General features: G+C 38.2%; 4 protein-coding genes and 2 pseudogenes across 7 annotated transcripts; 4 read left to right on the top strand and 2 right to left on the bottom strand.

Moving 5' to 3' along the window:
* The first annotated feature begins 18846 nt into the window (after positions 1-18846).
* Positions 18847-20896, top strand: LOC126627118 (uncharacterized; annotated as a pseudogene).
* A 5631-nt stretch (positions 20897-26527) lies between these two features.
* Positions 26528-27749, top strand: LOC126627160 (uncharacterized). The gene is made up of 2 exons (XM_050296586.1): positions 26528-26876; positions 27490-27749. Exons 1-2 carry the CDS (start codon positions 26603-26605, stop codon positions 27492-27494), a joined length of 279 nt encoding a protein of 92 aa, XP_050152543.1. The 5' UTR covers positions 26528-26602; the 3' UTR covers positions 27495-27749.
* LOC126627158 (monooxygenase 2) lies at positions 27665-30331 on the bottom strand. 3 transcript variants are annotated; one of them, XM_050296583.1, is made up of 6 exons: positions 29982-30331; positions 29651-29797; positions 29182-29247; positions 28919-29081; positions 28471-28699; positions 27665-28378 (listed from the first exon to the last, which is right to left on the bottom strand). In XM_050296583.1, exons 1-6 carry the CDS (start codon positions 30218-30220, stop codon positions 27858-27860), a joined length of 1365 nt encoding a protein of 454 aa, XP_050152540.1. In that variant the 5' UTR covers positions 30221-30331; the 3' UTR covers positions 27665-27857. The 3 variants fall into 3 exon arrangements, with proteins under 3 accessions (XP_050152540.1, XP_050152542.1, XP_050152541.1); XM_050296585.1 differs by lacking the exon at positions 29982-30331 and adding an exon at positions 29340-29538 and having other exon boundaries at positions 29182-29255; positions 29651-29786; XM_050296584.1 differs by lacking the exon at positions 29982-30331 and having other exon boundaries at positions 29182-29255.
* A 1890-nt stretch (positions 30332-32221) lies between these two features.
* On the top strand, positions 32222-34144 carry LOC126627305 (2-oxoglutarate-dependent dioxygenase 21, chloroplastic-like). Of its 2 annotated transcripts, none has more exons than XM_050296760.1 (3): positions 32222-32482; positions 32653-32786; positions 33398-34144. In XM_050296760.1, exons 1-3 carry the CDS (start codon positions 32333-32335, stop codon positions 33960-33962), a joined length of 849 nt encoding a protein of 282 aa, XP_050152717.1. In that variant the 5' UTR covers positions 32222-32332; the 3' UTR covers positions 33963-34144. The 2 variants fall into 2 exon arrangements, with proteins under 2 accessions (XP_050152717.1, XP_050152716.1); XM_050296759.1 differs by having other exon boundaries at positions 32228-32482; positions 32569-32786.
* Positions 34145-34813: 669 nt separating this feature from the next.
* On the bottom strand, positions 34814-36428 carry LOC126627091 (uncharacterized; annotated as a pseudogene).
* A 21735-nt stretch (positions 36429-58163) lies between these two features.
* Positions 58164-69641, top strand: LOC126626668 (uncharacterized). The gene is made up of 7 exons (XM_050296041.1): positions 58164-58599; positions 66649-66737; positions 66877-66952; positions 67843-67892; positions 67968-68279; positions 68825-68863; positions 68949-69641. The coding sequence occupies exons 1-7, from the start codon at positions 58425-58427 to the stop codon at positions 69123-69125; spliced, it is 918 nt and encodes a 305-aa protein (XP_050151998.1). The 5' UTR covers positions 58164-58424; the 3' UTR covers positions 69126-69641.
* The last annotated feature ends 2448 nt before the right edge of the window (positions 69642-72089 follow it).

Raw genomic sequence — 72089 nt, 5'->3', positions numbered from 1 at the left:
TAAAAGAGCATAAACTCTTCTTTACTTTAAAGTAATTTGTTTTGATCAAATGTTGTAAAAGAGCATAAGCTCTTCTTTACTTTGAAGTATTCCTTTCTTGTTTTATTTGATATGCATGAAATTGGAGTAGTTGGGTCCAACGCCCAATAGGAAAAACACGCCTTAATGTGATTAAACGCGTAACTAAAATCAATCACCATCCCTAGATCGAGATTGAACACTAGGTTCGTGTTTGATCGAATCAAAGGTTCATAGTCATCCTAAGGCCCTAAGGCAACTATATAGTCCATCAATGAATGCAAACCTTATGTTAGTAGTACCATATACTCTTGCTTTAAAAACCGTTTTACAAGCATAGTGGGAGTATCATGTACAACTAAATCAATCACATGGACCAATAGTTGTAATAGGACCAAATTGTTTTAATAAGATTAAAATGCATGATTATATGTGATGAGACATAAAACCCCCAACCAAATCATTCTTAAGTTGATAAGCATGAGAGTGCTTTGAACACTCTTTCGTGGCCTTCCACCGTGGTAGGCTCCGATCGTTTGTGACTCGTACACCGATTTCACCCTATCATGGGGGAGTACAAAGTGCGTGCTTACACTCAGGAGGAGTTCTATATGCATACATGATGTTGTGAAGGTAGGCAACGAGAATGATCAACATCATATCATTGTGAGGTTGTTCTTGAACCCCTACTCGAACTTGCATGGTGGGAATGACTTAACTAAGTGCAATGGAGCCAACATCATATCATTGTGAGGTGGGCTTGGTAATGATGAGTCTTCCATACCCTACTAAGAGTTTCCTCCAAAACTCTCGAATTCCGATGAGGGATATGGAATTTACCAAAAATAGTGGGTGGTGCTATTTGATTTAAAGACCCGTATCAAATGGCTTAAAATCAATCAATTTATATTCGTTATGTATTTATTTACCAATATATTTGCAAACGCTATCCAAAACTTGACAAAGAAAAAGCCGAAAGCTTTAGTTTCTGGACTTGGTACCACAATCCCATAGATTGTCTTAAATGAATTGTATATTTACCTAAGTAGTCTCATCCTCACAATCTTCCTCATAATTCTTCAATTACAAATTGTTGTATGAAGAAGTAAGAGTTGCTTTGAACAACTCTTAGTTAACGCAAACATTAGTGGTTGTTTCTTTGTTACATGAACAAGGAACTTGAGAAGTAAGCACAAGGGCATGTACACTTTATGTGCCATGATTTTTCACTTACAAATTGTTATATGAAGAAATGAGAGTTGCCTTGAACAACTTCTGAAAGTTTGTAATTATGTTTAGAACATAATGGTTGGTTGACAAAAATAGTCCATCAACATGGACTTATGATGATTTTGAATCATTGAGTGTTGAAGTGTTAAAACCACTTCACGAGATGAAAACTAGGCAAGGACTTCACTTTTGTGTCCCTATCCAAATGGTTCACTAAGTTTATTGTAAACTATATGGTGAACAATAACCACACTCTCCAAATTGTTTGATGTGTATAACACAATTGAAATAAGTTTCAAGAGAGATAGTGGGAGTTTAGGGACCATGACTATTGTAGTCAAAGGAGAAGTCAAATGAAGAAGGCGAAATAACTCCAAGGGAACAAACTTTCTTTATGAAAGGATGGACATTGGAAGGGGTATTTGCAAGAAATGTCTTGCAAGTGTCAAGAACACACCTTTCGAAGGTGTTGTAAATTGTTTTTGAATAGTTCAAAACAGTTGGTTTTTCTACTTGAATGCTTGATTCCGTATTAGTAACTATGTTTTACAATCGTTGTAAAAGTGTGGCTAATAAGAAGTAGAAGATTAATGAGAGAAGAGAAAGTACTTCACATTCGGAACGTGAATCAAATGTAGATCTATGCGAAAGCAGGTAGTACTTGCTTCCTCATATGAACTACCAAAGAAAATGAAAAACAAAGATTGTCTTTACATTCCAATTGAATAAAGGAACTTAATTCCGTATGAGAAATGGATAAATGTTTTGTTTGACAAAACATTGTTCTTTATTAATGAATGATTAGATTATTGTAATCTAATTGATTATCTCTATAGTAGAGATGATATGGTAGTGTTAATTGTTTAAAATATAACAATGCTTAAAACCCAAAAGGTTGCAAGGTAGTGACTAATCCCAACTGAGTTGTGATACCTCTAAAACATAAATTACGAGTTGGTCATAGATGGATGCTTTGGATCATTAGATCCGGATCCAATGCCTTCTTGTTAAAATTGTATAGAGGCAAAATGTTTGAATCTTTATTCTTTTGGAAATGAGGAAAGAATCACAAAGTTGTTGAGGTTAATTCACTTAGATGTTAGTGGCACTTGTCCACAACATAATACTACTCATGTTGTATGACATTCACCGAAGATCGTTCTCGGTTGGACTATCGTTTATTTTGAATAAACACAAGTCCGAATACTTTGCAAAAGGTTTCAAAGAATTCAAGAATGTAAGTTGATGAGTAAGATGTGTAAAGTATTTACCTCCTTAGATTTGATCCAAGGAAAGGTAACACTTTGGAACAGTTTCCTTGAAAGATATCAAGGAAAGAAGCATCATAAGATAATGGATTTCTCCATTAGGAGAACAACGAACTTGAATAAGATTTAGTTTGTTGGATGTTATCAATTACCCATATATAGGATATATACTTCTAAGACAATATGATTGTCAATTAGAAGATCTTCCAAAATTTTCATGACTCCATAGGATGTAGTTGGAAAGAAAGATAAGTCTTAATCGTGTTAAGATTTGGGGTTGTGTGCTAATAAGCAATATTTGTTTGAGAATTATCTTGCGGATATCGTTAAATTAACCTTTGGATGTCACTTCTATAAACCAACTAACAAATGTTGTTTTGTTGGGTAGTTCATTGTAATCCTACAATATGATTTGCCTAAGCGCAAATGAACGAGAGATAGAACTCAAAGAATGGGTTCTTTGAGAGACAAGATGATAATCAACAAATATAACAACCTAGTTCCTACACCACAAGCTCCAAGGTAGTCGAGAAGGATTTATAAACTGTCTCAGTTGAATGGTTTGAACTTTATGACTATGTCATAGAGTTACACCTCTTAATTCGAAAGAAACAAGAATGAAAATCCTTATGACTACATTGAGTGTATATACGACATATACTCAAGGAAATGGTAAAGTACCATTTGACCCGAAATAATGAAACCTTCATAGCTAATTGGTAGCTTAAGGTGACTACAATCAAAGAGAATGGTTGACTTGGAAGAAACCATCTTTGACATAGTCTTGGTTTCAATTAATTCAAAGATTGCTAGCTACAACTAAATGGTGATTCAATGTTTGGACATAATATGGGTTTCCGAAACCATTATTAAGATAGTCTTGATAATATATGTCTAAAACTATGAATCACAAGACATGTAAGTTGTAGAACCATCCATCATGAATCTTAACAAGCTAGTGGGAGCTATAAGCGTCTTATGAGAGAAAGATCAAATTGTTTGATTTCTCATAAAGATGTAAATGAATCTTTTGTTTACTAGGTTTACAAAAGATTAGTGGGAGTTAATCATGTTCCTAAATTTGAATATATATATATATATATATATATATATATATATATATATGTACATATATGATATATTAATTTTGGAAATGAAAAGAATACTTCTTCGTTAAAGTTATGACTTTAAACATTCTATAACGATATAATGTATATGGGAGACATAGTCTATAAACATGGGATGGAAATCTATAATGATAGATTTTAGGATATAATTGGATTATATCAAGCCCTAATGATAGACAAAAGATGCTAGGAAGTTTCTCATATGATGATAAACTTCAATTAGAAAAACAACTCTAGTAAGACTAGGAGGTAGCTCTTCTCAAAGGGAATGTACCCTTTGACTCCCAAAGAAATAATGCGTAAATAGAATCCTTTATGTATACGCAAAAAGGCGATTTATGTATTTCATATTGTATGAAAAACGTTGATATGAGTTGTACCAAGATCGGTACAAGACGATATCAATGCAAGCCCAGGATCAGAACCATGGCAACTGTCAAGTGAATCCTTAAGTATTTGAGAAATAATAAAGGATGGATTCCTCAAGTATGAGGAAGAATTAGAGTAACGTAATGGAAGTGTAAATGTATTAGATTATGAATCTAATCCATCATTGGATGTTTCTTCATTATGAATGAAGAGATAATCAGATATCTCTTTATTATGACTAAAGAGATATTTGGATGGAAACATTAAAAGTAATGACTTTACTGTGTTCCATTGTGAATGCAAAATATATTGCCATATAGAAGCTTACAACAATGTTGTTTGGATGAGAAAGTTCATTCATGAACTCTCTATTCGGTTCTAACCAGAAAGTGTCTTTAGTGTACCGACACTACGACACTAATGGGGCGATAGCTCAAGCCAGGGAATCAAGGTCTCATCATGATCCGAACTCAAATGAGAGACTAAACCACATGATTAAGAATCATGTATAATGGTGACGTCGTTATTCTCAAGGTTGCTTCTATAGATAACATATAGATATCCATTGTCTAGGCCTACTACTCAGCCATTTTTGAAATGACTACAGAAGAGGTATCATCATTGATCACCAAGCTGATTGGCTCTAGTGCAAGTGGGAGATTGTTGGAAATGTGCCCTAAAATCAATCATATGATGATACTTTACGGACATTTCACATGTTAAACTAATATAGTTTAATATCAAGGGCAAAGATTATTGTTTTAAGCCGTCTCATATAAATGTTATATGCTTAAACGATAAGTCCAAGGAATATGTAATTTAAAGAAGTTAGATTCATGAGACCATTCTCTTTCGTATACATATCCTAAACATTCCTGATCATAGGATTGCCAATTGGGCATTGACAGTTCATTAAAATCAGTACGTGCTGTGTCTTCTCTCAGGGAGAGTGACTGGTCTCGAGTTATTGGTGTGATTGACACCAAGACAAGCATGTAGGTGCTTAATAGAGAATGAGTCAACTGAACACGATCAACGAGGAGTTCTCATACTCATGTCACATGAGAACTCATGGTTGGGATAATGCAAAGTAGTCATTTGACCTGAGGCATCATAGTTGTCTTGTGGTTAGGTCTCTTGTGGTTAGGTCTCTGATCTTTGACTATGTCAAAGTCACTCCGTCAGAGGGTGTCCATGACATAGTTGGGGTTAAGCCACTTAGCTATGGAGGCAAGTGAATGCACAACAAGGGATCTCTAACCTTCAAGCTGTTTGAGGGAGAATACTCCATGATATGATTAAGAATCTCTGGCCAGAGTATAAATAAGATTTAGGAAGTCGTTCCAAATCACATTCAAGGTAATCATATAAGTAAGAGAATCACATTGGATAGTAGACATGAATAAACTATCAAACCAAACAATGTGGTCAAGAGTATTGTATTAGAGAAAGACCGTATTACATTGTAATCCTAAACTGAATAGGTTCTCCACCTCTTCTGATTAGCTTGGGTAACCGTGACATACTGCTAGGTGTCACTCATGGTTTGTGGAGCCCTAAACGTGTATAATCACTAAAGAGAGAATTGAAAGTAAGTTTCAATTCACAATCAATTTGAAAGAGTTCTAATCGCCCACTACCTCACTAAAAAGAACCTAATGGATCGTACACCGTGTAAGGTAGAGATTGAATAAACAATAGAGATGAGTAAGGAAAATTAAATGGTTTAATTGTTTATGACAAGAATTAATTAATATGTTAATTAACCAAACGAATAAGTTCGTTTTAAACCTTGAGTTAGTTTTGGGCCTTAAAGCCCAAATTGGGCTTCGAATCGTCAAGCCTATTAGCTTAAGTTGTATGACAACTTAACAAACAAAATTCAAGAAGCCCAAAATAGCCCAAAGGCTTGGGAAAACCGGCCATATAGAGAGGGGTAGTGAACTTTGCTTAATTGCAAGTTTGCCACTCCATTGTGAGGTGGTATAAAGGAAACTTTATAGCCATTTCATCCTTAGGGTTTCTTTTAAAGAAAAGATGAGAACACAAGCTCCATTTTTCTCTCTAAGAGGCCGGCCACCCTAGAGGATTTTAGCTAGCAATCTTACTTCCTCTAGGTCACTCATCTCTTCTTCAAGTCCTACCTTGGTGTGGAGACTTAGAGGTTCTCAACTTTGGGAACTTGGAGAATCCTTTCAACCATTCTCATCCAAGAAATCCATGGAGCTAAGAAGCAAGAATGAAGGCCCTCTCCTTGGGTGATTAGCCTTTGCTTATGCAAAGAGGAATCAACAAAGGTATAAAGTTTCTTAACTCACTTTGTTTGAGTTGAGTCTTGGTTCACCCTTCTACTAGGCTTTGAATTTCATGGGTAATGTTTTGTTTTTGAGTGCATATAAGCATGATTCCGCCTTTAATTGTTAATTGCATGCCATAGATGTTGCTCAAATGAACATGTTTTTCACAAAATTTCCTTCAATTCTCAGATTCCCAACCCCCATTCATTGGCAGAATAAATATCAGAAATTCTAGTCATAACCATTGGCAAAATAAATATCCACATCAAACCACAGTCCTCATGGCCTAAAATAAATTCTAGATTATCAAACCACATTTACCATTGGTTAGATAAATACTAACATAATAATCACAATCATTGGTAAACCATTTACCATCATTGACTATACGCAGCCGTTACCATGATTCTTCCTCAAGATTTCTAGCCACGATCACTGGCGATACCAATGTCATAAATTTTTTGCCATACTCATCATTGGCAAAACAATATCATAAATTCCAGCCGTAACCATTGTTGGCCAAATAAATATCAGAATTTCAAGCCATAATCATTAGAATTGGCAAATTAAATATATAAAATTCCAACCAAAATCATTGGAATTTCCAATCACACTTACTGGGTAATGGAAAGAAATTTAGAACCAAATGCGCAATACCATTTCATTGAACGAAATCAAAACCTCATCTATGATTTCCTTCATATCCGCAAATAAACTAAATTACCCATGGTAAATTCTAAAAGCCTTTTAATTCTTTCTTTTAATTGTTTCTCTTGTAAATTACTTCTAAGTGCAGCCACAAATCAAATAAATTAGCGACTCACACTTCCAGAGCACTATTCACATTTCATCAACCAAAGAAGAAAATTTATATGTATAACGACTCTATTGGCCATCGAAATTAAACCTTATTAATCACATAGCCACGAGAATACGTGCTCGTCATCAGTTTTGTTCACAATATCAAGTCCAGCAATGACAACTCATAACTATGGCAACCAAACCAATCAAATTTGTAATTATAAACTTTTCCCATTAATTCTTTTCATCAAACGTAAAACTCAACTAGGAAAACATTTATATTAAATGAATTCAAAATCTTGTTCCATAATTTTATTCATGTCCACCAATAATAAATGAAAAAAAAAAAACTTCATGGTTATTTCACCATGCCAAGTATAATGGACAAACCATAACCACAATTTTTAATTTCATTCCCATTCGATAAATCATCATGACTTTAATAAATACTAAAATTCTCAACCGCAATTATCATTTATCAAAAGATTTTAAAATTTCTAGTCATACTTATCATTGTCAAAACAATGATTTCACAACCATTTTCTTTTTATCTCAATCAGTGACTAGTAGGCTGGAAAAGATTATAATATACCTAGCCAATACACATCACACATTTTTATCACTTTAATAATTCATTCTCATAGCCCACACATGGAGCTTCTCCCTGAATACATTGGGTCTTTGTGCCCACTCATCCATTTCTTCACATTTCAAGGGTCATTTCGCCCAATTCATCGTTCATGGGCCACTTTGCCCAATCACACATCCTCGGGCTCCTTTTGCCCATATAACACATCCTCCCATTCCACGGGCGATCACACCCAAATCGACATCGACGGGCCTTTTTCGCCCAATTCAACACTTTCCCAATGGCACAGGTATAGTACGACCTTTTCATCTACTCGTCACAATTTCACTATCAACTTAACTTCCAAAATTTTCATAATGCATAATATCAACTCCATTCAAGATTAATTTGAGACTTGAATCAATATTCAAATAAATTCCTTCACATTCAAATAAGCCCAATTCACTTCATAGGGATTCACAATATAGGCATTTCACATAACTTCCTCATTATTCAAAGAACTTAGAGAATAACGCAACATCAATGCAAATCATAATTCCCACTAACAGAATTTCATAATCACCATGGAAATTGCACTACAGTAACAATGCAAATCATATATATACATCATATGAATGCCACTTTATTCACAAAAATTTATGAAATAATGCAACCACAATGCATATCATAATTCACACCAACAAGAACTCGCGAATATTGCATATTGTAGAGCATGATCATTCGCTCTGATACCATTTGTAACGCCCTGCCCTGAAAATTTACTTTTTCGGGAAATAATTTCAGTGATGGGCCAAAATAAACTCTTATTTATATTACTACCATTAAACACCATTCTTTATTTAAAATCCCTTAATTGCTCACAAAATCTACAACCAAAATTTACTTACCAAAGACATAAGATTTAATTTCATCTTATTATTCAAATTTCTTTCCTTAAATCAACTACTTAACCAAATACAATTCTCGATTATTTAACCTTGTTTATTTTATGGTTGCATCTAACCTCTCGTTAGACTGCCTAAGTACCATTCGAAGGGATCAAGTCATTCGTAGTTCACAATTTCTTTTAAATTCATTTCTGAAAATATTCTATTAACCAAAATATCCAACATTCATGTTAATAATCGAAACACATCAAATGGATACTAAACATGTAATTGGAATATCAAAATTTTCATAAAAAAGCAACATCAGCTCATTGTCCACGCGTCACCACATGCACCATCACAGGTAGCGGTTTCTGGTGAACGAAAACCTCAAATTCTGACCAACACTAAAAATTACCAAATTTTATAGATAAGTAGATCTCAATGAGAGGGAACAACTTTCATGCCTCAACTGAAGTCCAATTCGATCGGGAAACACCTCATACCACCCTTAAACCGCCAGAAATCCTTGATTTTGGGTGTTCTTGATTTGATTCCAAAACAGTTCCGATACCCTAATCAATGCATGGGCTTTGTTCCTGAGGTTGAGGGGAGGCTATTGGTGGTGGTGATCGATGGAGTTAACTTCAAATTTTGGTGAATCGAAGCCAAACCCGTCGCATCCCACTCGTACGGTTTCTCTTGAAATCCACCCAATTTCATCAATTTTTCAGGTGAAAATGGGAAAGGGAACAATTGGGTTTGAGGTAAGGATCATTTTGGTACCAGTCCCATTGTTAACGTTGGTCGAAATCGGAAAATCTGGCTGGGTCGGGTCGACAGGTCATAGAGATTCGGTTCTCTCTTTCTTCTCCCTCATTTCCCCTCCTTTCTTTGTTTTCTTATTGGGCAGCCCCAATCCCTCCCCTATCTCATTTCTCTTCTTCCCATTTCATCTTAGCCACCCACATGGCACTCCTTTTTTTCTAGATTTTCTGGAGCCTTCCACAATAAATGGCAAAATGACTATTTCACAAACAATTTTCGCCTACACGCTCGTGGTATCGTCCTATATCCAATTATATAAAAAAATATGATAAAATATATGAGGATAAATACGTCCTTGTATTATTTCGTGAAGTCAACTAGGGGAACTTTCGTCTTTTCCACTTAACGATAAATTTTACTACGTAATTTATAATAATTTCTGGAAACAAAACTTTAAAAGTTCTAAATTCAATTTTTCACATCCATAAATCGATTTATTTTTTATTTTCTCCACATATTCATAATTATGAATATCTAATTCATATATTCAAATTTTCAGAGTATTACAATACTTATTGCAATGGTAATAATCACATTGTTGAAACTTGTTTTTGGCTTAATGGTTTCCCACCAGGGCATAAATGGCATGGCTAAAGAGCCACCGCAATTTGAGGGTGCCAACTGCTCATTCCAAAGCCGTAAAAATGGTCTTCGTCAACAGTCATCCAGCAACAATGTCTAAGGCTCAGTCGATCAAACTCATCACCTATAGTCCATAGTGCCACATCTTACTCTTGAACAATGTAAAAAAAGCATGGACAATGTCGGTAAGGAGGAAGCTTCAATGCTCCAAGCAAACTTTGTAGGTCTGAATTCTCCCTTTAGCTCACACACCAAATTATCAGATGCCTGGATTATAGATAGTCATGCTACGGATCACATCACCCACTCCCCACATCATTTAAGCACCAATTCACATATTTCTCTTCCACCAGTAGGGTTACCCATGGGGGAAAAAGCACAAATCACGTCACTAGGCACTATTCACTATATAGAAATTTTACGCCTTAAAGATGTTTTATGTGTCCCTTCATTCAATGTGAATCTTTTATCTGTTCCTCATCTTACCGAAGCACTAAATTGTTGTGTTTGTTTTTTCCATCATTTTGTTATATACAAGACTTACACATGAAGAAGATGATTGGATTGGGTAGAAGGCATAGAAACCTTTACGATTTCGATCTAACCCACCTTGCTTCCTAGTTCCATTCTACCTTAACCTTCTATGTTGCAATCAAACACAACCTTTGGCACCTTTGATTAGGACACCCATCCGATGCCAAACTCCGTTTATTATCTAAGCAATTTTCCCATATTCATCTTTCTACGCATGTTTGTGACTTTTGTCCATTGGTAAAACAAACTATATTGCCTTTTCCTTCTAGTTCAATAACGAGCATTGCACTTTTCGATTTAATTCATTGTGACATATGGGGTCCGCATAAAATTACATCTCATTCTGGTGCTAAATATTTTCTCACAATTGTTGATGATTACTCACACACTACATGGGTCTACTTGATGAGATTGAAATCGGAGACACAACATCTACTAAAAATTTTCTTTTCTTTTGTCTCCACGCAATTTAACAAGCAAATCAAAGCCATCCTTGTAGATAATGGGGGGAATTCGATTCCATGTAACATTGCTTTGCAAACCATGGGGTTCTTTACCAACACACTTGCACTTATACACCCCAACAAAATGGGGTTGTTGAAAGAAAACACCGTCATTTCTTGAAATGGACCGCGCCTTTCATTTCCATGCAAATCTTCCCTTAAATTTTGGGGGGAGTGTGTCCTCACCGCAGCCTACTTAATTAACCACTTGCCAAATTCGGTTCTTGATGGGAAAACCCCATATGAACTGCTTTTTAATCAACCACCCACATATACCCATCTCCGCATTTTTGGTTATGTTATGCCACCAATCTTCAACCCAACACCAAATTTGATCAACGAGCTCGTAAATCTGTTTTTGTTGGGTACCTTTTCGGGCAAAAAGCATACTATCTATATGATATTGAAGCTCAAAATTTTTTTACTAATAGAGATGTGGTATTTCATGAAAACCTTTTTTTGTTCACCTCTCCAAATTCCACTACGACACCTTTCCTTCTTAACCTTCACCAATTAGGCTCATTCACCCAAAATCCATCAGCTCACCAATTCCACCATCTATTAGCCTAGACTTCACTGACCCACATTCCACCGCTTCACCTATAAGCCCACACAAACCCACTGTGGGCCTTAACCAACAACAAATTTCTTCACCACCAAATAGCCCATTTCCATCCCCACTAGATGACCTGTCGTCTGATCATCCACATATTCTTTTGCCATCATCATCAGAACCCCCAAATTAATCTCCTATGCACGTCACTACTGAAAACCCAAACCTAACCACCATTACTCCAAATTTTGATCCTAACAATGACACTACTATCTCCCTTCCTAAGCCACCCTCCATTACCTCACTCCCTTCTTTTCTTCCACTCAGAAGATCCAGTTGCATTCCAAAACCTTCTGTCCTTCTTCAAGACTACCACTACAATGTCGCCGTGTTTTCTACTTTAGGAGAATCGCCTTCTTCCTCTACACCAGGTAAGGGTACTAGATATCTTATTTCTCATTGTATTTCTTATCATAATTTATCTTTTTCTCACCAGTCATTTGTTGCCACCATTTCTAAAATTATTGAGCCTACTACCTATGCTTAGGCTTCCACTGACCTTCTTTGGTGTGCAGCCATGGCTAAAGAAATTCAGGCCCATGAGCAAAATAAAACTTGGAAACTTACCTCTTTATCTGTAAGAAAGAAGCCCATTGGATGTAAATGGGTGTACAAAGTGAAATACAATTCCGATGGGACGGTTGAACAGTATAAGGCTCGTCTTGTGGCTAAAGGCTACACTCAGAAGGAAGGACTCGATTATACGGAGACCTTATCTCCCATTGCCAAACTCATTACTTTCAGATGTTTACTGGCTATTGTAGCTACCTGTAATTGGTCCCTACACCAACTTAACGTTCAAAATGCCTTTCTTCACGGTGACTTGGATGAGGAGGTTTATATGACACTTAATCCCGGATTCAGCCGACAGGGGGCGAACATGGTATGTTGGCTTCAAAAGTCACTATATGGTTTGAAGCAGGCATCTCACAATTGATTTGCAAAATTGACCATTGCTCTCAGCGAAGTTGGTTTTGTACAATATTTGGCGGATTACTCCTTATTCACAAGGTCCTGAAACAAATCTTTCACTGCCATTTTGATATATGTTGATGATATTGTTATTACAGGGGATGAATTGTAAGCTATCCAAGCACTAAAAGATTTTCTCAACCGTCACTTTCGTATTAAGGACTTGGGACCTCTGAAATTCTTCTTGGGAATCGAAGTTGCTAGGTCAAAGAAAGGCATATTTGTTTCTCAACAAAAGAATGCTCTTGAGGTAATTGGTGATGTTGGATTATTAGGAGCTTGACCTTCACCTTTTCCCATGGAGCAAACATTGAGACTCATACCAGATGAAGGAAAACTTCTACGAGACCCCGCTAGATACCTTCGGCTAGTGGGTCAACTCATATATCCTACGGTCACACGACTTGACATCATATTCGCTATGCACATACTAAGCCGATTCATACAACAACCACACCAGCCACACCTGGAAGCAGCTTTGCGTGTTCTATGATATATCAAATCATCCCTAGGACAAGGTTTGTTTTGTCCCACCACTAGACACTCAGCAACAGGGTATTGTACATTCCTTGGAAACTCATTAATTTCATGGAAAGCAAAGAAGTAGAACACTGTGGTGTGTTCATCTGCCGAAGCAAAATATTGGGCCATGGCAGATACTTGTTGTGAACTCAAATGGCTTCAATATGCCCTTAACGATTTAGGTGTTGAGCATCCAGGATCAGCTAAATTATATTGTGACAACCAATCAACATTACACATCGCCAATAATCTTGTTTTTCACGAACGGACAAAGCACATAGAATTGGATTGTCATCTTGTACGGCAACATCTTAATATTGGATTGGTTTCCACTGCTTATACGTCGACAAGTTCACAATTGGTAGACTTGTTTACAAATCCCGTGGGAAAGGTTACTTTGCACAAACTACTTGACAAGTTGGGAGTGTACGATATCCATTCTCCAACTTGGGGGGGGGGGGGTGTGTCGAGATACTTTCTTATTTGGTTTGATGCTATTCATTGTAATTGATATTGTGATTATCTCTATCAAAGATTGCATAGCTATAGTTTAGGGACCATATTTGGTTAATAGCAGATTTCTAGGATATTTGACATTGTATTCTCATTACTAAGTCCTCCTTATAAGGAGATTTGTACTATTCTGTAAATTATCCAATATACTACAATTCACACCAAATTTCTCATCTCCCTCTTTGGTTTTGGTTTTGCCAAAGGATGAGCTGCCATGTCCATCGAGGAATGTAAATCAAGGTTAGGCATAACTTAACTCTGCTTACCTTTCTTTTAGTGCCCTTGTGGCTAGATTAGTGATGCTTCGGTATTGCAGGAGTCGTAAGGGAGCTTGCTCTGTAATGTTGCATTGTGTTCATTTATTTATCCTCATAGGCGATTTTTGTGAGAATCTCAGTTGAAAAGAAAAAAAAAAACATATGCTTTATGAAATTTATATACTCGTTAGCACAATGCAATTTTATTTGTATGTATCCAATCCTCTCCAATGTGCACACTTGTGTTTATGATTTCATAACTTTCTACTATATTTTAATACATAATGTTTTCCTTTCTAATTTTAGAAAGTTATGAAATGTCCATGAAATAAGTAAACACAAGAAACAAGGTGTTTGAGTCATTTCGTGTTGCAAACAAAATTGAATTTCACGCGCTATGAACGTGCTATTGAGATTTCATATAGAAATGGCAAAACACAAATCTTAGTTACCAAGTAATAATTATGCTTAAAGCCTAAAAGCATTTGGGGAAAGCATCCATACAAGGAATGCGTGTGTGTTCCGTGTTCATGTTGACCTCAACCTCAACCAAAAAGAAATAAATAATGTGAAAGAAATAAATAACGTGGTGATGTTATACAAATGAGTAGTATTGGTTGTGATTTAGCACTATTTTTAAGAAATCGGTACGATATTCATTAATTGGATAAATACGTCCAAATTGATGAGGATATGGTGCATACAAAGGACCTCGATAAAAACCTTGCAGGGATTTCAACCCAGTCTAAGGGAAAAAGAGTGTCCCGTACCAAATAAATTAAGAGTTACTATTCTCAAAGAGAAGGTCCAAAATTACATCACGAGGTTTTTCAAGAATAGGATATATGCAATTCAAACTCATCCGTGCTAGCCTATGCACGACTTATTCGTTTCACATTCACTGAATTTAATCCTCCACTGGGGCAACGATTTAATCATTGTTCTGGTGTCATGTAATATATTTCTAAATGGCAAAAAATCATCCTGACCATCATGTTTGAGGGCTTCTATGACAAGCAGCGCATTACCCTTAAAAATAATGGCTTGTAGGTGTTAGTGGGGAAGATATGGCATCATGCCTAGTCGACAAGGCTGCCACAAATGCACCCCTATTGTCCTCGATCACCACCCCAACCCCACCGACGCCCCTTTTCTTATCCCATGCCGCATCAAAATAACATGTAAACCACCCATCGTCCGGCATCTTCCATTTTTGTGAAACTTTGGTGCTTCGTTTTTCCTTTTTTCCATGCCACTGTTGGAATTCCTTTAGTCAACTAATTGCCCTGACATTTAATTCCGTTGGTTCAAGCACCTTTCCTTGCCACAAAAATGAGTTCCATTCTTTCTACATATTCGAGGAGAAGATCGAAACTATCTCTTGACAACTCACCTGCAAGTCTTGCCATCCAATCCATTATACGCTCCTGTGTGATCGTCAGACTACGGATCCCTAATGGGCTTGACAACCAAATCGATGCCCCTCGCAGACAGTTTCTCAATAAGTGTACTAAGGTTTCCGTTTCTCCATCACAAAACATGCACATTTCATCCATGGTGATTTTCTTCTTTCTTAAATTATCCTGAGTTGGTACTTATCTAGCAAATCCGCCAAACACAAATCTTCACTTTCTCCGGCAGCCGAGCCCTCCACAAAGCTTTCCATAAGAATTTAACCTCTATGGAAATTGAGGAGCCGCCACTTTCTTGTCCACTTACCTCACCCACGAATCTTGCTAAGTGATAGGCACTTTTCGTTGTGAATTTCCCATTTGGTTAAGCATTCCAAATCAAGCGAACCGGTGGTTGCAACATACTAAGGGGTATGCTTTGAATCGAAAGAGCTTCTTCTTCCAAAATAAGTCGTGTATAAGATCAAATTCCACCTAACTCCCCCCTTCACTGAAATCAATTTATTCACCGTATCCAATTGATTCATTCCCACGGGATAGGATTCAGCACTTCGAAGAAATTTTTCCTTGGTAACCAACTATAACCCCACACTTTAATGGTCGCACCATCCCCCACTCTCCAACTAGCTCCCGCTCTAATTATTTTACGAGCTTTTGCTCTGCTTCTCCAACAATATGACGAGTTCTTCTTCATCGAAGCCAAAAGGAAATCCGTTTGCAGATAATAATTCACTACTAGAATTATGCTTATAGGACACCGCTTGTTGCACACTATTTGCAATTGGTGGCCATATATATAAAGCACTCACTCTTACTATTTTGTGGTGCATTTTGATGCGAAAATTAACTTAACACACAAATTTAACTCTCTTTTGACAATTGTAGTATAAGTATAAGTAGGGATCGTTCTGGACCGGGATTAGGAGGTCTTGCTAATAACCTCTAAACTGACTCAAAAACATAAAACTAAACTTAAAAACACTTAACAAGACTCACAAGGCTTAAACTAGACACTAGGAATGACTTTTACTTGAATCAAAAAACTTAAAAACATAAACTAAAACAGATTTGAAACATTTTGAAACAAGAAACTAAAAGGGGGGTTTTGATTTGGATGAAGTTGTAACAAACAAACAAGTATGAAAAAACTAGACAGATTGTAAAATGAATGTGAGAAATAAGATGATGGATGGGATAGCTAGAGGTTTTTTCTCCACACATGACATGTATGCAAATAACTCGATTTCCAGTTACTACTTCATTGAATTATGAACGACAATGCCTCAAATTAACTGTGACATCACTAGTTAACCCTCAGATTTTCCTTGTTTTATTGGATTGGATGACATCATTCGACAACCCAAAACATTCTTCAAAAGTTCCCTACATGACATCATAATAGAGATACAATCAAAGATCATTACGTTTAATGAAAATCATAAGCATTGACAAAGCACTTGCAACTACGACATCATGTCACTCATGCTAGAATTAAACTTAACGCGATCGTTTATAAGCAACCTCTACTACTTATGAATATAAGTTTGTAACGATTATATGAAACTTTCTTATATTCTAGCATCGGATTTATGCGTGCCAATTAAGTGTCGACCCTTAATCAACAAATACAAATAAGTTATAAATCAAATAGTTAAGCCCATTGCATTCACGATTCAAGAGTTCATAACTGGAATTTATCAAATCATATTACACACATAATCATGGCTTTGAAATCACCCCTAGCTAAGAGGGGTTTAGCCACTCATATTCACAACAAAACGAAAGAAAATGAATTTAAACATTGGAAACAAAAGAAAGAAAACACCTAAATGCTCCAATGATCCCAGTTGGACAACAAGCACGTCCAAGCACTTTCCTTCCCTTCCTTTGCTATGGCACAAGGTGTTGGTGAGTGTTTGAAGGTCTGTTTGTATGGAGGAATGGATGTAAAGATGAATGGATGTGTTTGGATGAAGGTTGTATTGAAATGGGGATGAATGATCCAGCAAAACTAAACTATATGGCTGCCACACACACTTCCTTTTATAGAGGAAGTGCACGGCAAGGAGGGGAAAATGGTGGTGTGTGCAATGATTCAAGGGTGAAAATGAAGTAATGATGCAAAGCATGGGGGGTAAAATGGAGTGGTGTTGCAGCAATAAGTGCATGGAGTGGTGTTAAAATGATTCAAAAGGTGAAAGTGAAGTAATGATGCAAAGCATGGAGGGTAAAATGGAGTGGTGTTGCAACTATGAATGCAAGTGGGGAACATGAATGATTGTGCACATGGCAGAGAAAGGAAATGGAGGTGGAATGGTGCTGAAATGAGTCAAAGGTGCAGGTTGAGTCATGATGCACGGCATGAGATTCCAAAGGTGGTGGATGGTGCATCAATGAGTGCATGTAGTGGAGGTAAAAGTTGTATGAAATCTGATGGGTGAAGGGGACAAGGAATGTGCAGCAATTGAGTGCAATGATTCAATGTTTTGGTGCATGAAATCAGAAATAATGAAGGAGACAAGGGTGGTGCATGGCAAGAAGGGATAATGAGTGTAATGGTGCATGAAATGAGTGCAAGAAATCTGGTGCATGAAGGGGACAAGGGTGATTATGCATGGCATGGGTGGAAAGGTGAGTAAGTGGTGAATCAATGAGTGCAAGAAGGTGAAAGGATATTGTGCACATGGTAGACAAAGGAAAGGAAGTGGAATGGTGCAGCAAATGAGTGCAAAAAGGGAACATAGATGAATGTGCAGGGCATGGGTGATAAAATGGAGTGATTTATGGCAGAAAATAGGAAAGGAATGGCTCCCTTGCACAGCAAGGAATAGAAATGGTGAAGGATGGTATGGCTTGGACTTTTAGGGTAGGTTTAGGACTTGTAGAATATGTAATGAAATGTCCCAAAGTATTTAGGAACCCTTCGTGTGACTAAATCTTTGGTAATTTAGGATTAGGAAAGGTAACGACAAGATAAGGCAAGTTTGACTAGTCTTTCCTCATTCTTAATGGTTTCCTTGTCTTCCTTGGTCCTCAATTTATTTTCTTCCTTTCCTTGGCACATTCCTAGCTTCTTTAGATCTTTAATTTCGTCCAACCACTTTGCTCCATGCATGTGATATCCATTCCATGCCCAAAACTGCTCCAAAAGGCACCAAAATGCACTTCTTTGCCTATTTAACCCTTTGTACCTACAACCACACGAAAATGGCTTGAAATACTAAATCAACTAAGAAATAACAACATAAATGCAAAAGAACAAGCTAACTAAGTCACATAAATATGCTTCTATCACCTTTAGAGCGGGATGCCGATGATATTGGTGGCCTTCAAAATTGAGACAACAAATTGGTGTATGTTAAATAACTTTATTTTATTTTTTATTTTGTAGGCACCGAAGTGGTGCCAGTTATTTTTTTTTTTTGGATACCCACCGAAATGAGTGAGAAAAGTCATGGAGTGGAGTCCATATTATAAGAATTTCTTGTGGTTTTAAAGGTGCATGAAACTAATATGGTTATCTTTTCTTTCCCCTTTCACAAATGTCTCTCCCCTCTCTCCCCTCCACTCTCTCTCCTCCTTCCCCATTCACTTTCTCTACTTCCCGCATCCTTTCTCTCCCTTTTTCTTACAGGCAACAAACCGTCAAATTATACCTCCATAATCCTCTTCCTATCCTTTTTCCAATCCCCAAGTTAGTTTCTACAAATTTGTAGCCAAATTTCTTCAATTTCATATCTAAGAAACGTATGATTTTGTTCGGGTTTTTTGTGTTTTTCAGGTATGGGAGCGGCGTACTTGATGGCCAAAAGCGGATTAGCAGTGGCGTCGATGAGTGTGATGAGGTCGGAGATGGTGATGAAGTCGATCGAGCCAGTGGTTATGGCGGGATTGTTGGGTATTTTTGCATTTTCAAACTCGATTTTACACTGCTTTAGTTTTTAGTTTTTAAAGTTTGATAGTTTTGGTCCTTGAACATCACTGAAAATATGTTTCGATATCATATCTCTTGGAAAGGATTTGACCTTACTCTTGTATTCATTGGCATCTGCTGAAGCTGATGACGTCAAGAGCATAGAGAAAGGTTACCACTAGTTGTTGAAAGCTTAGATTTCAGAGGCCTTTATTTATTCAATGATGGGTTTTGCCATGTTCTATTGTTTGGTAGAGTTCTTTCACACTTTTATTAGATGTTGCTTCACACTGAGTTGATTAGATTCGAAATGCTTGTGCTCTAAGATTATCCCCGCTGACCTCTCTTTTACAAAACATTTAAGCCGATTAGATGCCTCATCTGTAGAGTGGTTGGACATTATTTACCTTGAAAAAAAAAAGTAACGGAGCATTATTTTGAATTCAGCCATAGGAGCATCCACTGCTCTAGAATCGAGGATTTTTTTATGATTCGGTACTTCATCATCACATGATGGATTAACCAAAGGAGATGTAATGTAGTCATATAATCTTGAGTCGCTGTCGTCTTCATGTTAGGAAGAAACACGCGTAAATGTTTTGTATGTGAAATATTTTTTTCTTTTTAACTTGTTAGCAGTTTCCCTGCTCTTTTGAAATGGATTTGGCCTTATTCTTGCTAAGGGTGTTGAAATCATATCTCTTCAATTGTTTCTTAATTTAATTTTTTACTTAATTTTTAATGGGTTAAACATCTAACGATGAGAACGATGAGAATTGAATTTTTGAGTATATGAAACATGGTCGTAGAGAAAATTGTAGTAAATTCAAATTCATTATTGTTATTTTCCTTTGTTTTCACAGGTTCCTGACCTCATGATTAGCCTCTCTTCTCAGGTATTGATTTATCTTCAATTTAGTAAACTGTGATGCTTTAATTAGAGATTGTTTTGGCTGAACAATTTTTGTGTGCATGCTATAAAAACTGTATCAATTGGCAGCAATGGCTTTTCGACACATCTATATGTATCTAATGATTGCCTGCCTGAAAGGATGATTATACGTTGAAATCATTACATTGTTTTTTCTTGAATTTATAATGTTGATTTCTTGTTTGAGTTTCAGCATGTGATGGACCTATCAAGAAGAGAAGCCGTGGTGCACCTCATTGGTAAGGAATTTCGACTTCGCAGAATTAAGACCTACTAAATACAAAGCTATTTGTTTAATTCGGTCTCAGTTGTAGTTTGGTGTTGTGAACTCTTTTTGTACATTTGCAGGTTGAATGAAGGTGGACGCTAAAAGAGACGAGTCTTCCACATATGTTGTAATGCTTGCTTCAGATGTTCCACAAAGATGTAAGCTCTTGGTTTGTTTTCAATATATTGTTCTTAGTTCATCGTGTTTTATTTTTACCATGTTCTATAAAAGATTTATTTTTCAATTCAGAAAAAATTGCGGGACTTTCAAGAAGGGAATGTGGTTAAAAGAGCTTCATTGCATGGCGAACTTAGGTCTGACGCTTGCAACCTGCAGTGGGATGATGGAATTTTGAAGAAGGCTTAGTTGTAACTTGCAAGTTATGTAGGATTTGTTGTGAATATCTGAAATTCAGTAAGTGAAAAGTTAACTATGATCATTTTTGTGAATTTTACTTGATGTATATACTAGAAATGCCATAGGGAAGGCATAGAACCAATTGGGTGGATTTTGTTAGTTATCAGTTTCCTATTGGTGGATGTGCATAGGTATATAGGTGTTATAAAATGTAACGTCATCACCCTTGGGTACTTGGTTGTGTTGGACAACATCGTTGAATGTAATATGTTTTCTTATGTAACACAAACCTTGTTATTGATAAATCTATTGGATATAAAGTGTGGTTGGTTGGAAATGTGAATCCTTTTGCAAATTTAAATTTCATGTGAATTTTATACTAAGAAGCTGAGTTTTCATATAGTACAGAGCTATTACTAAAATGCATGTAATACAATTCGAACCTACTGGCCATTTGGAATGCTGTAGATTCACACCAAGTTTGGTGTCTATATCTTAAAAGCCATTGATCCTAATATAGACACAGGATTGGTGTGTGTATGAGTATGAAAGGCACCAAAGTCTCAAATCTAGCCACTAATAAGAGGGACAATGAGATATTTTGAATTTTAAAAATAATTATAAAATATAAAAATGTTGTACTGTTCACATACACACCAATGCAATATTGGTAGCCATTGTTACAATAGAGTCCTCTACGTAGGACATGTTCTCTAGTTTAGTGGTTGCTTGGTGGCCATTGAGGTTTGCCACCAATGTGAGTGTCCACACTTGACAATAGACACCAATAAAAAGGGTGGCTTTTAGCCAAATTTCTAGTAATGATTAGCCTTGAAAATTAGGGACGCCAAAAAGATCGTTGGTGTATTAACCACCACCCTTGTTTTGCAAGCAAAGCAAGATTGAAGCCAAGACCACCCTCTTCTTTCAGCTTACACAAATTTTTCTAGCGAAACCAATGTATCCATCACATTCCTTGTTCTTTACCCCACCAAAATTGTGCTACCATTTGATTTAACTCATCACATAATGTTTTTAATAATAGAAAGGTTTGCATTTTGTACGTAGGAACGGTTTGGGCAACACTTTTTATAAGATCTCTTTTCCGGTAATACTCAGGAGTCTTTCTTTCCACCCATTTAGCCCTGGTTTGGTACTGAGGTGATTTTGAAAAAAATGGTTATCAAAAAAAGCTGGGAGCTTTTTTATGTTTGGTAAACATTCAGCTTCAACTTTTTTTTCACAGTTTTGGGTAAAAAAAAGTCAAAAACACAAAGCTACAAAACCCAGCTTTGAAAAATCATTTTTTTTTCACATCTGTTTTACATAAAAGTTTATCAAACATTATAATACTGCTCTTCTTTTTTTTCAAAAGCACTTTTACAAAAAAGTTTACCAAACACTCTGCTGCTTTATTTCACAGCTACTTATTCTCACAGCATAGTAGAAGCAGTTTTGTTTTCAAAGCACAGCAATACCAAACCAGCTCTTAGTTTCTTCGAGAGTCTGTCTTTGATGTAAACGAATTTATTCTTCTTCGATCTTCCACAAACACCGGCATGCCAAGATAAAGATCATGGAAAGGAACCAGAGGCATATTCACACAATCTACCAATAACTGGCCATCATACTTGGTTAAGTTACTGCCGAACGCTACACAACTCTTCGAATAATTAATAGCTTGCCCTGAGACATCTTCATAGATTTTCAGTAATTGCTTTACCTATAAGCATTCTTGTATTGGACTCCGAGCAAAAATGAAACTATCATCCGCAAACAATAAATGGTTCACGGCGGGGCATCTTTGCATACTTTCATCCCCTAATTCAGTTCTGATTTTCCCAAACATCAACTAGGGTCGAAAGCCCCTCCGCACATAAAACATATAGAAATAGAGAAATGGATTTCTTTACCTAATATCCCGTTTTGGAAAAACATATCCCACCAACTTACCATTTAATTTAAAGGAATATGAAACATTTAGGCATATATACCATCACCAAATTAATCCACCTTTCCGCGAAGCCCAATTTCTCCATTATTTTCTAAAGAAAATTTCACTCAATACGTTTTCTTATAATATAGTGGGCAATTTCCGAAGCTACCAAACTATTATCCGAAATCAATCTTCCAGGCATAAAAGCACTCTGATTTGACAAAATGATCTCTGGAAGCACCCGTTTGAGTCTATTGGTTAGAACTTTTGAGCAAATTTTGTAAATTACATTGCACAAACTGATTGGACGCAACTGTGCCATCTCCGTTGGGTCTTTGTTCTTCGGGACAAGGGTAACGTGGGTCTAAATGATCTACTTCAACTTTCTTCCTGTCGAGAGAAGTGTTCAGACTCCGGTACATACATCCTGACCAAAAATATGCCAATATTTTTGGTAGAAGTCTGGAGACATTCCATTCGAACCGGGAGCTTTTGTTGGATGCATATGAAAGAGCCCACATTTAATTTGCTCATCCTCAAACGGCTTCATAAGATCCGCATTCATACTTTTGGTTGCCTTCGGTTGGATGTACTGTAAAATTTCATCGGCATTTGTTAAACCCTTCAGAGTCAAACAATTTCATAAAATAGCTCACCACTATCTCCTCCATGCCTGCTTTATCCTTGTTGGAACCCTCATTTGTCCCACATCGGACATATGGAGAAGAGAATAGCAGTTTAAATAGAAATACTTCTCTCTAACTAACACCGAGGTCTTTGTGATAAAACCCCACACCTAAGGATTGTGCAGGTGGTTAAGTGGGGACAGTATCAGTGTTGTTGAAGTGGGCCCTCAGCCCGTCGACCTGAAAGGTGAGCCCCCACTGGCTCCACGTGGTTGCCGATGTGGATTTTCACGTGTGACCCATAAATAGGGTCTCACGTACGGGGGAGTGTTGGAACCCCCTATTTGTCCCACATCGACTAGGGGAAGGAAAGCAAAGCAATTTAAATAGAATTAACCCACTCTAACTAACATCAAGGCCTTTTGTGATAAAACCCCACACCTGAGGATTGTGCAGGTGGTTAAGTGGGGACAATATCGATGTTATTGGATTGGGCCCTCGGCCCATCAACCTGAAAATTTTCACCTGGTATCAGAGCCAAGGGACAGGCCCGTACTGCCATGTGATTGGGTGGGTCCCCTTTGGCCTCGTGCAATGTCCACGTAGGCCAAAGATGCCACATGATTGGGTGGGTCCTTATTTGGCCCCGCACGATGGGTGAGCCCCCACTAGCTCCATGTGGTTGCCGATGTGGATTTCCACTTGTGACCCATAAAATGAGGTCTCACGTGCAGGGGAGTGTTGGAACCCTTATTTGTCCCACATCGGACAGAGAGAGAAGAGAAGAGCAGTTTAAATAGAAATACCCCTCTCTAACTAATACTGAGGCCTTTTGTGATAAAACCTCACACCTGAGGATTGTGCAGGTGGTTAAGTGGGGACAGTATCGGTGTTGTTGGAGTGGGCCATCGGCCTGTCGACCTGAAAAATTCCACAATCCTCTTGCCAAACCCCTTGATTATCAAATAATCCCATTAAGGAATTAGCACGCCTTCTTCGATTTGCTTTTTGGTGGAAAAATTTTGTATTTTGATCACCGAGACTTAAATGTGCAATCAAAGAGTGTAATTTATTATAAAGTTCATACCTTTGTGTCATCGAAGTCATTTAGCACTATTATTTAGTAATATTTTTCTTCATTTGTAACTAAGTCTTGGATTTGAAAACTCGCATGTCTAAGTTTACCCGTGGGTGGAACTTACTCACAAGTCTATGGTAACTTCACAAGTTTTTGTGGATTGAACCCGTGGGTTGAGTTCTTGGGCTGAACTCAAGCTAACACGAAATCGATTAAACTCGAACCTAACCCAAGTTAGTTTCTATTTATTATAGTGATTTAACCCATTTTCGTGTATTTGTAGCTCCAAATGGCAAAAGTGGCAAGAAAAGACAATTTGGAGCATTTTAGAGCAGTTTTGGGCTTGGAATGGACAACATATGAATGGAGCATAATGGATGGACGTTTTTGAATATCAAAAGAGGCTAGGAATGTGCTAAAGAGTTGAAGAAATTAATTCAAGACATAGAAGATAAGGAATCAACTAAAAGGAAGGAACATTATCCAGTCCTATTTTATCTCAAACTAATCGTATCTTATCTTATCATATCCTAATCTTATCCTACCTTATTTCCAGTTGCAAGGGGGACTCCTTTTCATATTAAATAACTTCTTATCTGATTTCTAGGAGTCCTAAGACAATGCTAACAACTAATCATTTTCCTTTACAACCTTGGTGACGTGCCCTAGCCCTATATATACACCTTTGCCGCATCATTCAGAACCACCACACACATAAGAGCAAAAAATCAGAAAAATACACAATTGTGCCGTAGCTTTGCAAGAAAGGAAGGAGAGAAGAAGCTTGGAGTTGTGCCTGCCATTCAAGACCTTTAGATTGTTTGAGCGTTTTCTAGGTGTATTCTATTTTTTGTTTTCAATGTTTAATTTTAATTGTCTTTGTTTAATTGCAAACATGTGGAACTAAATTCGTTTTAGTTAGAGGAAAATTCAAGGCCATGAACATATGTGTGATATGAATTGATTACATCCCGTTATTGTTTCATAAATTGTGAATGCAATTTACTTATCTGTTTGATAGATAACCTATTCTTGTGTGTTGATTGAGGATGCATACTTAGTTTACATGCAGGGATTTGATGCTAGAATATAAGGGAGTTTCACCTAATAGTTATGAACTTATATTCACAAGTAGTAGAGGTTGCTAGTCACGATCGTGTTAAGTAAATTCCTGGCAGGAGTATCATGCAATTCATAGTTACGGATGTCTTGTCAATGCTTATTATTTTCATAGAACTTAATGATCTTTGATATATATCTCTATTATGCAGTTCATATAGGGAACTTGATAAGAATAATTTGGTTGTGTTGTTGAGTCCAATTCAATGAATTTAGGAAAATCTGATGGTTAATTTGTGCAGTTCACAGTTAACTTGGGGCATTGTCATTCATGGTTTATAGGAAGAATAATTGGAAATCGATTTGTATGCACATGTGTCATGTGTGGAGAATGACCATCTAACTAGCTTTTCACCCCTTTCATTCACCCTAATTTCATATCAATTAGTTTGTTTTTTGCAAGTTACTTAGTTTTAGTTTTAAATTTCGTTCAAACAACCCTCCGTGAGTATTTTGAGTCAAGTTAAGTTTAGAATTCGTCAAAATCACCATTTAGTTCCTGTTTTGAGTCAATTTAACTTAGTTTGTGTGTTTTGAGTCAGTTTAGCTTATTTTGAGTAGTTTAAGTTTAGTTTTCTGTTTTTGAGTCTAGTTTAGTGATTTAGAGTTTAATTTGTGTAGATTAGCATCCCTCTTAATTTCCGGCTTAGAACGATTCCTACTTACACATACTACAACTATCAAAAAGAGAGTTTAAGTTTATGTGCTATTTTATATCACATCACAAACATTGTCTCTCATCGATGTGGGACAACTCTTAGTACGCTTCCGCACGTGTAGTGGATTTTCAAGCATATACGTGGACAACAACTGGATGACGTGGAGATGTGTGTGGCCGTTTGGCTTCACACGAGGATAACTTACTCTGATACCATAATGAAATTGAAATTCTACCATAAAACCAATTGGTAATATAAGAAGTAACCTAAAACCATATAACCACATAGCAAACTTTGTCTACGGTGGGACAACTTTCAACAATTTTATGGGTCAAATTGAGTAGCTTTACCGTCTCTTTGTTGACCCCCATCCTAACATTCCAACCACAAGGAAAGATTCAGACAACTCGAAAGATGCAGAGATCCACAAGTGCTTCCAAAGTTTCCTCGGAGGAGGACTTGCTTCTGACCTACTCCTCCTCACCCGAATCTTCAACCTTCAAACCAACCACAGACGAGGGCTCAGATGGCGACCAGCACGAGCATCTGCATCTCCCCACATACGATCCCCTCTCTCATGTGGCAAAGAGAGAGCGACGCCGCATCAGGTCCGCAGAGAACGCCATCCACTTGATACCTGTCCTGCTCGTCCTCTGCGCCTTCATCCTCTGGTTCTTTTCCAATCCAGGTACAATATACACAACCTTCCCGTTTTGCCCATTTGTCCCCATATATTGTTGATTTCCTTTCCGGGTTATGTTTGGAATTATGTTTTGTTTCCTGTATGATCGTTTCGTTTAATTTCATCTTCTCGGCAATATATTGTGCTTTTGTTTACACTAAATTAATCTAAATTGTGGAAAGAGCATTCGAACTTGGATGCAGAAAGAGTCAGACTCACACTGCGTTAGCCAACTTAGCTACACCTGGTCCGCAGTTGGGCTTTTAAATACTGTGGCAGTATCTGTTTTATGAAATATAAAAGAAAAGTTAGCTGGTTGAGGCGACATGGATTAACATTTGATTCTTTCCTACTTCCAAGTTTAAGGATTATAAAACTTTAGAGTGATGGCATGTTTTGTATTTGTTATCTACTGCGACGCCTTGGCTTGAACTGGTATTTTGGAATGTTAGTTCAAGGATCGTCTAGGGTAACATTTTAGTCCGTTCGTGTTTGGCATGTTTTTTGTTGTCCTTTCGCTTTGTTTCGCGGTCGTTTGTATTTGTATTGCTGAGTGAAGTTTGTAGTTGAACAGATGTGTGGATATTTAAGTGACTCGCTTTCTATTTTTCTTGTCCAGAATGAAAGTTATCATGATTGATGGGAGATACCGATCTTGGGGAGCGGCAGCTTTCCATCAAACATAGAGTTGGAGTTCAATCTGAAGAAACGATTTATGGATGGCGATTGGGGTCCGCCCTTTTACTCGAGGAGCTCTTAGAAATTTATATGAATGTAAGATAACATAGACATCGTTCGCTTTAACATAGACCGCGTTCATAAACAATATAGTGTCTTGTACAATTAGTATTTTAAGATCATTTCAAAGCATATTTCTCATCCCTTGTCTTTTAATGGATTTTGAACTTCAATATTCCGCCATTTTCTGCGGCTCCAACAATGTTTTTAACCTAATTAGTTCCGGGGATGATGACATTGCCGCCAATGTTACACAACTGAAGTTTGTAGAGGCTCACAGTCGAAATTTGTGTGCTCCAACAATGGTCCTAACCTAACAAGCTTGGGAAAGATGACATTGTTCCGAAAAAAACACACAACAGGGTCCTCCCACTGTAGGAGTGACCCTACAAGATTTGCACGTACAGTCAGCGGAAAGATGCGTGGCCATCTCTCGCTTCCATACGAGCTGAGAGCATCTTCTACGGACGCTGGTCCTGACTCGATGGCACCCGCAAGCTTTCTTGCCAGAATTACTGCATCTTCCAGAGCACAACAAGCCCCTTGCCCAAGATTCGGAGTCATTGGATGCCATGCATCTCCTACCAGCACAACTCTTCCTGCTGAAGCCGGAGGGCTGATACCGGGCCACAGCCACCGGTCTACGAGTGGTGTTCCAATGATTGTGTCATCCGGGGTATAATCTATGATGTTCAATAGGTCCGAAGGCCAGTCTTTAACTAGTTCGGTAACTTGCTTCTTTAAAAATGGCCCGTCAGTAATCTTCGGACCTGCAATAAATGTACCACGTCGAAAAATCAACCATGGGAACATTTGTAGATTCCAATCATCGATCTGCATTGTTGGCCAGATTAGAAATTACCTAGAGATGCTCTGTTGTAGCAGACGAACCAGTAGACTTTGGTAGGAGAAATAGGAAGAAAACCGGCACGCTGTCCCTTTCCATAGATTTGATTCAACTTCGGTTCAAATGGCTGCCCGTCGGGGTAACTTGCAAGACCACGAAAAGCACAATGCCCTACATATTTAGGCTCAGGGAACCCCATCCACGTAGCTATAGGAGATCGAATTCCATCACATCCAATTACTATCTGTTGGAGTTCATCAGAACATATTGAAAAATTAGAAACATTTGGTGATCTCAGTTTCACCCTTCATCAATCTGCTCAACGAAAAGCGATTTATATCCCGGAAAACACGTATGAAACATTGTCAAAAGTGGTTATCGTATCTGAAAGAACTTTTAGTCGTTGTAAAAGCATTGTCAAACTGACAGTGTTAACGGAAATTCAGAGTGGACTGAGGGTAACCTTTGCATATAGCTGGGTACCATCCAACAATTGCAACAAAGTTTCTCCATTTTCAGTTTTTTCAATCTTTGCCAGCTTTGAAGAGAAACGAACCGCACCCGGAGGTAGTTCATTGGCAAGAGTCTCCAGCAGTATTCTCCTCTCTACAGCACGCACCTCTTGGCTGTTCCACCCATTTCAAGTGAGAAGAATGAAAGATTGATTTGCCATGTTCTCTAAGAAAAGAGAGAACGTGGAAGAATAACATGAGTTAACTTCATTACCTTTCATCTTCCTCTTTGAACTTGAAAGACCGTAGCTCTCTTCCATTGTCGGTCTTTACCACCATCCTGCACAGCTGATTCCATGAACCAGATCAGAGGAAATTGGGTAGGGTTTTTTTATTTTTTTTAACAAAAAGTTTAGGGTGAGGGGAGGCTACCCCGTTCCAAGGTCAGGAAGTACAACAAGCCTCTTTGAGGACTTACAGATTGTTTAACATAAAACGGGTGGGGCAATTGTTTCACCTTTAACAAGCAAGTAGCTAGCTTCCACCTTACTTAACAGCAAGGCGCGAAAGCCTTCGTTAGGGTTCGGATAGGTTCATAGTTCGGTTCCCTCTGGTGTAACCGGAAACAGAGCTGGGAGTGGTTGTGTGAAGAATGAGGAAACGTAGACGATGAATTAAATGTGGAGATATATACTAGTAATTTGTAGAATCAGCATGAAGAAACATAAGATTGATTAGCTTACCCTTGAATTTCAAGAAACTGAGTCCTGAGATGGTTTCCAACTCCAATTGCATCCAGAACTCGCCACCCATTTTTGAAAAGGGTGAGTGATGTTCCTCCAGTTCGAAGTGACTCTGCTTGTTCAAGCACCAGCGACCCAACTCCAAGCCTATTCATCCAAAAGGAGAATATTAATACAAAGTTATCATATGCATATATGTATATGTATATGTATATGTGTGTATCTTCTATTGTATGACACACTTTTAAAACTGCATGGTCGAAGATTTGACACCAAATTTTAATACAGAAACGTTAAGTGAGATTTAATGATGCTGAGATTTTGAAGTAACCTGTGAAGAGAGAGTGCAGTGGCAAGACCAGCAATTCCGGCGCCGACGATGACAATGTTTTCACTGCGAGCACCGGATTGAGCTTTGATGATTGAGCAAGAATTGGGTTTTGTTCTGGTTCTGGTTCTGATTGGAGATTGAAACCAATTGGATTGGGTGCCAGAAAGTGATCCAATTTTCGAATGGTATGGTGAAACAAGTGGGTTGTGAAACACTAGGGACGAAGATAACGTAGCCATGCTTGTTTTCACTTGTGTTTTATTATTCAATTAACATTGCAGAGTTTTGAGAGAGAGAGAGAGAGAGAGAGGAGGAGGTGTTGGTCTGCCAAATAGCCATGGAAAAAGCAGTGGTTACCATGAAATTGGATTTCTAACATTTGGATCAGATAAACCCGGGAAAGAAAGATATTTCAGAGGCGCTTTTGGTTGTGGGTCTCGTGGCTTGGAGTTGGAGGCTTGGAGCTCGTCTGGGCTGGGCTTGTCTCTAAAATCACATACACGTCGACGTACGGTACGAGTGGCAAACGATGTGATGACAATATTGCAACTGAATTAACGCCAATATTAACAACGTATATTGACACAGTGGTCCCAAATTATAAATATACTAAAACTCAAACTCGGTTGGCACTGTTTTTCACTGTTCATAAACAGTAAATATAGACTATATCAACAAAATCTACCAAATATCGATGACACGCATCAACATTCATTGAATATGGACACTTCAGTTGACGTCATCGATGGTCAGGTTATGAAAGTTCAAATATTTTTTTTGCATTTGCTTCTATTTCTCAGCAGAAAAGCCTCGATTTCTAGTAAAGTTTGAATTAAAAGTTCTTGATCATTGAACTTTGGTGGTAAGGGGCTTTTTTTATTTTTTATTTATAAATGATAGCGTTAGTGAGTTAAACAGTTAGTAGTTAGGGAAAGAAGAATCAGGGATAATCGAACACGCACCAGAGTGCAAAGCATGAATACTTACCTCGATTGCGTAAAACGCTATCTATTGTAATGAGTTTGTTGGATGTGCGTGTATCTCACACAAAATCAAAGAGATTAATACATAAAGTTTGAGGAAGCGATTAATACATATAATGTCTACTTGCAACGAATCTCAAAATTTAGATGACTGATGAGGACAACGAATCACATTCCTTTCAGAATTGGAAAAAAAATTGATTAGTGGAGAGGAATCCACCACTAAAAGGAACGTACGAATTAGGGTGAAAGGTGAAATGCACCACTAAGGTGAATGTCTGAACCCACCACAGAAAAAATTGATTAGTGGAGAGGAATCCACCACTAAGGTGAATGTCTGAACCCACCACAGAAAAAAAAAAAATTATGGATAAGAAATTTTCAAGTACCAAGAGATTGAGATCAAGTTATCAAGTACCAAGGGATTGATGAAAGGTCCTTCATTAACATTGAAAAACATGTATGTGAGATTTGTAAACGACTTCTCCCAAGTAGGGATTTGCAAATCTCTCTCACATATCTTAATAGGTTGAGTAATTTTCTACTTGTTTATCGTAACTATATCCGATTCTATCCCAAATTAAGTTAATTTCTGCCTTACCTTGGCCGAATTACTGAGTTTACTGTCTTACCTTGCTTCTCAACATAATGATTTGTGTGAATATAACTACTTTTGCAACCTATAGTCACTGATATTATCCCTAACTTGCATCTTTAAAACTTACACAACATGACATATGTAATATTTTATCATAAAAAGCCCAGTCGTTCCGTATGGAACTTATCATGGTGGATTATACAATAAAAAGGTCGTACCCAGTGCACAAGGCTCCCGCTTTACGCAGGGTCTGGGAGAGGTGAATGTCGGCTAGCCTTACCCCCATTTATGGAGAGGCTGCTCCCAAGTCTCGAACCCGAGACCTACCGCTCATGGGCGAAGGCACTTGCCATCGCACCAAGTGCGACCTCTTATGGTGGATTATACAATGCAACATATTTTGTCAATTTTCGAATGCAAAGGGTTCTGATTCTGGTAAGTATAACATGGATATATGAAGTTATGCTCTTTCCTTATAAAGTAGTTAATCATATGTAGACGCTACGAAATGTCGGTACAAGACTGGAAGAGCACGACCCTTGGATATAGAGGTCAGAAAGGAAAATTAATTAATCGTAATCCAAGTAGATGCATATGATTCTTTGAATTGTATTTACATTTGGATGTGCCCTTGGTGCTGTCAACAGTAGTTTATGTCGTAGTCAACGTCCGCAGAAAAGTACATAATATATTCGCTGGGTTTACTCTTTACTTGTTTCAGTCTTCCAAACTCTGTAGATCTCTCTCATCAGCTAGCTAAACTGCAACTTATGGAGGAAAAGATGCAGATTTTGGTGCCAATTTTGCATCCTTCGCAAGTGACCACTATTGATGTTAGCCAGCTGCACCAGGACTCTCATACAAGGTCGGTATTGGTCAAAAGTATTCACCATGCTTGCCAAGAAATGGGGTTTTTTCAGGTAACCAAAACAAAAATTGCATGTTAATTTCCCGGTTGTCCTTAAATTGTTACCCCAGATAGTATATTTAGCGTTGTACCTTCTAGGTTATCAATCATGGAATAAGCAAAACAGTCACTGAAAATGCTCTTGGCTCGTTGTCAAACTTCTTTGATTTGCCAATGGATCAGAAGAAGCTATTCTTGTCTGATGATATAAGCAAGCCAGTAAGATTTGTGACTAATTCGAGGGACTCAATCAAACTTTATGCCAACCCTATTGAAAATTGGATTGATTTATGGCCTCATAATCCCACAGAATTCAGGTAATTAAAATCTTTCTTCAAAGTTCTAATGAGTGTGGTCACCAAATAATGGGGGCAATGTTAATTTGGATTCTTCTGTACTATTTCTTTTTTTATATTTTCACGAATTCATTTACAATTTTTGCCTTCATAGTCACAATTTGTTTGTAATCGGTCCTCATAATTCTTTTTAATTTTTTATTTCACAAAAGTCGTCATAGATCTAGAATTCAGATCTTCTCCTGATCTCGCAATCTGAAACCGACAAATTGCGTAATTCAGACCCTTGATTTTTGTGAGGTTGGCCAGTAGGATGGACTACTGGGGCATAAGAATTGAAATGAGGGTCGGAGGATTACTCAATCTGTCGGCTCGAGACTACGATATCTGGAGAGGATCTCGATTCATAGATTTGAACTCAATATTTTCTACCTAACAAAGTGAAATTATAGTGCTAAGAAGTTAAAATAATCAAGGACCAAGTCCCTTCGTAATTATTTTGTTTTTCCTATTTATTAATGTGTGGTTTGAACACAATGATATCGTTGTTTAGTTGGTATTATGCTTATGTCCAAAATTAAATTATTGTTTTCATATTTCAGTTAGGAATTAACTTGATATTATTTTGTTAGAGAAAGTTTGGGAAGATATGCAGCGGAAGTAAAGAGATTAAGCATCGATATACTTGGAGCCATAGTAGAGAGCTTAGGCCTCAGTCCAACTTACTTGAGGAGCAGCCTGGGGCAAGGAATGCAAATGATAGTAGGCAGCCGATATCCTAGGTGCTCCTCATCTAGCAGTATACTCGGAATATCGTCACATACAGACCACAGTATCATCACCATCATTCTTGAAAGTACGTCGGGGGTTGAGATTATGGATTTCACAGACAATAGTGCTTGGAAGTCTGTTCCGGCAACCGACGGTACCCTTAAAGTTCTAGTAGGGAATCATCTCGAAATACTCAGCAACGGGTTGTACAAGAGTGTTTTCCACAGGGTGGTTCCAAACCCTGAAAGGAATAGGGTTTCTATAGGTAGCTTTCTTAGCCTACCCATGGAAGAGATAATGGAGCCTGCCATGGACCTCATTGATGAGCAGCATCCCAAAAGATACAAGGCAAGTAGCTTAGATGAATATATCAAGCTTCTCTCCTCCAAAGAAGAAAAATCCTACATAGAGAGTTTGAAGATTTGAATAAATAACTTGTTCGGACACTTTAGCTATGTATTGATATTTTCTTTGTTGATACATGCGATACTGCGGAGGGAAAACCATGTTAAGTATAAAGGTGAATGTTCATAACCAACTAAATATGAGCAATCGAGCACCTATATGTATTCATGTTAATAAAGATGGTTTGTGTCATTCATCCTTTATTCAATTTTCTACCATATCTTCAAACTAAAATAGTTATCTACCGGTACATGTTTGATAAGTTAATCATTGTAGCTATTATTTGCTGATATTAGGTTGTTTAATTATAGAAGTCTTTATATGTTTGGTTTCAGTTGTATTTGTGGAGTCATTTTTGTTATTGAACGTTCTTTTATTATGGATAAGTTTTTCATATCCTATGGAGGAAGAATGCACATATCTCATCTCCTGCGAATAACGCATTTTACCCTAAAGTTTTATAATTAGAAGCGTTTAGTTTCGTAATTTTTATTTCAAAATCATCCAAACAAAAATTTCATTCGTCTAAGAGATCATTTCACTAGTAGAAAAAACATTTTGCGCAACGTAGATACCTTCGTCGTGCAAAGTCAAAATTCGTTGCCTAAGGGTTTGCGCGACGCAACCTTCGTCGCACCAAGGCAGTGACAGTAGGGTTTGCGTGACGAAGAAATAACATGCGTCACGCAAAGCTACTTTGCGTGACGCACGCCCTACGTCGTGCAAAGGCACTTTGCGCAACGCATGCCTACGTCGTGCAAAGCCAGTTTGCACAACGTAGGCATGCATCGCGCAAACCCCTTTTTTGTTTTGGTCAAAAATAAATTTTTTTTAATTTTTGATAAATATTGTAATTAAATTCTAAAAAATAATTAATTAACCAAGCAAAAGTGTTTAATTTTAAAATATATGAAAATGTACATACAAGATGTCCGAACAAAAAAGAAAAAACTACAAGTGAACTAGGTTTAATACATCAGGCTACTGGGTATCGGCAGGGCGAGGTGGCTCTGAGGCCAAAGGTGGAGCAAGATGAGGTGTTGGTAGCAAGATTTGAAGGTCGAACATCTGTATGGCTCGTACAATGTCTCTCACCGTCCCGGCACAGTTCTTCATCTCCTCGCCCTGGGCCCTTAGCTGCGCCCTCATTTGCTTGCCCTGGGCTTTCATCTACTCGCCTTGGGTCCTCATCTGCTCTTCCTGGATCACAAGATGACCCCTTAGGGTTATCCCTTCCTCTTTCAATGCATCGACCTTTGCTGTGTTCGATTTGGAAAAAGAGGCACCTGTTACACGAACCTGCGCTTTCCTCATACACCGAACAACCTTGCCATGACGATGACCAAAGTTCTAATCTAGGACATCAGTCATGATCTGAAAACCTACATCCTCGGGTACCATGATGTCCTCGATTGGGGTCTCCGGAAGAAGCTGCGATGTTGCTTCTTGGAGAACAACAGTGCTCTTTTCCACCATAGTAGCCTGTAATAATAAAGAAAAAACATATAATGTTTAATAATAAAATATAAATAATATTTGAACGATTCATACATATAAGAATAATAATAATTACATGTACTTACATGAAGCTGCTCAGCAATCTCCTTACTAGGTCTAACGTAAACGTCCTTGAACATTCGATCTCTAGGAACTTAGAACCCTCCTGAAGAAAAAAACATTAAGAAAATTTTATTAATAAAAAATAATAAATAAATTGTATAAAATTTCAAAGTTAATATACTTTTACCTGACGTCGTGCCTCAAGCCTATACGAAAGGGGCATCGAACCAGAATGGTGGAGAAGTGTCTTTGACTTCCGAGCTTTCTAGCTAGCAACATATTTCTTTTGTTAAACACACAATATATATGTTAGTGCGACTAATTGAAATAAATTAATAAAAAAAAGATTAAAAAAATAACTAAAATAATAATAAATTATTATTAAAATATTACGTACATACCACAAATTTTGGGTCCATAACATGTTTGCAGAGCCACTCCCAATCCTCTGGGCTGTCCTTCAACTCGATTGGAACATGTAGGCGAGCAATCTCCGGATCATCCCATTGCTTAAAATGTGCGTGAAAATTGTTCTTCCAATGTTTGTAACAGGTTGCCTAGGGCGATATGTCCTCAACATCATAAATGACCTACGAATATGAAAAACAATAAAATAATAGTAAGAAATTTAATAATATTAAGATAATGTATTTTGGTTTTTAATATTTGTAAACAAAATTAAAAAAAATGATAAAGGCTAAAAATTAATATACTAACCGATAACTTGTGTCGCACCAGTTTCTTCGTTTCCTCGGGAATTTTTGCCCAAGACTCCCACTGAAAAGGACAATTATCTTGAATAACAACACCACAGCGACTAGCAACGCCGCTATGCTACTGTGAGGTAGCCGCTCCACAATGTCTCAAGTCATACGCAATCTTTATCTTGGAGGCGGTCTAACGTACGCTCTGTGACTGCTTCAGCATTTGACTAGGCCCCCTGGTGTTTTTTTAAGCTGGCCAAAAATACTAAAATGGTGAAAACTCTAAGCTTAAATTTGTACAAAAAATTCGACACAACCTCCACTAATAGTATAGCATTTCCCAAAACCTTAAAACAATAAAATAACAGAATTCACAACCTGCAACACATTTTCACAATCCAACAAATTTTCACCATAATAAAAATAATTGTTTTAAAATGAAAAAAAATACAATGTAGTGAGAATTAGAAAGGCGAGGAGGCCTCACCCTCGACTCTGGATGCTGAGGAAGTGTGATCAGAAAGCTCCAGCTCGAGGTGGCGCCGATGAGGCCGCCGTGCACTAAGCAGCTGAACTGAGACTGATGACGTCGATGGACGGGCACTTGAGACGCCGTAGAAACTAAGCCTCAGCCCACTTTTTTTCGGTAGTAATTATCCTTATGTTTGACCATATAAAAATCATAACCCCCCCTTTTTTTCCAATTGATATAAAATGACACCTTACAGTCTAGAGCAAGATCTAATTTTAAGTCTTGACTTAAAATATTTGTTCGAATTTAATGTGTTAATATGTTATTTATTAAAGCTCATAAACAAGTTTTGTTCTTATGATATAATCATTTCAATATTAAAAATTTAAGCTCTACTACTCTTGTTTGGTTAAAATTTTCCATGCCAACACAAAAAACAAAACCTTTATTTTTTTTCTCCCATTCAATAAATTTGCAATTATTTTGTTTAATTTATTTTGTATGGCTTAAAGGCCCTTCTTAGTCTAGATTTCTGGCTCCGCCTGACACACCCCGACCAGAGTCGAGGCATGCTGGCCGACATCCAAAAGTGACGTAACCAAAAAGGATAGTGATGCATAAAATATGGAAAATTTTAAACCCAATCTAACATTTATTTAAGCTAATAAGGGGAGTGTGCAGTAGTGGGAAGAACCCATAAAACACAAGTGTTCAAATCATAGATTACAGTATGACATAAATAGAGCAATCAAATCTAGTTAAGGTACTTGCTACACAACCGAAAATAAACTCCTATATTTATTTATGGTAATCATAATATATGCTCTAGCACTACAATCACATGAAGACTGGCACTAGGCGCATCACATACGAGTCCTAGTTGTCTATTGCAACCTAGGACAGGACTGGCACCTACAATGGATCCAAGGTGAGTGTGCGGTGCGTTGTGAACACACACGCAAAGCCTGGCCCTAGCCCGAGGCAAGTACTACACCAGTACGAGCATGCATGATGAGCAAGTATAATGTATATGAACATGGCATGACAATATATAAATCTCAACAATATAATGGCATTTTTGAAATTAAATAAAACATGGCATGATAGGCATAAAATCAATCCAAAGGCATTAGTGGAAACTATCAAACTTTATATATAATATATAAAAATAAATGCCCACTCACTAATACGTAGTCGGATCGTAGCCTCCTAGCCTTGCTTGTCCACGTACCTCCTCGAGGTAATTCTCTCCTATATGTGAAACAACTATAGTAATTAATTAATTAGGACGTACACTAAAAGGCTAGGAAAATCCCCCATAGTTTGCTCAAACGAAGGGTTTAAATATACGAAAACATTCTACACGACGCCACGGACCCGTACACGACAACCACTCGCCGCCACAAGGCCGAACGTGCTCTCACATGCCGTCAGCTCGCAGCAGCACGCGCGCCTACTTGCAGGCCACATGTCTCCACGCGCTGGCAAAAACCCTAGGGAATATTCCGTCATATTTGACAGAATATTCTGTTAAGTCTAATGGTGTCCAAATATTCTGTTAAGTCTAATGGTGTCCAAATATTCTGTTAAGTTTAACGGAATATTCTCCTTCTTCTCTGGTTATCCTCCGTAGTTCGCCATTGTCTGGTTCACCGGATTCTAGAAAAAGTCGCTAGATTTTTGGAAATTTTTTAAAAGTTCATAACTTTCTCAATTCTCAACCATTTTCGACGTACTTTATATAAAAATGAAGCTTAGGAAGAGGAGAACAAGTTTGTACCTCTTTAAAGTCCAAAAGGTGGAGGAAATGGACTAAAATTGTCTCAAAACTTTCGGCCCTAACTCCAACGTCCCAAAATGGTGCGTCTACACGTTAGCTTGACTTCTAACTTAGGTTAGTGGCCACAGGGAGTTGAGTAGGTGCTTCCAAATCTCTCAAAACCTTGTAATACAAACTAGAAATTGTCGAAGATTCCACCCCCGAGTCGGAGCTCCGGGTTGGAAGCTCAAAACTCAACCATTTTAGGATTGGTTTGTACGGATAGACTCGTGAGGATGAGAGGAGTACGATGGTGGTGGTCTGAGGTTCGATTTGTAAGATTTGATCATGGGTCTTAGTTGTTGCATAGAGAAGGGAGACTCGCGTGAAGAAAAGAAGAAGAAGAATAGGGAGAGAGAGACAGAGAAGACAATTTCTGATTGGTCAAAAAGAAGAGAGATTTCTGATTGGGTGAAAAAGTGTGGGAAGTGAAATAATTGGTGGTAAGGTATGGTCACGGGACCAACTTTTAAAACAGAAAAGTGATAAGATTTTTTTGTATAATTCAAGGTACACGAAATTTGTCTCCTTATAAAAAACAATAGTTCTAACACTAAATAATTAACACACACGTGTACAATTCTACCCATTGTTAACGCACTTTAATTAAGCGTAACTTTTTCGTTACAAACCCGATTCGGGTCTAACTCGAGCTCACGCATTCGTAACAATGAGTACTATTTAATTACGATAATTGAAAAATAAATTAAAAGCCAAATAACTACGTCCACGTCAGGGTCCGCTTTGCCAATAAGGGCATAAATGTCATTTGAGACACTCGGGAAGGAAATTACATGGAAAATTAGGGACGGGTCGTCACAACCTACCCCCTTAAAAAAATTTCATCCCCGAAATTTCAACACTACTAAAGATCATAGTTAAAGAACAAACGTGGATAAAGATCTCGCATACGTTCCTCTGTCTCCTAGGTAATTTCCTCAACATAGTGGTTTCTCTATAAGACTTTCACCATACAAATGATTTTGTTTTGTTTCTGAGAACTTTCTCTTTCCAGTCAAGAATCGTTAGTGGAACCTCATCATAAGTCAAATCTGGGTTAATCTCTAACAGTTGAGGAGGAATCACATGTGACGGATCAGAGACGTATCTCTGTAACATGGACACATGGAACACATTATGCACACTTGACAACATGCACTCTTGACAACTCTGGAGGTAGATCAAGTCGGTATGCAACTTCACCAACTCGCTCCATGATCTGATATGGCCCGATGTAACGAGAATTTAGCTTTTCTTTCTTCCCGAAACGTACAATGTCTTTCCATGGTGACATCTTTAAGAATACCCGATCTCTAACCTTATATACTCTGTCTGTCGAATGTTTGTCTGCTATACTCTTTTGTCGATCCTGTGTTGCTTTCAGGTTACCCTTTATCACTTAAATATTATGTGTAGTCTCATTTACAATTTCAGGACCCACCAAAACTCTTTCGCCGACTTTAGATCAACACAATGGTGTACGACATGGTTTCCCATACAACGCCTCAAATGGTGACATACCAATGTTGGAGTGAAAGCTATTGTTGTAGGTGAATTCTAACAAAGGTAAGCGTTTGTGCCATTCGTCTCCGAACTGCAGAACTAAAGATCTTAGCATGTCTTCCAACGTTTGAATAGTTCTCTTAGATTGTCCATCGGTCTAAAGGTGATAGACGGTGCTATAGAGTAATTTCGAACCTAGAGCTTCTTGAAAAGCTACCCAAAATTTCGAAGTAAATTTGCGGTCCAAATCAGAAATAATACTAACTGGAACACCATGATACTTGACAATTTTAGAGACGAAAAGTTTGGCCAACTGACTCAGCGAGTAGTTTTCACGAACAGGTAGGAAATGCGCTGACTTAGTAAGTCGATTAACAATTACCCAGGTACCGTCATAGCCATTACGCGTATGAGGTAGCTTGTACACGAAATCCATCATGATATCTTCCCATTTCCACTGGGGTATTGGAAGTGGTTGTAGCAACCTGAATGGTTTCTTTCTTTCCACTTTGACCTGCTGATAGACCAGACAATGACTCACGTACTCCTCAATTTCTCTTTTCATTCCTGGCTAGTAGTAGAAAGGTCGGATAGTATGATACATGTTAGTGCTCCCAGGATGCATCGCATAAGCCAAGATATGTGCCTCATCGAGATTTTTTTTTTCTTCAGTTCTTCCACATTCGATACATACATTCCATCGTCTTGCATAAGCATACCATCACGTCTTTGAATTCTGAGATCTCCCCTATTGCCGTTCAACACTGCTTACTTTAACTCCTGGGATTCTGAGTCATTCATCTGAGCCTCGAGAACACGATCCAATAAAACTGGTCTAACTTGAAAGTTGGCTAGTAGAGCTCCCTGGTGATCCACTCCTAAAACAGCTCCAATAGATCTTAGGTCGGTGAAAAGAGGAACACAACATGCATAAAGAGTATTAAGTTGCCTAAACGTTATTTCACACACTCGGGAAGGAAATTACATGGAAAATTAGAGATGGGTCGTCACACCGCCACTACCGCCTTCTCCATAATAATTATATAGATCATAATTAAACCAAGAGTCCGCAACCTCAAAACTGAAACTAAAAACCATAAAATGGTTATGAGCAAAAACAAACATGCGCAAAAACAAAACAAAAATAAACACAAAAAACAAAAACAAAAACAAAAACAAAAAACAAAAACAAACAAAAATTACTACTTACTCACGGCGATCCTCGTCAATTTGGTGAAGATTGAAGTTGGTATGTGAGGACAATGGAGGCCCAGTCGTGTGTTAGCAGTTCAATAGGGATTCTGCACTTGGCAAGTACTTGTTTATGGTGGTGAGCAGGATTGACAGTGTATTGAATGGTGGAGTTTGAACTGATTCCATAGAATTCAAGTTTGCGGTGATCTTCCAGTAGTTTGCCATTGGAAAATAAAGTTAGGTGGTTAGTGGATATAAGCTCGGGTACAAGTTGGCCTTTCCGAATCATGGTTTTGATGTCAAGCACTTTGTCATGGCTTGACACTATTAAACTGAAGGATACGAAGGTTTCATGCTAAAATATAAAAGCAACATTATGAAATCAATAAACCCTTAAATCATAAATAATTAAACGAAAGATGCAAGATGAATAATCTAAAGTGGCAGAGATATAGAAGAACGTTGCTGTTTTGTTTGGGTTGATATTTGAACTTTAGATTGACAGGAAGAGAAGCCCAACAAGAACCAAGGATGAGGTTTTGCCCGAAGCCCATCACCTAAGCCCAAATATTCATTTCAAGATTTATGAGGCACTCACCCATTAAATGCAAAGGCTAGTAGCTTGAAAGAAGTGACACTTGATGGAAATCAACCTACTTTCAACCCAAAAGCACTTTCTGGATGGCAAAGTACGTAAATTACTGATGAGTCACTACCCCTTAGTTGTTTTCGGGCAGGAACCAAGCTGCAAGCAGTTAGGCTATTCGCCTATAAAAGGAGGAAGATGGCCTAGAGACAAGGACACTCAACCAATCAAACAAACAAATACACAAACTCTGCTCAAACCAGATTTGCATACGAAGCTGTAGTCAGCCCCCAACCTCAATCATTTTCAGGATCAGCCCTTACAAAAGTCATCTTTTGTCTAGTTTAATGGCTCTGCTGCTCACCAATAGTATCGATCTCATTTGTAGTCTTTATGTACAACTCATTTCCAGTCATTTAATCTACAAGCAATGTGCAATATTAGTCATTCACTTTCCTCCGTCATTCACTCCCACTCAATGGCACAATCTCTTGGTTAGAAGGAAATCTCAGGCGCAACCTCAATCATTCAAAACCCGTCTACTAGCAGCATCTAGTAGTGGCACGCCCGCACCCACCAATCTCATGTTTGAGTAAATTCCCGGTATGTCTGCGAGGCCCATGGTGAATTTAGGGAACGAACATATTTTGGCACGCCCGGTGGGATCAAATCTTGTATGCCAATAAGGCAAAGGAAGGAACACACCTTCAGGTGGGGAGCAAACCAGAAATCACCCCACTACACACCAAGATTCAGCATGACAAATCTCCTCGAAGACTTGCAAGGACCCGTCTTAACGACGTCTTAACGGAAAGCCCGACTTCTTCTGAGAAATCAGAAAGAAAAGTTACGAAGGAAGACCTACAGGCCATCATGATGGCTGTTATAAAAAGCATGGAGAGAAACATCAACTAAAGCAACTATTCTAGAGAAGTAAGTTTGCATAACAGCAAAAATTCTATCTGGCTCTCTTAAGTACATATTGCTATTCACTGGTTGATTCTCGGAGTCCTAAACTTCTTGAGAGGCTTTCTCCATCTCCTCTACTTTCTGGGCGAGTTGGTTGGTGAGGGTCATATTTTCAACTTTAAGTAATGACAGCTGCTCCTCCAAACTCTGAATTTCAGAATCAACCACTGTGATCCTTGCTTCCATTACTGATCCTTCCTCTACCAATTGTCGGAGCACGGTTGTATTCTTCACATGATTTTTCTTGAAAGCATTTTACTCTATTAGATCTCGCTTTGCCTTAAGATGTTGATCCCTTAATGCCTACAAATTCTCGAAGAAACTAAAAAAAGACTTATACTGAGCTGGGGGCAGCAACTCAGCTTGGTGAAGTTCAAAAAGGGATTTTTCTGCATCATAAAGGACCTTAAGACGAAAAGAAACTGTGAAGCCCTTTTTTGTCCAATCCTCGAAAAGCTTGCGAGCACGCTAAAATGAAGGGGGCTTAGAAAATGTTGGAGGAGATTGCAGTTTGTTTTTAATGTGGCCGAACTTCTTCACTAGATCATGCAAGGATGTTATTGATGAAGCTGGAGGCATGTCTCTGACACTTTCAGTTGTAACAGCAGGGACAACTTTAGAAGGTAGAATCGGAAGGTTCTCAAAAGCAAGAGCGGAAGTAGGAGAAGTTTCTACAGTAGTCTTGGCTCGCTGCTCAGGACTGGGGATAAAGGCCCATGTAACCTCGAAAATCAAAGAAGGATGTGGAAGATCTCCCTTATGCACCAAGCACGGAGGGGACTTGCCTGAACCCTCTCCGGGATCCTGTTGCAACCAAGACAAATATGATAAGAGAGAAGTGTTCAAGCCAGGAAAATGTAAAATATGAAAGGTCAATATACCTGAGATAAGCCTGGAGCTTTAGCAAGAGGATGAGGGGGAGTAATTTCTTGTGATTGTTGCGAAAGATTATCTCTACCTACTGGTGAAGGAGAGATGGTACCCGAGACCTAAACAAAAGCCTGCAAGAGTAGAAGAAGAAGTGAAAGCCAATAACCTGTAAGGAAAAGAGAAGCAAGAAGATTCAAAGCAAAAATATACATGTGGAGGAACTTGAGGCTGAGAATGATTAGTCACCTCGGACGCTACAGGAATCTTAGGAACTATCAGCTCTCCAAAAGTAAGAGTTGGAGCATGCTGAAATTCTTGTACCAAGGCAGGTTGAAAATATGGAAGGATAGTAAGCTTAGAAAAAGAGTTTTGAACATAGGATGTCAGGAACGGATACGTACCAAATCATTGTCATCCTCCACATAATGCATCATCTGCCAGGTTGAATGATCAAACTGAGAAATCGGAGTCACCTCTGAAGGGTTGGGTTTTGCTTGGAAAAAAGAGGCTTGCCTCAATCGGGATGAAGGAGAATAAGCTTTAGGCGAAGAGATTTTCTTTGCCTGAATTTCCTGATACATATAATCAGGTAAAAGAGTTATCAGAAAAAGAAAGAAGGGAAAGAATTCTAAGAAAATAGAGGGGCAGTATATACCTCTAATTCTTCAAGGACCGCACCCTGGTGATCTTTAGCCCTTCGCTGCCTTTTTACATCTAATGGCGCGTCCTTTAAAACCAAATAGGGCCTTTTTGATACCGAAGGTCTTGATTACAAGAAAGACCAAACCATTGGTTCCCAAGCGTAAGGTATGAATGAAAGATTGAGGCAAAATATACTTACTGGGGGCTTTCTGTTTTTTCTTATCCATGACAACGGTAGAGGTCTTTGAAGCAGAAGTAGCTTTGAAAGACTTGGAAGTTTGGGCTCTTGTACTTCTCCTGGTTAGGGTTGCCCACTTAGATTTTAATCGTTGTTCAGGATCAGAATAAGAAGTATCTATCACAACTGTTCGTGACCATTTAGGGGCTCGAGTACTTATTTTGAGCTCTCCCTCAACCTTTAAGTCTCCAAGAAGGTCAGAGGTATCCCTATCTCCTCCAATTTCTCACATTTTAGCTTCGTTTACAGCTTCTTGAAGAATCAATGCGTCGGCGGATTCTTCTTTTGACCCAACATCTGTCGTTTCTGTGGTCCTTTAGGCTGCAGGGAATGAAAAGAATGAAGAGTTAAAGAATCATTGATGTATAAAGTTTTTTATGAAGAATGAATTGAGATAACAGAAAATACCTATCAAAAGAAGCTGATTCTTTCATGAAACCATTTCTTTCCAACTTTCAAGTTCACTCGAACTGGGAAAAGATCTGAGAGAAAGTTAGCTGAAAAGACAGTCATGAACTTCCCACAGATCTCCTCCATATTTCTTGATCTATTTCGCCTCCCACCAAGAAGAAAAGGCCGAAGTACACTCAAAATTAAGGGCCAAAGGTTTTCGGGCAACCTTGCTCATAACCTCAAGGCTACGACGGGCAGCTCGAAAAATATCTTCTTGAGGAGATGAGAGGCGGTATGAGGTACCACAATGGATAGAATAAAAAAATGGGATTGGAATAGCTTGCCTAAAGCCTAGTTGTCTACTACAGAAGTTGGGATGATAAACTTCCAGCCCGCGTTCATAACGATCACTGCGAACTCCCTAGGCTAAATCCCGCGATTGAATACAGTTGATAAATTTCTCTCTGCATGAATGATCAACGTCCTCTCCAAAAGCATCTTGGAAAGCTTGATCAAGAAACCACGGATATCTGCAAAAAAAACAAATGCTCCCCATTCTAAGTCTGCCCGAGTCTTGCAGACTCTGAAAAAATAAAAGCAGGCAAATGTTGAATGATCTATGAGGGGAGCTTTGGCTAAAATTCAAGCAGGGGCTACACCCTCTGAGAACTCCAAGTTAACTACCCAAAACTCTGGGAAGTACCATTGCAACCATAATTGGATCATCCAGATAGGCCCATTAAGGTTGGTCTTAAATGGTTCACCCCAAGTCATCTCAAAAAGGAGATGATAGAAATGAGAAATGAAGAAGAGACATGTGGCTACATCATCAAAATTGTGAAGGGCTTCTACCAAAGGAATCCATTCAACCTTCACCCCCTTGGATTTATTGGGAAATGCATGCTTGTTGAGCCAGTACAGGAAAAAATACATATGCTCCTGATCTATGTTGGCATTATATGAACCTACACCGAAGTTGCTCTTCACAATAGGGATACAACCCTTGAAAGACTTCTCATAACTCTTGAAAGTTGCTGAGTTGTATTCTAACTAAAGAAAGGAAGCCGATGTGCCTGAGCTTGTACTTGAACATTCAGTAATCGGGCGAGGAGGGAGAGCCCAATCATGAGTTACGTCCACAATTCTGCCCGATGGTCTTAGCCCAAAGACTTGTGCCATATCCAAGATAGTAGGAGACATGGGACCCATCCTGAAGTCAAATATGTTGGTGCCCGAGTTCTAAAAAAGAATAGCAGTGGTCAATAATTCTAGCTTTGGGACGACGGTGGTCATTAAGAGCATTATCAGCTCATAGATACCATTATTCATCCATTTCTTTTTTAAGATAGGCTCAAGCTCATTTATCCATTTAACCCAAGCTTCATCGTTCATTAAAGGGAAGCCACGACGATGATTTGACCACTTGGACGAAGAAATGCCCGATTCAGCCAGAAACGGGTTCGGAGTGAACCAATTAGCCTTTGGCATACTGGCTTCTATTGCAGAAGGAACTTGAGAAACCCATGCAGGTCCCAATGAATGAACCCCTTCCTCCTCAAAAAAGAGTTCAGAACCTAGACCTGCCTGAAGATGATGAAGGGCATTAAGCAGACGGCGTAGGGTGACTATACCCTAACCAAATTCATATGAAGATCGGTTTGGAATAGTTTTTGGGGCCATTGATTAGATTTGGAGGGAAATATTAAAAAAAAAATTCAAAAGGGTAGAAAAGAAGAAGCCAGAAGTAGGAAAGATTTTTGAAGACCTTAGGAATTCTGGAAAAATCTGGGGAATTTTGGAAATTCAGGAGTTTTAAACCGTTTAAAGGAAATTACATAATGAACTATTGATTAAAGGGCAAAAATCGTGGGTTAGTGGAAAAGACTCAGTTAGCGGCGGTTGCATTAAATGGCGCTCATACCGAGTGTAGGCGCGCGACAACTATTTAATCATTATTAACGCCTCGGTTTGCAGGTTTAATAACAATTGAATGTTGGAGATATGCCCTGAAAGTCAATCTTTGGAAGAAACCTTTCAGGACAATGAATGGATGTATGGATGATTCTTATACATCAAATGGCAAAGATACTAATTAGGACTATCTCTATAAACGATATATGTCATAAATAGTGAATCCATGGACAATGGATTGATAGAAGAAGTAATCTAATGATGTTAGACTACAGAGACCTTCTTCACATAACCATCATGTCCAAAAAGGTTCCTGGTCATAAGATTGTCGGAGGGATACTGACAATGCATAGACCGGTACATACTATGTCTGCTTCAATTAGAAGGATAGAAAGTCTCATCCCATTCGTGTAGTGACACTAAGACAAGTATGTAGGTGCTCATTAAAGGAATGAGTTCACTGAACACAATCGAACGAGAGTACTTGCATGGAGGTCTACTCACATGTCAAGCAAGTAACTCTAATGGTTGGAATAGTGTAAGTAGTCCTTTGACCTGAGGCATCATCGTTGTCTTGTGGTTAAGTACTTGATCTTTGATTATGTCAAAGTCACTCCATCCGTGGGTGTCCACGGCATAGTCGGGGTTAAGCCACTTAGTCATGAAGGCAAGTGAATGTTCAACAAGGAATCTCTAATCCTCGTTATGAGAGGATGAATACTCTAAGATATGATTCGGGAATCTTCGGCCAAAGTATCGAGCGTAATAAAGGAAAGCGTTCCTATACGACTCAATTGAATCATATAATATGGAATAATCACATTAGGGGTTTAACATATTATATCCATACCCTAGTGATGTGATTGAGAGTATTGTTTTAGAGAATGATCGAATTGCATTGTAATTCCAACTGAATAGGTTATCCGAACAACTTCTACATTAGCTTGGGTAGCCATGATATATGGTTAGATGTCACTCATGGCTTGTGAGTTCTTCTAGATGATTAAATGTAGTCATCAAAGAAGAAGGTGAATTAAAAATAAGTTTTAATTCACTAAGTGATTGGATTAAATATAATCAATTGGATTGGTGCCAATCACCTCACTGCCTTGCTAATTAGAACCTAAAACGATTGTTCACCAATACACTTTTGTAGTGAGTAACTAATGGATGATGGAAATAATTAATTGGATTAATTAAGTGTTGTGATTAATTAGAAAGTCTAAAGAAATCATAAAAGCGATATAAGATCGTTTTGGGCTTAAAGAAACGTTCGGGTTTAATTGGGCCCATTGGGCCTAAACTCATTGGGCTTTTATTCAAGCATTGGATGACTTGAAATAAATAAAAGCCCAAAAGCCCAAACAACACTAAGGGGGCCGGCCATATAGAGTGAAAAGGAAAGATAGGAAGTCAAGTTGTTGGCTAGGTTTCTTTGTGTTATAAAAGGAACTTTATAGTGAAAAAGTTCATTAGGGTTTTGTGTGTTGTTTTTCACAAAAAGAAGAAACCATCTCTCTTTCTCTCAAAACTCACACAAGGCCGGCCACCATAAGGGTGATTTAGCTAATCATTTTCTCACCCTTTTGGTTATTCCTTCATCCTTCTCACTACACTAGTGGGTGAGGATCTTTAGAGGTTTTCAATTTTGGAAACTTGAAGAGAACCTATGAGCACTCATTCTAAACAAAGTGGAGGAGGAAAGGAAGGAGGCTAGGCTCAAGGAGTTCAAGGAGCAAAGGTCTTGGAGGTGGTCCATCCTTGGTCTAAGATCTAGATCAAGAGGCATAAAACTACTCCTAAACTTTGTTCTTTTATATGAATTTGTTTTTTATGCATCTTACATAAACCTATGCATCTTGAAGGGGATTTGCATGACTAGAGCTTTGATATTATTTGATAACATGCTTCCGTTGCTTTTGTATATAAATCTTGAATTGTATATGCATGCTAGTCACTAGAAATCCCACATGAAATCTCATAAATTTCCTTTCAAGTGGTATCAGAGCCAAAGGTTTATGTAAGATATGTCCTTTTGGATTTTATGCATATGGGTTTTACTTTTATGTATGACATATTATTGCTTCATTCAAAGTATGTTTATCTTTTGTTTTTCAATGGTTGAAAAATGTAAATCAATAGTTGAAAAGATATGCATGCAAAAGTGTTTTGGATGCATGAACGAAGATTGAGTTTAGAACTAAAATTTGGGGTTTTTATTCCAAATGGGAGGGCACGGTTTTGGGGGTGGTTTTGGATTGTGTTTGTGTTTTATTGTAAACCACTCTCACATCCTTTTAAAGCTAGAAAGAAGAGTTCTTGTCACTTTTGTTTTTGGGTTTGAAAAATCATCAAGAATGTACAAATCTTGAAATTGTGTTCATGGTTTTGTTCTTGGTGTTCATGGTTTTGGTTTTGGTGAAAATGGTTTTGTTTTGTGTTCATACATTGTTTTGAGGTTTTGGATGATGCACATACCATCCATAGCCTTCCCAAAAATTTAATTCAATCCTAGACTTGACTAGGTGAATTTCCATCACCATTTTCTTAAAGTCCTTAAAGCAAAACCAAGTGACAAGCAAAATTTAATTTTTTCTTCATAATGTTGAATTAATGCTTGTTGTGCAAGAAACCTCCCATCCCCATTAAGTAGCCGGCCTCCCTAGTGGATTTATCCACTTGTGGGGCTATTTTGTAATCTTTGAAAAGTTGATATTTACTTTCAAGTATTTACGGTTTGACCCCTAACTTTTCATATTTGCATAATAGGCCCCATCCATATAAAAAGTTAAAATATTTGATTTTAATTTTATTGGTTGTTTAAACTCATAATATTATTATGCCCATATGCATTAAATCTAATTGTTTATGTTGCATTCCATATGATTATTTAATGTGATTAAGTAGTTAGAAAAATGGATGACTATGGACTTATGCCTTAAACGATAATTGAGCTATGAGATAAGGCGCTAAAGTCAAATTGTTTGAACCTTGGGAATGTGTTTTAATTACTGTTTCAATTGGACCTTGTCACCTAGGACATTAATCTATCTCTCCCTCTTAGTATGTGTAATTTGTAGGAATTTGTGCAAATCGGTTTGTAATTCTTATTACTTCTTAATCTCTTTTAGTTAGTTGATTCCCTCTAGTGCTAGACTAGAGTTTCTTTAACTATTGGTAAGGAGACATAACTAAAAGAGGGTTTTGACATGAGATTAAAGATTAAATGGGTCCAACGCCCTAATTAGCAATGAATGATTGTCTTTCATTTCTAATGGCTCAATGAAAATGTTTTAATTGGATTGAAAAGCACGTAATTAAATTGACACAACCTCCCCGAGTTCTTATTCAACAATGTTGGCTCGTTGTTGCAATAACCCAATAAGTCCATGGTCATCCAAGAGCCTAAGATAACTATAAAGTCCAATTTCAAAGGAATACAAAAATCATAGTAGTAGTAGTTACTTCCAATATTTGAAAATTTCGTTTTTGATATTGATTTGTTTTTCTTAAAACAAATAGTGGGAGTATCATACGCTACTAAACTATAATGAATACAATTAGTAGTTATATATATCTCCAATATTTTGAAAAATGTTTTGATATTGATTTGTTTTATGAAAACAAATAGTGGGGATATCATATGCTACTAATTTCATTTACTTTGGACTAATAGTTATAATAGGACAATTTATTTGAATATGATTAAATAAATAAAAATTGATGAGACCTTAAAATCCCTCAACCAACGTACAATATTAAGTTGAAAGCGTAAGAGTGCTTTGAACACTTTTTCGTGGCCTTCCACCATGGTAGGCTCCAATCGTTTATGACTTGTACACCGTCTTCACCCTATCATGGGGGGGTGCAAAGTGCATGCTTATACTCAGGAGGAGTTTATTTAAAACATTTGATGAGGTGAAGGTAGGCAACGAGTGTGGCCAACATTGTATCATCGTGAGGTCATACTTGAACCCCTATCTAAACCGGCATGGTGGGTCAAAACTTAACTAAGAGAAAAGGTGCCAACATCGTATCATCGTGAGGCATTTTTCTCTAGAGGCCAAAAAGATGAGTAATCACAAGAGGTTTTTGTGAATGGGTACTTGTACCCTCTCATTATTATTTTTGCTAGCCGACATCGTATCATCGTGAGGTGAGCTTGGTAATAGTGAGCCTCCCGTAACCCACTAGGAGCTTTCTTTGAAATCTCCCGGATTCCATCTTGAGGGATATGGAATTTGCCAAAAATGGTGGGTGGTGTCATTCGGTTTAAAGACCCGAATCGTTTGACTTAATCAACAATCAAACTAATTATTTTATTGTTTATGTATTTAGATATGGTTGGAAGCACACTCGCGAAAATACTCGACAAACATTGCCTAGAGGGGCACAATTTCCCATCATGGTATCGTAATGTCAAGATTCTCCTAACATTAGAGAAGATTGTTTACGTGCTAGACAAGGCCCCACCTCACATACCTCTCGGCCCCGAGGCCACTGAGGATGAACGTGCTAAGTATGACAAGCACGTTGAGGATGATACACAAGCTAAGTGCTATATGTTGGCTTCCATAAATGAGGAGCTACAAAGACAGCACGAGGGCATGGACAGTCCATCTTCCATCATACTCCATCTTACGGAGTTATATGGTGAAGGGACGCGCAACCGTCGCTTTAGCACTGTCAGTGAACTTGTGAAGACCAAGATGGTCAAGGGGGCTCCAGTGCATCAACATGTACTGAAGATGATAGGACTCATTGAACAATTGGAGAACCTAGGTACTCCACTTGACGGGGAATTGGCCCAGGACTTCATATTGACTTCTCTTTCTGATTCATTCTCGCAGTTCGTAATGAACTACAATATGAATAAGATGGATAGTACTCTCTCTGAGTTACTAAACATGTTAGTAACTGCCGAGAAGACTATGAAGAAAGAGAACGTTGTAGGGACTGCTGCAGTAGCCTACAACAAGTCATCATCTTCCAAGGCCAAGCCGCAAGGCAAATGCAAAGGGAAGGAGAAGAAGTCTCCCACTCCTAAGCCGCAAGGAGGAGTGAGGAAAAAGAAGGCAAAGGAGCCCAAGGGGACTTGCCACCACTGTGGAAAGGAGGGGCATTGGAAGAGGAATTGCAGGTTATACCTTGCAACTCTTAAGGACAAGCCACAAGGTATGGTTTATGTTCTTATTGTCAATTCTAATTGTTAGATCTTCTAAAATTTATATTTGATATAAAGGGCTAATCACTTGTATAATTGTATATAGGTGGAGGAGCCAAGTAGAAGAGGAACAAGCAAGGAAAAATGTGGAGAAGGGTTCGGCCACTATGTTTTTTTTTTTTTGCTTACTACTTAGGAAGTTTGTTAGGCATTTAAAGATAGTCTTTAAACTTTCTTATTTTGTTAAGAACTTATAATGTGGCTTCATATGATGGAAGACCACTATTAGTGCCTACATGAAGGTATATAATTAGTCTCTAAATGTATAGAGCTAATTCTTTTTGTATTAAACATTATGAATGTTTGAATTATCATATCAATGTAATGTGATGAATGCCTTCTAATATATTATTTCCTTAAAGTAGTGTTATGAATTGAATATTGTCTTGTTGTATCCTAGTTGAGATACAAGATTTATATCACTTATTGTAATGTGATAACCAAACTTTAGACTTATCAATTATGGATAGATCTCACATGTAGGACATAAAAGGATACAATAAATCTTTAGATTTGGTTCCAATTGTCTACCTATGAGTTCTATATGAATTGACAAAGGTCTAGAGATTCCTTTCTTAAAGAAAAGGAAGATCACATTATAATGATATAAGTAATAAGAAAAACGTTTCTTATATGGTTATCACTTAAACCACAATAATCAAGATCACTCTTGATTCAATTAGTAGTTTTGAACAACTAATTGGGCATTCTTTAAATTGTTTTAAAATGTCAATTGTGTTAGTGATTAAACCAAGAAAGAAGTGTCTAAATCTATAAAATGTTTAAAGACTTTAGTCACTTAATAACGAGACATTAACTTAGTGAAGATTGAAACAAACGAGCTTGAAAGGTTTTAAAGCTACTACACAATGTCCTCTACCCGTATACTCCACGTTTATACATTTTGAATGTATGAAGTGATTTCTCATTAAAGTCATGAGAAATAGTGGGAGGTATGAAAATGGATATAAACTTGAATATGATTGGTTTATAGTTGTCTAAAGAATAATAGTATTTCACTATTATTAAGAGTTTGTAATTTTAATTGTTAAAAGACACAAGCTCTTCAAAACGTTAAAATTCTATGTTGTGTAACATTCTATAGAATAGTCTATGAATGTTGGTTTCGTCAACCTAGCATAAAATGGTTATATGTTGGGAGTTGTCCATCATTCTCTTTTATGAGAACAAGCTAATAACAAAGCATTTGGACAAGTTGATGAAACAAAAGGGAATAGTTTCAAAATGAGTCACAACATATAGTTTAACAACAAGACAATCCAAATTCAACATCTTTTGTAACTATAACGCTCTATGTAGTTTTGATAAAGAATTATATCAACCACCTAGAAGGAATGGTTGAGTTTCTATATCCTTAGTAGGAGCTATGCTTCCACTAAAGACTTGGATAATTCTTATATGACTACATTAAAGGTCTTAGTATGACTAAAACTTGTAATATGGTGTATGACACCATATAATTTAAATGAATGAGCTTGATAAAGCAAGTCACACATTTCAAATGGAGTTACTTTAGAAGGAATTCTTTTTTGTATGTTCGTTTAAATAACTTGTGTTAGCTAGCGTTGTTGATAGTCTCAAAATTGTTGAGACATCATCAATAAGCTAATGGATCTCAATGATTGTCAATAGATCCAAGACAAGTTAGTGGGAGCAATATGCATTCAAATCAAGAAAATATAATCGTTAAGTTTTTGAATGAATGCTAAGTTACAACAAGGCCAGTGGGAGTGATGTCATAATTTAGGCAACAAGATATGAATAAAGTCTATTTGATAGACTTGATAGAACATAGATGTTACTCGAAAATTGACAAAACATGACACGGTCAATTTTAAAGTATAGACTTGAAATTGGACTTATTGATATAGCAAGGCTATCTCAAGAATGTTTAATAGGGAAATTAAATCTCAAATGTTGAAGATTTGAGAAAGTATTTTCTTATATGATAGAAAATCACTTTCATAACCCTTATAACGATATGTGTCATAAAATCACAAAAGGGACACACGTATGGACTTGTGAGATGATATCCGAAGGTGAAAAACCACATGGGTTGTCACTTTAAGATATTACTATATCCCAGGATCAGAACCAAAGCAACTGATAGAGTATTATTGCCTTTAAGAAAGGAACATCAGAGTGGGACTCTGGAAGCGTGCATTCACTTAGGTTATTAACCAAAGTGAAAATAACCCATTTTAACAAATGGAACTTCATAATGGATGAAGTACTAATCATATGAATGTATTGTAAGTATTGTACTACAATGGTCTCAAGGTTGGAGCAAAGTTTGTATAAAGTATACAAACGAAATATATGACGATATATTGTTTTAGAAACTGCTTCAAAAGGTGTTTTGAATGGAAGGGGTTCTTTTAGAACCAATGATTGAATCCAAACCATAAGGTCGTTAGTAGGATACTACGACGTAATGGGGCGATAGCTCAAGCCATGGAATCAAGGTCTCATCAAAGTATTCGAACACAAGAAAGAGACATCATCAAATGTTTTAGAAACATTTGATAAGTAAATCTCTTTTATAAATTAAAAGGATTAATGCATAACCAAGTTAACCTACGAGCATAAGCTCACTCAACTAGCATATATAAGATATACTAGTGATTGACTTTAGTGCAAGTGGGAGATTGTTGGAGATATGCTCTGAAAGTCAATCTTTGGAAGAAACCTTTCAGGACAATGAATGGATGTATGGATGATTCTTATACATCAAATGGCAAAGATACTAATTAGGACTATCTCTATAAACGATATATGTCATAAATAGTGAATCCATGGACAATGGATTGATGGAAGAAGTAATCTAATGATGTTAGACTAAAGAGACCTTCTTCACATAACCATCATGTCCAAAAAGGTTCCTGGTCATAAGATTGTCGGAGGGATACTGACAATGCATAGACCGGTACATACTATGTCCGCTTCAATTGGAAGGATGAAAAGTCTCATCCCATTCGTGTAGTGACACTAAGACAAGTATGTAGGTGCTCATTAAGGGAATGAGTTCACTGAACACAATCGAACGAGAGTACTTGCATGGAGGTCTACTCACATGTCAAGCAAGTAACTCTAATGGTTGGAATAGTGTAAGTAGTCCTTTGACCTGAGGCATCATCGTTGTCTTGTGGTTAAGTACTTGATCTTTGATTATGTCAAAGTCACTCCATCCACGGGTGTCCACGGCATAGTCGGGGTTAAGCCACTTAGTCATGAAGGCAAGTGAATGTTCAACAAGGAATCTCTAATCCTCGTTATGAGAGGATGAATACTCTAAGATATGATTCGGGAATCTTCGGCCGAAGTATCGAGCGTAATAAAGGAAAGCGTTCCTATACGACTCAATTGAATCATATAACATGGAATAATCACATTAGGGGTTTGACATATTATATCCATACCCTAGTGATGTGATTGAGAGTATTGTTTTAGAGAATGATCGAATTGCATTGTAATTCCAACTGAATAGGTTCTCCGAACAACTTCTACATTAGCTTGGGTAGCCATGATATATGGTTAGATGTCACTCATGGCTTGTGAGTTCTTCTAGATGATTAAATGTAGTCATCAAAGAAGAAGGTGAATTAAAAGTAAGTTTTAATTCACTAAGTGATTGGATTAAATATAATCAATTGGATTGGTGCCAATCACCTCACTGCCTTGCTAATTAGAACCTAAAACGATTGTTCACCAATACACTCTTGTAGTGAGTAACTAATGGATGATGGAAATAATTAATTGGATTAATTAAGTGTTGTGATTAATTAGAAAGTCTAAAGAAATCATAAAAGCGATATAAGATCGTTTTGGGCTTAAAGAAACGTTCGGGTTTAATTGGGCCCATTGGGCCTAAACCCATTGGGCTTTTATTCAAGCATTGGATGACTTGAAATAAATAAAAGCCCAAAAGTCCAAACAACACTAAGGGGGCCGGCCATATAGAGTGAAAAGGAGAGATAGGAAGTCAAGTTGTTGGCTAGGTTTCTTTGTGTTATAAAAGGAACTTTATAGTGAAAAAGTTCATTAGGGTTTTGTGTGTTGTTTTTCACAAAAAGAAGAAACCATCTCTCTCTCTCAAAACTCACACAAGGCCGGCCACCATAAGGGTGATTTAGCTAATCATTTTCTCACCCTTTTGGTTATTCCTTCATCCTTCTCACTACACTAGTGGGTGAGGATCTTTAGAGGTTTTCAATTTTGGAAACTTGAAGAGAACCTAGGAGCACTCATTCTAAACAAAGTGGAGGAGGCAAGGAAGGAGGCTAGGCTCAAGGAGTTCAAAGAGCAAAGGTCTTGGAGGTGGTCCATCCTTGGTCTAAGATCTAGATCAAGAGGCATAAAACTACTCCTAAACTTTGTTCTTTTATATGAATTTGTTTTTGATGCATCTTGAAGGGGATTTGCATGACTAGAGCTTTGATATTATTTGATAACATGCTTCCGTTGCTTTCGTATATAAATATTGAATTGTATATGCATGCTAGTCACTAGAAATCCCACATGAAATCTCATAAATTTCCCTTCATTGAAGGGGGCACTGTTTGGGTTGATATTTGAACTTTGGACTGACATGAAGAGAAGCCCAACAAGAACCAAGAAGGAGGTTTTTCCCGAGGCCCATCACCTAAGCCCAAATATTCATTTCAAGATTTATGAGGCACTCACCCATTAAATGCAAAGGCTAATAGCTTGAAAGAAGTGACACTTGATGGAAATCAACCTATTTTCAGCCCAAAAGCACTTTCTGGATGGCATAGTACGTAAATTATTGATGAGTCACTACCCCTTAGTTGCTTTCGGGCAGGAACCAAGCTGCAAGCAGTTAGGCTAATTCGCCTATAAAATGAGGAAGAGGGCCTAGAGACAAGGACACTCAATCAATCAAACAAACAAATACACAAACTCTGCTCAAGCCAAATTTGCATACGAAGCTGTAGTCAGCCCCCAACCTCAATCTTTTTCAGGATCAGCCCTCACAAAAGCCATCTTTTGTTTAGTTTAATAGCTCTGCTGCTCACCAGTAGTATCGATCTCATTTGTAGTCTTTATGTACAACTCATTTCCAGTCATTTAATCTACAAGCAATCTACAATATTAGTCATTCACTTTCCTCCGTCATTTACATTTCCAGCAACCTTGCCATTACATATTGTTCCATCTCTCCATATAAGTAAAGTCTTTATCTTTAAGGCAAACAAAGAACCTTAATTTGAGCCACTCCCACTCAATGGCACAATTTCTTGGTTTGAAGTCAATCTCAGGCGCAACCTCAATCATTCAAAACCCGTCTACTGGCGGCATCTAGTAGTGGCATGCCCGCACCTACCAACTTATGTTTGAGTAAATTCCCAGTATGCTCGTGAGGCCCATGGAGAATTTAGGGAACGAACAAGTTTATATAGAGCTCCCGGTTGAGTCCTTTCCTTGTTGACCAAGGGAAAACCCTTCCCTTCTTGTTCAACTATTTTCTAACCAGTACTGGACATGAGTTACTCGAAAAGAGTTTTGTTTTTCGAAAAAAAAAAAGAAGAAGAAACTTCGACCTAACTTTTGATGAAAATTCCTAAGCAGTAATGGATATGAGTTTTGTTTTCGACCATAAAAAAAGATATGAGTTGTTAATCAACATGTAACAAATAAGTGAAGTTTTGGGTCCTATACAAATTCACATCAACATACTAACAGAGTTTTTAACGAATTTGGACGACAAATGCCAAATGGAGGTGTAGAACAACCATAAAGGATTAAATTGAAACATAAAAGACGAAAATTGTGAATCTCCTAAACATCACGGATCAAAAACTTTAATTTTGTTAACATAGGCATATGAGTGTACAACAAGAAACCTCAACTTATGTTAAAATAAGCACATGAGTGGACTACAAAAAGGAACCTCAACTTTCTTAATATAAGCATATGAGTGGACAACAAATGATCTCTAATCTTTAATGAGAGAAGAATAATAATTTAAAATATGATTCGAATATCTTTGATCAAAGTATCGAGCTCGATTAAGGAAGACATAATTCGACAAGAAAAAACAAAGGGAGACATATAGATAAGGGTAGTTTTGGTAATTTAACCATGTCAAGACTCTGAAATACCACTGCCAAGCGGCGTGTTTCTTTTGGGAGCCGATCGCAGGCCTAAGTTTACACACATTTTCTGGTAAGCAGAGAAGAAGCGGATCCCATCACTTTGCCTCCTTGTGCCTAATGATTTCCGACTTGCACTTCAGAGCAAGCAAGGTGGGAATTATGTGAACAAATAAAACAAGAGAGAGAGAAGCGCGAGGCTTTAGCTTTTGAGGAGAGAGAGCGCTTTGGCTTTTGGAAAGGGATAGAGAAGCTTGTTGGGGAATGGAGGGGGGCAGCAACAGTAGCAAGAGTGGCGTCGTGGTGGTGACCAATGAGAGAAGGCCAAGTGGGGGAATCCGAATCCAGAATCCGTTTACTTTGAAAGTGGGTCAAGTATTTACAGGCTTTGGCATAGGCTGCGGTGTTGGTATCGGTGTTGGCCGCCCCATAAATCTAGGTACTCTCTCTCTCTCTCTCTCGTACAGCTTTCTCTCTCTAAAATCTAATTTTTTATGGAAGATGGACTTGGGGCGGCTCTTCAAACCCAGAAATGGTGAAACCTATCAGACACAAGTTGCTAAGAAACCTGTATTACTTCCCAATTTCTCTGTCATTGCAATTGTTGATTGTTTTTAGAAATTGCGTCTGTTTGGTTGCTGAGAAAATGTCGGAATTTGTGCACAGTTGTCTTTATCAGTGTGTAATGAGAAGTTGTGGTTAAATCTCCCTCTGGCCATTACATCACTTGAGTCTGCTATATAAATTCAATGTTGAACTTGGTTGCATTCAAAGAAATGAGTTATGCCACCATTGTTTAACTACTAAGCTATTAGCATTTCGTATGGTGAAATATAGAAGCCGGTTTTTGGTTGTCATCCATTACAATTGCTTCAAGTTCGAGTGGTGAAATATAGAAGCCGGTTTAGGTAATCTGTGAGGCAATTGGTTTCGCATGGTGCTTAGGGGTCATATGGTAGTTATACGGTAGTGACTAATTATAATACTACATTACTATTGCAGAACTGCTAACCTTTACATGGACCGGCTTATAATATGTATGATTGATTCCTGCCTACTTTGGTTCCTTTTTCTTTTTGGGATAATGCCTACTTTGATTCCTGGTAGTGACTAGTTATAAGACATTTTAAATTCTTGTGTAAGTAACGGTGGACTGGTAAAGTTGCCTTGCATAACCGGTACAGCGAGACAGGTGATTATGTTTAGAAGAATACTGAGTCCGTATCCATGATCTGCTGGAAAAAAATTATGTTGAGTTGTCTAATACTAGTTCTTTTAAAACAAGACTCCCTTTGCCCTTAAAAAGGCAGCTGGCATATTTTAAGGTTGTTCTGGACTAGCTAACCAGGGTTGTCTTAGAAAGTCAACATTAATCAGATAGGCAGACTAGAATTGCATGTAATTTCTGAAAACTTGTACGTTTCCTTAATCCTTTTTTAATTCACGTAGGCATATCCCCTTCCGAATTATATTGGGAATTAAACAAAGACGAAAAAAAATATAGACTCACTGCTGGCCCTAGAGTAATTTTGATCTCTGCAACTTATGATTGAAGGCTGATATTGCTACCGTTGGCTTTTACTTATCCTTAGAAAATTTAGTGACTGGTTCACACAGATGTTTTTGTTTAGTGTTTATTCTATGAGGATTATCTGTCCGTGGATACCTATACAACAACAACAACAACAACAACAAAGCATTTTCCCACTAAGTGGGGTCGGTTATATGAATCCTAGAACGCCATTGCGCTTGGTTTTGTGTCATGTCCTCCGTTAGATCCAAGTACTCTAAGTCTTTTCTTAGGGTCTCTTCCAAAGTTTTCCTAGGTCTTCCTCTACCCCTTCAGCCCTGAACCTCTGTCCCGTGGTCACATCTTCGAACCGGAGCGTCAGTAGGCCTTCTTTGCACATGTCCAAACCACCGTAACCGATTTTCTCTCCGCTTTCCTTTAATTTCGGCTACTCCTACTTTATCTCGAATATCCTCATTCCTAATCTTATCCTTTCTCGTGTGCCCACACATCCAACGAAGCATCCTCATCTCCACTACACCTACGTGTTGATGCTTCACCACCCAACATTCTATGCCATACAACATTGCCGGCCTTATTGCCGTCCTATAAAATTTTCCCTTGAGCTTCAGTGGCCTACGACGGTCACACAACACGCCGGATGCACTCTTCCACTTCATCCATCCAGCTTGTATTCTATGGGTGAGATCTCCATCAAATTCTCCGTTCTTTTGCAAGATAGATCCTAGGTAGCGAAAACGGTCGCTCTTTAGTATTTCCTGATCTCCGATCCTCACCCCTAACTCATTTTGGCCTCCGTTTGCACTGAACTTGCACTCCATATATTCTGTCTTTGATCGGCTTAGGCGAGGACCTTTAGATTCCAACACTTCTCTCCAAAGGTTAAGCTTCGCGTTTACCCCTTCCTGCGTTTCATCTATCAACACTATATCGTTTGCGAAAAGCATACACCAAAGAATATCATCTTAAATATTAAGTTTGTGATCTTCGCTAGATTGCTCCGGTCATTAGTGTGGATAAGTATGTAAATGGATAGAGACAGGAAGCAAACACAAGATGTACGTGGTTCACCCAGATTGGCTACGTCCACGGAGTAAAGGAGTTCTCATTAATTGTGAAGGGTTTACACAGTATATAGGTTCAAGCTGTCCTTTAGTGAGTACAAGTGAATGATTTAGTACAAATGACATTAGGAAATATTGTGGAAGAATGATCTCGTAATCACGAAACTTTTAAGTACCGAAGTGTGGTATCGTCTTCACTTGCCTTATCTGTCTCATAGGTAGATGTGGCATCTTCTTTGGAAGTACTCTTCCTCCCTCCAGGGGTGATATCTTTAACTGGTGGAGATGCACAAGGTAATGTATCAATTTCACTTGACGCTTACTTGTAGTTTCAGGCTTGGTCAAGCGCGATACAAACCATGTAGTAGGAGTCCCCCAAGTCGCCGAGCTAGGGGATCTGCTGAAAGAGGTGACAGACAAGGTAAGCAATCAGAGCTCCAAGCAATCAGTCCCAGATCAGAACTTTTGATTTCGAGTTCCGGCTGATTGTTATCCTTCTCCTTATCTTGCAGGTAGCATGAAGGATAAAGAGAAGAAAAGGAGAAAAGGTGATATGAGATACTTTTGCTTTTGAAGAAGTAACTTTCCACAGGCTTATTCTTGAACTGGGCTGGAGGGTTTTCTTATTTCCACCAGAGTATAAGGCCGACTGAAGAATTTGAGGGTCAAAACAAGTCCATCAAATCTAGAGTACGTTCGACCCTGCTGATATGGGATACTTTTGCTGTTGACAAAGTAGTGGATGTATCGGCACGTGTTCTGTTGCGCTTGTCTCCACATGCTTCCTTGTATCCTTCTCACTTGCCCTATTTGTTCCTCAGGCAGATGTGGTATCTTCTCGAGAAGCATAAGATGTTGAAGATGAGTACTCGAGAGCAATGGGGTTCCAGGCAGTCAGTTCCGGACTGGAAGCTTGATTCCAAGTGCTGACTGATTGCTCTCTTTCTCCTTGTCTTGCAGGTAAGAATAAGGCCAAAGGAAAAGACAGGAAAAAAGCATGATATGGGATACTCTTGCTTTTAACCCTGATGATATGAGATATTCTTGCTCTAGTGTAGCTTGTTTGCAGAGGTATTCTCGGGGGGAAAGAAAGCTGAGTATTTCGAGAGGCTTCGTTGGGAGTGCCCTCTCAGATATGAGGAAGGGTTGAACATTTTTGCAGGTCTGCCTGTCCGTTGAGGATGGAGGTCGACATATATAAGAGTCTCCTTAACAAGGAGTAATACTATTCTTTTACCCTGCTTGGTCATAGCACGGTAGTGGGAGCTGCCAGCTTCACGTGTTTTAACTCTGTCAGAGCACTTTGAAAAAGTGGTCTGTGGTATCTGGAAAGCTGATGTTACGTGTGAAGATTACAGACAAGCTTTATCCAAGGAGATCTGGCTCTCGAAGTTGAGAAAGCGGTGTGAGGATTACAGACAAGCTTTATCTAAGGGGCTCTCGAAGTTGAGAAAGCGGTGCCTCTTCGGTTTTCGAACAAGCAATCCTGTCGGGGATCTGTCTCTCGAGATTCGGAGAACGGTGCCTCTTCGATTTTTGAGAAAGCAATCCTTCTAGGAGTCTGGCTCTCGAGATTCGGAGAGCGGTGTCTCGTCGCTTTTTGAGAAAGTAATCGTGTTGGGAGTCTGGCTCTCGAGATTCGGAGGACGGTGCCTCTTCGATCTTGAAGCAAGCAATCTTGTTGGGAGTGTTTTCTCGAATGTGAGTAAAGTTAGGCCTGTTTGCTAGTCTACCTTGCCACGGAGCACAGAGGTTGACCCACAGGGACTTTCCAATTATCCAGCAATGGTCCTGTTCCTTTACCCTTGTGGGTAATAATATGGTAGCTAGACCTTGAAAAATTTATGTGTCTAAACTTTGTTAGTGCTGTTTCTTTGCTATTCTTTTACCCTTCTTGGTCATAGCGATGTAATGGGAGCTGCAAGCTTCACGTGTCTAAACTTTGTCAGAGATTTTTGGCAAAGTTATCTGTGGCACCCGTGAGCTGATGTTGCGTGTGGAAAGTGAATGATTGAACAGTAACATTCACGTGCTTTCTACTTCACTAGAAATCTTCGACAGAATGCCCGTAATTTCCGCAAGGTTGAGTGTGCATGTGACAGGTGCTGACAAGGCTGAAAAAGCAGGTGCCTCTTCGATTTCTGAGATCGGCCCTCGTGGTCTCTGAGCAGCCCAGCTTTTGAGAAAGCAAGCGCCTTTTCAATTTCTGCGATCGACCTTCGTGGTCTTTGAGCAGCCCAGCTTTTGAGAAAGCAAACGCCTCTTCGATTCCTGAGATCGGCCCTCGTGGTCTCTGAGCAGCCCAGCTTTTGAGAAAGCAAACGCCTTTTCGATTTCTGAGCAGGCGCCTCTTCGATTTCTGAAGCTCCATCGAGTGCGGATTTTTATAGAGGCTGGTATTAAGTTCCAAAGCACACTTGAATCTCCACCAGTAGAAGCTCCCTTCTTGCATTTCTAAGATCTTGATTTGTCCGACTTCTTTTCTCTTCAACACCTTTGAAAATGTCTGGCCCCTCCGACCGTCGTTTTGACTTGAACCTTGTTGAAGAGGCAGCCACGCCTTCTCCAGACAACATATGGCGCCCATCCTTCGTATCCCCTACTGGTCCTCTTACCGTTGGGGATTCCGTGATGAAGAATGATATGACCGCTGCGGTGGTGGCCAGGAACCTTCTCACTCCCAAAGATAACAGACTACTTTCCAAACGGTCTGATGAGTTGGCTGTTAAGGATTCTCTGGCTCTCAGTGTTCAGTGTGCAGGTTTTGTGTCTAATATGGCCCAACGCCTATTTGCTCGAACCCGCCAAGTTGAATCATTGGCGGCTGAAGTGATGAGTCTCAAACAGGAGATTAGAGGGCTCAAGCATGAGAATAAACAGTTGCACCGGCTCGCTCATGACTATGCTACAAACATGAAGAGGAAGCTTGACCAAATGAAGGAATCTGATGGTCAGATATTACATGATCATCAGAGGTTTGTGGGTTTGTTCCAAAGGCATTTATTGCCTTCGTCTTCTGGGGCTGTACCGCGTAATGAAGCTCCAAATGATCAACCTCCGATGCCTTCTCCTTCTAGGGTGCTGTCCAGTACTGAGGCTCCGAATGATCCCCCTCCGGTGCCTTCTCTTTCTGGGGCTCTGCCGACTGCTGAGACTTCTCCTAAGCAACCTTTGTGAAGGCTCCCTCTTGTTTGTTTATTTTGACTCGTGTATATGTACATATTTGTAACTTCTTAGAGATATCAATAAATAAGCTTTGTTTCATTTCAACGTATTGTGTTAAATACACCAAAGCCTTCTTCACTAAGTTCTTTGAATTTTTCTTTTGTTGAAGCTTGTATGTTGAAGCTTTGTGAGTGGAGCATGTAGGTTGAGGTAGTGTTCCCTTAATTTCCCGGGTGGGAAAAACTTCTCGATTGGAGACTTGAAAAATCCAAGTCAGTCAGGTCGGCTATATGAATCTTAGAACGCCATTGTGCTCGATCCTGTGTCATGTCCTCCGTTAGATCCAAGTACTCTAAGTCTTTTCTTAGAGTCTCTTCCAAAGTTTTCCTAGGTCTTCCTCTACCCCTTCGGCCCTGAACCTCTGTCCCGTAGTCGCATCTTCTAACCGGAGCGTCAGTAGGCCTTCTTTGCACATGTCCAAACCACCGTAACCGATTTTCTCTCATCTTTCCTTCAATTTCGGCTACTCCTACTTTACCTCGGATATCCTCATTCCTAATCTTATCCTTTCTCGTGTGCCCACATATCCAACGAAGCATCCTCATCTCCGCTACACCCATTTTGTGTACGTGTTGGTGCTTCACCACCCAACATTCTGTGCCATACAACATCGCCGGCCTTATTGCCGTCCTATAAAATTTTCCCTTAAGCTTCAGTGACATACGACGATCACACAACACGCCGGATGCACTCTTCCACTTCATCCATCCAGCTTGTATTCTATGGTTGAGATCTCCATCTAATTCTCCGTTCTTTTGTAAGATAGATCCTAGGTAGCGAAAACGGTCGCTCTTTGGTATTTCCTGATCTCCGATCCTCACCCCTAACTCATTTTGGCCTCCATTTGCACTGAACTTGCACTCCATATATTCTGTCTTTGATCAGCTTAGGCGAAGACCTTTAGATTCCAACACTTCTCTCCAAAGGTTAAGCTTCGCATTTACACCTTCCTGAGTTTCATCTATCAACACTATATCGTCTGCGAAAAGCATACACCAAGGAATATCATCTTGAATATGTCCTGTTAATTCATCCATTACCAACGCAAAAAGGTAAGGACTTAAGGATGAGCCTTGATGTAATCCTACAGTTATGGGGAAGCTTTCGGTTTGTCCTTCATGAGTTCTTACGGCAGTCTTTGCTCCTTCATACATATCCCTTATAGCTTGGATATATGCTACTCGTACTCCTTTCTTCTCTAAAATCCTCCAAAGAATGTCTCTTGGGACCCTATCATACGCTTTTTCCAAATCTATAAAGACCATGTGTAAATCCTTTTTCCCATCTCTATATCTTTCCATCAATCTTCGTAAGAGATAGATTGCCTCCATGGTTGAGCGCCCTGGCATGAACCCGAATTGGTTGTTCGAAACCCGTGTCTCTTGCCTCAATCTATGCTCAATGACTCTCTCCCAGAGCTTCATTGTATGACTCATTAGCTTAATACCCCTATAGTTCATGCAATTTTGTACGTCGCCCTTATTCTTGTAAATAGGCACCAAGGTGCTCTTTCGCCACTCGTTTGGCATCTTCTTCGTTTTCAAAATCCTATTGAAAAGGTCAGTGTGCCATGCTATACCTGTCTCTCCCAAGGCTTTCCACACTTCAATCGGTATATCGTCTGGGCCCACTGCTTTTCTATGCTTCATCTTCTTCAAAGCTACAACCACTTCTTCCTTCCTGATTCGACGATAAAATGAGTAGTTTCTACACTCTTCTGAGTTACTCAACTCCCCTAAAGGAGTACTCCTTTCATGTCCTTCATTGAAAAGATTATGAAAATAACCTCTCCATCTGTCTTTGACCGCGTTCTTTGTAGCAAGAACCTTTCCATCCTCATCCTTGATGAACCTCACTTGGTTTAGGTCCCTTGTCTTCTTTTCCCTTGCTCTAGCTAGTTTATAGATATCCAACTCTTCTTTGGTATCTAGTCGCTTATACATATCGTCATAAGCCGCTAACTTAGCTTCTCTCACAGCTTTCTTCGCCTCTTGCTTCGCTCTTCTATACCTTTCACCATTTTCATTGGTCCTATCCTTGTATAAGGCTTTACAACATTCCTTCTTAGCCTTCACCTTTGTTTGTACCTCCTCATTCCACCACCAAGATTCCTTTTGGTGTGGAGCAAAGCCCTTGGACTCTCCTAATACCTCTTTTGCTACTTTTCGGATACAGCTAGCCATGGAATCCCACATTTGGCTAGCTTCCCCCTCTCTATCCCACACACACTGGGTGATTACTTGCTCTTTGAAAATGACTTGTTTTTCTCCTTTTAGATTCCACCATCTAGTCTTTGGGCACTTCCAAGTCTTGTTCTTTTTTCTCACTCTTTTGATATGTACATCCATCACCAACAAGCGATGTTGATTAGCCAAGCTCTCCCCCGGTATAACTTTGCAATCCTTACAAGTTATACGATCCCCTTTCCTCATTAGAAGAAAATCTATTTGTGTTTTTGACGACCCACTCTTGTAGGTTGCAAGCATGTCTTAATCCATGTAATTCAGCACTTAACTGTTTGATATTAGATGAGTGTTTAAGTCACGCAAGTAGTTATGCATCTTTTGATGTAGAGACACTATTGACAATAGTACAATCAACTTTCTCTTGTATGGTTGTTATGCTTGTAGATATTAGCTTACGCCTATTGATTTAAACTATGTACCAGGTGCAATACCAGTACTGAATCAAGTCATGGGTGCTACAAGAGGTGCCACTGATGCATTATCTGGTGCTAGCAGACATGTAAACAACGCTGTAAGTCAAATATCTTCCTCTTTTATTTTTATTTTTTTGTTTTCTGAGTATCCCCGTCATTGCCATGAAAAGAAAATGATCAAATGAGTCATATACTTACAAACCTCCCCAATCTCTATCCCGGTTTCTCATTTTCCAGTTGAGGAAGGTGGGAGCCAAGAACATTGAAGCGGGCATTGGATGTGGAGTTGGTATTGGTCATGGTTTTGGAGTTGGTATGTCATTTCATGCGTTTCAATGATATTCAGTAATATGTTCTGTTTCATGTTTTTCCATTTCTGATGCACTATTATGGAGACTAATGTTTACAAATTCCTGGTGAAATCTATGGTTGTCAAGCAATTTGAGTTCATGTAATGTATTCTGATCGCTGGTCTTCGTGTCACCGAATTTCTATCAGAAAATTTTGCAGGATATATGTCACCTAATTTGTATTTGAAAATTTCGCTGCAATGTAAACAAATTTGACATTGATGGCTTCATGTTCTAGTTTAGTAGTACACTTTCATGCATGTTTTGGTTTGAAGGCTTTCACAGCAGCCCTTCAACTCTACTTATTCTTTTTTGTGTGTACCATACCTATTGAGCGTTTGTTAATTTAAAAATCATTATTATTTATTTCGAATTTAGATATTGGATTGGCATTTGGTGAAATTGGAAAAAGAAACAGAGTGAAAGAACATTATGGCATGGAATGATCTTTTTCTAGACTACTACTGGAGATGTTGTCAGTGATTAAATGTTAATAACTTTATAGTTTATACAATTTGGCTTTATCTTTTCATTGAGTTGCATCTGCAAATTGGCGTCTGTACGAAAAATACCAATATGACTACATGTCCCAGTGAAGGGGGTTACATAGGGGATCTTTTCATACGAGTATTTTACGTGTTAACAAGAACAAATTCTTCTGTTCAAATTTTTAATGATTGCAAGTGTTTGTATAATGTAGTGGCTTAATGACATTGGGCTTAAATATGCATATAGGCTTCTTTAAAAATTCAATTGGCAGCAAATCCTTTGACCTTGTATGTCAGTGCTCTGTCAGTTGTACATTTTAATAATATTTGTTTTCAGTAGCTGAATTATTGACTGCTGATTGCAGGCCTTGCTCTGAAGCCAGGGGTGTTGCAACAAATTCAGTTTCATTTTGTAGTAAGTATTAGTTTCTCTGGTCAGGTGCTGTTGCCGTTTACAGACTACTAATATAAATAACTCTGTATTCTTTAGCAAGGAATGACAAAGATAATGACGAAGTTTGGAATTTCTCCCAATTTAGCCATTGGTCAAGGTACCCTCCCAAGTTCTTTGCAAAGTGCCATTGGAAATGTAAATGACCAGAGCCAAAATTCAATGGGAAGTAGCATGCCGTTGTCAACAAAACCACCAGACCATACATCTCAAAGTTTGCCTGGATATGGAAATAATGGTACTGGTTCTCCAGTTGATACACCTTTTGGTAGTCGAACAGAAAAAGTTCTCAGCAGTTTTCTTCAGAGTCCACTTCTGAAAGGAGAGGAGGACAGTGAACCAAATGAAGGGGTATGTAACAAATAAAACATGTTTATTTGTCATTTTGCTTGCTTAGAGGATTCTTTATAATTTCCAATCATCAGAGAGCATTAATGATACGTTTCTCTTGACTTTTACTGCATACCCTTTGGTTTGACTCCGTTAGTAGAAAGTTTGGAGAAAAGAAAGAACATTATCTAAAGTAACTTCTTTCGTGCAACCTTACAGTTCTTGCAACTTTACAGATGGGGCCAGGGGCACTTTCTCTTCTTATTTTCTTTGGTGGGGGTGCCTGCAGTTATAACAGTCAGTTGTTGGGATTAGTTCAACAATAATTCTTGCAGATGTGGTTATTGTGAAGTTTTTAGTTAATGACGATTTAAGTGCTATTGAAATTACTTATCTGCCTAAAAGAAGTTCAAAAAGTATACGATTGCGTATATGCATTTGATGGACAATTCAAATGAACTCTCCACTGACGTATGCGTCCATGATTTCTTACTTTTCATACTGATCTGATCCCTAATATGCTAATATGTTAAGTGATTATCTAATTCTTGATTTTGCTTATGTAGGCTGGACGCCTGAGGTCGGAGAACAAAATCCTTCAAATGGTAATGTTTAATATTTCCGTTTGTTAGCATTGCTTTGTTGTTAATATAAATTAAAATTGGCAAACTGAAATTGCCTACGCATCAGATATTGAAACATCAGCAAATCATTGAAGAGCTGATGGAGGAGAACGATAAACTTCGCCACATACTGGTGGAAGACCTGAAAGTCTCACCTAGCAAGCTGCAAGCAAGTTATTCAAGTAAAAACAGATCTCCATGTACAGATTGTTTTGAGTGTCGAAGAAAACAAAGGAGAAAATAGATGAAGTATAAAGTTCTGTTAGATGGCTTTCAAGTTCAATGAAAACAGCGAAAATTATTAACCAACGCCCCTTTTAACATAGAGTTTGGACCTTGATGGATTTGCTACCCGGCCGAACAAACACCAAGGAGCATTATCTGGGTTCACTGGGTTACAAGCTAATCAAAGAAACCGTACAAGTATAATCCAAGTTACCTTACAGAGGTAAGCATTACATATACAAACCAGTTGAGGTGAGGTGCACCGGTTAAAATTTGCCTCCTTGTTTCTGGGTACCTTTGTGCTTAACATCGTCCTTTACGTTCATTGAACACATTTGTTAGGCACAGACGATTGCATTTCTTTTAAATTGGCTGCAGCTTTCGTTTTCTTTGGATTGTGGCATACTTTCTGCGTTATGGTCATGTTTTGCACCGCAAGAAAGTACCCTTTTTTTCATGCTGTTTAATACGAGAGGGATGAATTTAGTAACTACATTAATTGACCATTGCAATAAATTGTTTTGATTATTATAAAGTAGACTTCATGTATCACACAATGCGGTCATTACGCGGTCCAATAATGTGTTCTTCTCTCTAGCATTACTTGTTTTCACTATTTGACGTAGATGCCCATCATAAATGGGCCACGCGGTAGCAAGGCCCATGGGCTTTAAGTGTGCAGGCGTACTGTCCCGAGATGTGGGCCATTGGTCCAGGTTCTCTGGTGTTTCCTATTTGATGGCCTATCAAGAAGATATCGGGTGTCAACAATACTACGGTTTGATAATATTCATCTTTACTTGTAAGTCAGAGGTTTTTGGTTCGAATCTTGTGGTTGACGAATTCGATACCAAATTAGGTTACTCATTGTGTGGCTTAGCTGAACTCTCATATCCTCTTAGTGTAAAATATATCATTGTATTTAAAAATTAAAAATTAAAAAAATTAAAAAAAAGGTTTTCTAGGTTAAGCAAGAAAGACCTATTTTGGGTGGTTTAATCCCATTCTAAGCAATCAAACAAATATAAAGGTTATTGAATTAAATAAATTATAAATCTATTTTTAAGGCTGTAGGTATCCTGTTTGATTTGATTTCGTAATCTGTCACCATGCTATTTTTGCTCCTTTTGTTCTTTAAAAACATATAACAAAAAATACAAGCAAAGGAAGAGACTTTATTTTTCTTTCAAGATGGCCATGCTCTCCCCAGCTACTTGTTTCATTCTCCTCACATTATCGACGACAGGTAAACACTTTGAGCTTGTTTGGTACACGTGATTAGATTGAATTGGAGACCTCTCAAATGCCAAGCGTTAATGATAATGGAAGTGAATGGCTTTTAATTTTAAGAAGGATTGGAATGGATAAGTTTAATCCTCTAGCTGACTATAATTTTATAATTTATCACTGGTCGGTTATCCATTTCAATTCAATCATGTGTACCAAATGAGCAATTTGGTTCTTTAGTCTTTCTCATTTCCTCATTTCCACTTAAAAGACAAAATGATTAATCCTTTTTTATGGGTTTGGTAGCATTTAATGGTGACTTGGTAAGGGGAGAATCCTATTCCACTAATGATTTGGGCGGTTGTGAATGTGAAAATCCTTACTGCAAATCAAATTGTGAATCTCTCTATCCTTCCGGCAACTGGGTCTGGAATACGTCGTCTGATCCACCAACGTGCAAATGCCATTACATATGCGAACAACAACAACAATCAAATGGCCTCGAACTTGAACGACCGTCGAAACCGAACGAACAACCGTTGAAACCGATCGAACGACCGTCGAGGATTGAACGGCTGTCGAAACCGATTTTGTGTTCCCTTTGTCGAGGAGTACAATATGTGTTTATGCACCGTCTTCTGCTAATTAAGTTGATAGAATTAGTAGCTCTTCATTCAAAAACGTATTCCATCTCAACATATGTATAAGTTGAATGTGTCACACATTCCATAAATAAATTTAAACAACTCTCTCTCTCTCTCTATGTTAAAGATGAAATCCTGTGACAAAGTCCATTGTTTAGCTAGAAGTGACCTTCATCGCAAGTGATGGATTGTCTTAGTGTTTAGAATTTTTCTCTTTAATCCACTGTGTTCCGAGTTCAAACTCTCTCTCTTCCCGTAGAGTAATATAGAGTAGAAATATCGTTTGCATGACGGCATGAGTTCGAATTCCGTCACTAACTAATCTAACAAAATTTATCGTTCGACAAAAACAAAATATTAAAAAAAAATTGACTTTCAGCGAGCTAAAAGATAGTCAAGGTTGGTTCCCAAAGTGATCAAGAAATTTAGGCCTGTTTGCTATCACCTTAGATCTTTCCCTTTTTTTCTGTTTTTTTTTTCCTTTTTTTTTCTTTTTTTTTTTTTTTTTGAAATTTAATCGGTAATAAGTAATTTAACTACATTCCTTTTTCTTTTTTTTTAAAATAAAATGGTATCCAAAGTGGATACCAAACATGCCCTAAATTTTCTTTCAAAGATTCTCATCATGAACAATAAACTTTAGTGTTTAGTGTTACAGATTAGCGAAGAAGAGACTTGTATCTTAACAATAGGGGCCTCATGCCACTTAGTATTACGGTCCAGTAGTATTTCTCTTCACTTATAAGTATGAAATCTTACTTTCGATTCTCGCTAAAGGTGAATTTGAACCACATTATTATTAACCCATTGTAAGGCTTGGCCTATTCTCTCACTCTTAATGTAGATAATATCATTTGTTCAAAAAACAAAAGTTGGGGCCTCCTCCATAAGAAAATCTACTTTTCCTCACTGAAAATTTTAAACTGAACTTTTTTCACATAAATGAGGAATTATGTTTGCACCTATATGTATATTTCGTAATCGAAAGTTATACAGTACCCTTTACCCAACAAAATTAAAATAAAAGAAAGGTACCAGTGCCTGTTGTTTTAATACAATTAAAGAATTAATTTAGACTATAGAGTAAATTCAATGAATTATCTTGAATTTTT

The sequence above is a fragment of the Malus sylvestris genome, chromosome 6, assembly GCF_916048215.2.
Source record: "Malus sylvestris chromosome 6, drMalSylv7.2, whole genome shotgun sequence".
NCBI lineage: Eukaryota > Viridiplantae > Streptophyta > Magnoliopsida > Rosales > Rosaceae > Malus > Malus sylvestris.
The sequence above is the reverse complement of the archived record's forward strand: the minus strand, read 5'-3'. Positions and strand labels throughout refer to the sequence as shown.

What these genes read in the sequence shown, in the direction of transcription:
- LOC126627160 (XM_050296586.1), top strand. Translation starts at nt 26,603, where the DNA reads ATGCAGAGATCCACAAGTGCTTCCAAAGTTTCCTCGGAGGAGGACTTG.
- LOC126627158 (XM_050296583.1), bottom strand. Translation starts at nt 30,220, where the DNA reads ATGGCTACGTTATCTTCGTCCCTAGTGTTTCACAACCCACTTGTTTCA. An exon ending in ACTGCACTCTCTCTTCACAG is followed by an intron (nt 29,798 to 29,981) that starts GTTACTTCAAAA and finishes TTGGATGAATAG; the next exon opens with GCTTGGAGTTGGGTCGCTGG. An exon ending in TTCAAAGAGGAAGATGAAAG is followed by an intron (nt 29,082 to 29,181) that starts GTAATGAAGTTA and finishes TGGGTGGAACAG; the next exon opens with CCAAGAGGTGCGTGCTGTAG.
- LOC126627305 (XM_050296759.1), top strand. Translation starts at nt 32,333, where the DNA reads ATGGAGGAAAAGATGCAGATTTTGGTGCCAATTTTGCATCCTTCGCAA. An exon ending in AAGAAATGGGGTTTTTTCAG is followed by an intron (nt 32,483 to 32,568) that starts GTAACCAAAACA and finishes TGTACCTTCTAG; the next exon opens with GTTATCAATCATGGAATAAG. An exon ending in CATAATCCCACAGAATTCAG is followed by an intron (nt 32,787 to 33,397) that starts GTAATTAAAATC and finishes TTATTTTGTTAG; the next exon opens with AGAAAGTTTGGGAAGATATG.
- LOC126626668 (XM_050296041.1), top strand. Translation starts at nt 58,425, where the DNA reads ATGGAGGGGGGCAGCAACAGTAGCAAGAGTGGCGTCGTGGTGGTGACC. An exon ending in TGGCCGCCCCATAAATCTAG is followed by an intron (nt 58,600 to 66,648) that starts GTACTCTCTCTC and finishes ACTATGTACCAG; the next exon opens with GTGCAATACCAGTACTGAAT. An exon ending in AGAACAAAATCCTTCAAATG is followed by an intron (nt 68,864 to 68,948) that starts GTAATGTTTAAT and finishes CCTACGCATCAG; the next exon opens with ATATTGAAACATCAGCAAAT.